At 43.5% G+C, this 72089-nt stretch overlaps 1 protein-coding gene across 1 annotated transcript; it reads right to left on the reverse strand.

Annotated features, from left to right (window-relative positions):
* Positions 1–27830: 27830 nt before the first annotated feature.
* On the reverse strand, positions 27831–34247 carry LOC137332840 (probable G-protein coupled receptor 139). Its single transcript, XM_067996779.1, has 2 exons — positions 34178–34247; positions 27831–28729 (listed from the first exon to the last, which is right to left on the reverse strand). The coding sequence occupies exons 1-2, from the start codon at positions 34245–34247 to the stop codon at positions 27831–27833; spliced, it is 969 nt and encodes a 322-aa protein (XP_067852880.1).
* Positions 34248–72089: the final 37842 nt, after the last annotated feature.

The raw sequence follows: 72089 nt of genomic DNA on the forward strand, positions 1-72089 counted from the left end.
TAATGTGGACTTAGGCTTATCAGTGATGCTGCTCAGCACCTCCTGTACACTGGACTCAGGATTTTCAGTGAAGGTGCTCAGCTCTCCTGTCCTGTGGACTCGGAGCTATCAGTGATGGTGCTCAGCAGCTCCAGTACTGAGGACTCAGGATTATCAGAGATGATGCTCAGCACCTCCTGTTCTGTCTTCTCAGGGTTATCAGTGATGGTGCTCAGCACCTCTTATATTGTGGACTAAGGCTTATCAGTGATGGTGCTCGGAATCTGCTGTACTGTAGAATCAGTGGCTTCATTGATGGTGCTCAGCTCTCCTGTCATGTGGACTTAGGGTTGTCAGTGATGGTGCTCAGCACCTTCTGTACTATGGACATATGGTTATCAGGGATGCTGCAAAAAAATTCCTGTACACTGCTCTCAGGGTTATCGATTTTGTTGCTCAGCTTTCCTGTCCTGTGGACTCATGGCTATCACTGATCGTACACAGCAGCTACAGTAGTGTGGACTCAGGGTTATTAGTGATGGTGCTTAGCACGTCCTGTACACTGGACTCATGATTATCGGTAATGGTGCTAAGCTCTGCTGTCCTGTTGACTCAGGGCTATCAGTGATCGTACACAGCAGCTTTGGAGTGTGGACTCAGGGTTATCAGTGATGGTGCTCAGCATCTGCTGTACTGTAGACTCAGCGGTGGCAGTAACGGTGCTCAGTATCTCTTGTTCTGTGGATTCCTGTGGACTGGACTCAGGATTATCATTGATGGTTCTCTGCATCTCTAGCTGTGGACTCTGGGTTATCAGTATTGGTGTTCATCTCTCCTGCACTGTGGACTCAGGGTTATCAGCCATGGCGCCTAGCACATCCTGTACTGTGGAGTCAGGGTTATCCGTAAAGGTGGTCACCATCTTCTGTACTGTGGATGCAGGGTTATCAACGACGGCTTTCAGCACCTCCTTTTCTGTGGACTTAGCGTAATCAGTGATGCTGCGCTGAAGCACCTTTAGCGGTAGACTCAGGGTCATCAGTGATGGTGCCCAGTACCTCCTGCACTGTGGTTTCGGGGTTATCAGCGATAGTGCTCGGCAACTCGTGTACTGTGGACTCAGGGTTATCAGTGATGGTGCTCAGCTCCTCCTTTATTGTAGATTCAGCGTTAGCAATGATTGTGCCCAACACCTCCTGTACTGTGGACTCAGGTTTATCAGTGATAGTGTTCAGCATCTGTTGTACTGTGGATTCTGGGTTATCAGTGATAGTGCTCAGCTCTACTGCAATGTGGACCCAGGGTTATCAGTTACGGTGCTCAGCATCCCCTGCACTGAGAACTCAGGGATATCAGTGATGGTGCTCAACACCTCCTGTACTGTGGACTCAGAGTCATCAGTGATGATATTCAGCACGTCCTCAACTGGACTCAGGGATATCAGTGATGGTGTCCAGCACTTCATGTACTGGACGCTTGGTTATCAGTGACGGTGCTCAGCATCTCCTGTACTGTTGAGTCAGGGGTATCAATGATGATACTTGCACCTCCTGTACTGTGGACTTAGGGTTATCAGTGATGGTACTTAGCACCTCCTGTACAGTGAACTCAGGGTTATCAGTAATGTTGCTCAGCAGCTCTTGTACTTCGTGTTCTCAGGGTTATCAATGATGATGCTCAACATCTGCTGTACTGTGGACTCAGAGTTATCAGTGATGGTGGCTCTGCATCTCCTGTACTATTGGCACACGGTTATCAGTGATGGTGCTTAGCATCTGCTGTAGTGTGGATTCTGTTTGATCAGTGATGGTGCTCAAATCCCTTGTACTGCGTACTCAGGGTTATCGATGATGATGGCAATAACCTCCAATAACCTACTGTGGACAGAGGTTTATCGGTGATAGTGCTCAGCACCTCCTGTACTGTGGACTCAGGGTTATCAGTGATGGTGCTCAGCATCTCCTGTACTGCGGACTCAGGGTTATTAGTGATGGTGTTCAGCTCCTCCTGCACTGTGGTCTCAGGATTAACTAGTGCTCTGGACTCTGGGTTATCAGTATTGGGGTCAGCTCTCCTGCGCTGTCGACTCAGCGTTTTCAGTGCTGGTATTCAGCACCTGCTGTATTGACTCAGGGTCATCAGGCACGGTGCTTAGCACCTCCTGTATACCGGAGTCAGGATTACCAGTGATGGTGCTCAGCATCTCTAGTACAGTGGACTCTGCATTATATTATTGGTGCTCAGCTCTCCTCTGCTGTGGACTCGGGATGACAGAGACGGTGCTCAATATCTCTTGTAGGTTGGACTCAGGATTATGATTGATGGTGTTTAGCATCTCCATTACTGTGCATTCAGCGTTACCAGTGACGGTTCTCGCTTCCTTCTGTAATGTCGTCTCAGGGTTATCAGTGACGGTGCTCAGCACCTCCTGTATTGTAGATTCAGCGTTAGCAATGATTGTGCCCAGCACCTGCTGTACTGTGGACTCAGTGTTAAATGTGAAGGTGCTCACCATCTCCTTTACTGTGGACTCAGGTTTATCAGTAATGGTGTTCAGCATCTGCTGTACTGTGGATTCTGGGTTATCAGTGAGCATGCTGAGCTCTCCTGTACTGTGGACTCAGGGTCATCGATGATGGTGCCCAGCACCTCCTTTAATGTGGACACAGGATTATTAGTGACGGTGCTCAGCATCTCCTGCACGGAAAACTCATGGATATCAATTGTAGTGCTCAGCACCTCCAGTGCTGTTGACGCAGAGTTACCAATGATGATGTTCAGCATGTCCTCTACTGCACTCAGGGATATCAGTGATGGTATCCTGTACTTCCTGTACTGGAATCAGGGTGATCAGTGATGGTGCTCAGCATCTCCTGTACTGTGGGCTTAGGGTTATCAGTGATGGTGCCCAGCACCTCCTTTAATGTGGACACAGGATTATTCGTGATGGTGCTTAGCACCTCCTGTACGCTGGACTCAGGATTATCAGTGATAATGCTCTGCATCTATAGTACTGTGGACTCTGGGTTATCAGTAGTGGTGCTCTGCTCTCCTGCTCTGTGGACTCTGCGTTATGAGTGATGGTGCACAGCTCCTCCTGGACTGTGGACTCAGGATGTCAGTGATGGTGCTCAGTGTCTTTTGTACTATGGACTCTGGATCATCATTGATAGTGCTTAGCATCTTCTGTGATTCCAACTCAGAGCTTACCAGTGACTGTTCTCAGTGCCTCCTGTTTTGCGGTCTCGGGGTTATATGTGATGGTGCCCAGCACCTTCTATCCTATAGACTCAGGGTGATCAGTGATGGTGCTCAGTTCCACCTGTATTGTGGACACGGGGTTTTTAATAATTGTGATCAGAATCTCCTGTACTGTGGATTCCGGTTTAACAGTGATGGTGCTCACCACCCCATGTACTGTGGACTCAGGTATGTCAGTGATGGTAGTCAGCACCTCCAGCACTGTGGAATCAGGGTTACCAGTGATAGTGCTCAGCAACAGATGCACTGTGGATTCAGCGTCATCAGTGATTATGCTCAGCACCTCCTCTACTGTGGGCTCAGGGTTATCAGCCATGGCGCCCAGCACATCCTGTACGATTGATAGATTTCTGTGAACCAAGGGTATGAAGGGATATGGGGCTAAGGCAAGTGTATAGAGTTAGGTGCCAGATCAATCATAATCTCATTGAATGGCGGAACAGGCTCGAGGGGCGAAATGCCACTTGCTGCCTCCTGTTATGCGTCACCTTCTGCTGCAAGATGGCTGGACGTTTGTCGACGAGTGTCCTGCAAGATGTTTGGGTGATGTGCCTATCACGGTTGAATAGCTACCTGTGTGTGTGACCTATGAGTTGTGGGTGTACGGCTTGCAACAGTGGTAATGTGTGAGTGTAAGAGCAAGCATCTGATTGGAAGAGTTGAGTATTGATTGAAATAATTTGTTGGTATGGGTGATGGGGGTGTTGTGCGTGGAGCAGTGGATGCGGCTAGTGGCGCAGACAGCAGACTGTTATTTTTAGCGAGTTACAGATACCGTCTACCTTTAAGAGATTTTGGCTGGCTGTCAGAGAGACAGCCTCTGTTTAAAAGATTCGGGCTTCCCCTGCTGGTGGAAAGTGCGAAAACCCTTGAAGCCTCATGTCATCGCAGGTTTTTAACGCTTGGCTGAGGTGAGTGTTCAGGCCAACGAATGTCTCGTCCTGCCTGCGTCGGGAGCACTAGGCGCGAGGTATTGGCGGATCGCGATACTCACACCGGTTTTCTGGGTGTTAACCAATTTAACCCCTTTTGTGACTTTCTCACAGCTTACTTTCCCACCGAGCTTTGTATCTTCAGCAAACTTGGACACATTATACTCGGTCCCTCCATCTAAGTCATTACTACAGATTGTAAATAGCTGAGGCCCAAGCACCGATCCTTGCCGCACCCCACTAGTTACAGCCTGACAATCTGAAAACGACCCGTTTATACCCAAGCTCTGTTTTCTGTCCGTTAACTAATCCTCTATCCATTTTAATATATTACCCTCAACCCCATGAGCCCTTATCTTGTGTTGAATGGAAGTTGGGTGGTCAGCAGTTTAGTGGGAAGAGGGACGAGGGCGCAGGAGATGTATCTCATGGTGAAGGTGATCTCGGAGAAGGCATGAAGCGAGATAAGAGAGAAACCAGAGAAAGATGTGAGTTCAGGGCTGGGGAAGGGGGGAACCTTAGGGGAAATTAGGTTTGGCGGGCTAGGAGAAGGGAGGGAAGCGGCAAGCTGAACGGATGGTCTCAATCTTAGTGACAAAGGATTCCATGAGCTCCTCATACGTTTTTTTCGAGTTGAGGGTGGACGGGACTTTAGAGAGAGGTATAAAAAGATGGTTTTATATGTCTTTATATATATAATATATTACATCGAATATTTCATGGCACAGAAACAGGACATTCGGCCCATCTGGGTAAAGACGTTATCCCTGAATTACTTATTTGACAACATCTTAAATATATAATACAATAGAATTTTATATATTTGAAATGTTTTACATCGAATGTACAGTACAGCACAGTACAGCACGGAGGCCATTCACCTCGACTGCCATTTCCATTTTACAACAACAACTGCTTGTGCCTATAATATTATAATATATCTTCATATTCCTGAATATGAATTTTTGAACTTCTTGTATATATAATATAATATATCTTTATATATAGATTACATAGAATACAGCATGACACAGAAACAGGCCCTTCGGCCAATCTGGGTAAAAGAGTTTCTCCGGGATTCCCTGTTTTACTATAACAACAACAATGTTATATATATTTGGATATTACTTAGAATTACACAGAATGTACAGCAGAGAAATGGGGACCGTTCGGCCCAACTGGGTAAAGAATTATCCCACCATGTCCCAGTGATCGCACAGTGATCCCGAAGTGTCCCAGTGATTCCACAGTGGTCCCAGAGTATCCCAGTGATCCCATAGTGTTCCAAGAGTGCACCCAGTGATATCACAATGCACCCAGTGATCCCACAGTGAACCCAGTGATCCCAGAGTGTTCCAGTCTTCCCACAGTGAACCCACAGTGCACTCAGCGATCCCACAATGCTACCGCCCTCCTTTTCCATTCTGCCGACTTTTCGAAACGTCGCCTGGAATACTTAGTTCCCAACCTTGGTCACCTTGCAACCATGTCTCTGTAATGGCGATTGATCAAACCTATTTATCTTTATTTGTGCCATTAATTCTTTTATCTTGTTACGAATGCGTTGTGCATTCAGATAAAGAGCCTATAATTTTAATTTTTTACCATTTTACCCTTCTTTGACCTTATTCACTGATGCACTATTACCGTTAAACTCTCTGTCCGTTCCTGCCAGACTGAGCTTAAATTTACCTAAATATCTACACTGCTCTATTCCCTTGACTTGTCTCATTTGATTTCTAAATTTCCCCTCACCTGATCCATCACCACTTTTTTATTTTAAAGCTCTATCTACAGCCATAATTATTCGATTCTCCTGAACACTGGACCCAGCCAGGTTTAAGTGGAGCCCGGCCCAACAGAACAACTCCCTCTTTTCCCAGTACTGGTGGCAGTGCCTCATGAATCGAAACCCCTGTCTCCCACACCACACTTTGAGTCACGCATTTAACTATCTGATCTGTTTGCCTCTATGCCAATTTGCGTGTGGCTCAGATAGTAATCCAGAGATTCTTACCTTTGAGTTTCTGCTTATTAATTTGTACCCAGCTCCACAAACACTATGAGCAGAACCTCATTCTTAGTTCTATCTATGGTTCCTAAGTGCACCACGACAATTGGATCCTCCCCCTCATGCTCCAATTCCTTTTCCAGCTGCAAGAAGATATCCTTAACCTTGGCAGGCAACACAGCCTTCGGGTGTTTCGGTCACGGCTGCAGAGAACAGTATCTATCTCCCTGACTATACAATCCCCTAACTCTACCACATTCATTTTTACACCCCCCATTTGAATGGCCTCCTGTACCACGGTGTCGAGGTCAGTTTGCCCTTCCTCCCTGCAGTCTTTGTTCTCATCCACAAAATTAGTTAGTTCCTCGTACGTGTTGGACAAATTCAAGGGCCGAGGCTCCTCCATCCCTACATTCTGGATATTATAACATAGTATACTATATATTTTACATCGAATGTACAGTGCAGCACAGAAGCTATTCGGCCCACCTGCTATTTCTATTTTACAAGTATAATTTCTTGTATATATAATATATACTTTTATATATATATATATATATTACATACAATACAGCACGGCACAGAAACAGGCCATTTGGCCCATCTGGGTAAAGAAGTATCCCCTGAATTCCTTATTTGACAACAATATCTTCTTGAATATATAAGATAATGTCTAACGGGGCTGAAATTACTCACGTGACATATGAGTAGCTCAATGGCGTCCTCTGTTTCCAATGACGAATCGAAGGAGCAAGTTCACGCATTTGCACATGCGCACTTAAACCCAGAAATCAGGAACGTGCTCCTATTCCACGGCGATTTGACAGCTGCAAATTAAAGGGCCATCGAACTATACAATCACTGAATTCAGTGAAACATCGCCAACATGCCCATCTGCATTATTACACCACCAAAATGCACGCTGAAAAATACCAGCTCTGCAAAAACGCGGTGACTCCTAATGACTGCCAAACAACTAAAAAATACATTTAAAAAATGTGCAGTCTCATGATGTTCTTTATTGTAATATTTGTTTTATTCGTTCATGGGATGTGTCCATCCCTAATTGCCCTTGAGAAGGTGGTGGTGAGCCCCTTTCTTGAACCGCTGCAGTCCGTGAGGTGAATGTTCTCCCACAGTGCTGTTAGGTCGGGAGTGCCAGCATTTTGACCATTTTTTGGTCATTTAAAAAAAATATATATTAAAATGTCTTTTTTGTTTACTTTTCACTTCTGTCTCTTTAATTTAATTGAATTACTTCTTTGGCTCTTTACAAAAAAAAACTATTTTTGTTATTTATAATGACTTGCAGAACATTACTTTAAATGAATGAAGTCCGCTTGCCTGCTTTTGTGCGTGACTTCTCTCCCTGACAGATTTTGTGGGCGTATCTTCCATTCCCACAGATCGTCCCATGCCAATCAGTTTACGTTGCTGAGAGGTTAAATTGATAGCGCACAACTTCACAAAATTTCAAAATCAAACAAACGGATATTGTGGAGACCTGGGTAAGTGCATTCATTCTTTTAATTTGCACAAGCTGCGGAAAGCATTGCCACGCCGCTCTGCGCAATTTCAGGCTCAATATAATTATATATTTTACATGGAATGTACCGTACAGCACAACACAGAGGCCATTCGGTCCAACTGGTATTTCTAATTTACAACAGCATCATCTTGTATCTCTACATATATTACATAGAATACAGTACGGCACAGAAAAAGACCATTTACGCCATCTGGGTAAGGAAATTTCTCCGGGATACCTTATTACACTACAACAACAACAAGATTACATGTATTATTTATGAGATATATTTGGATAATATACAGAATTCTATAGAATGTATAGCAGACAAACAGGTGCCGTTCGACCCAGCTGGATAAAGAAGTATCCCACAGTGATCCCACAATTTTGCAGTGATCCCACAGTGATCCTACAACGTCCCAATGATCCCTGAGTGTCCCAGTGATCCACAGTGATCCCACAGTGATCTCACAGAGCAACCAGTGAACCCACATTGCACCCAGCGATCCCACAATGATCCCACAGTGACCGTGATTCCACAGTGTCCAAGTGATCTCAGAGTGATCCCAGAATGCCCCAGTAATTCCACAGTAATCCAGTGGTCCGCAGTGTCCCAGTGATCCCACAGTGCACCCAGTGATCCCAGTGTCCAAACTGCACCTGTGTAAAAGATTGAGAGACAATCTTTATAAACAACAAAAAATTGTTAATATGATATGCTGTATATATAAAATATATAATTACATTACATATTGATATATTACATAAAATGAGCGAAGAAGTTTCTCTTGCAACGCCATGAGCGTGAAACACAATGGCGGCCAGTAAGGCGGCCATCTTAATCGAAAATACTATCCCAGAGTGTCCCAGTGATTCCAGCATGTCCCACATTGACCCTGGAATGTTTCCAGTGATCCCACAGTTCTCCAAGTGATCCCACATTGACCCAGATATAAAACGCGTGAGCCCCATTGGCTGCAGCCTGTAGTGAAGGCCTCGGTCAGAAAGCTTCTTGGCCAAGGATTCAACCTCTTCCCAAAATTTCTCTTTCCACATCTTCATGAAGCAGCTTTTCCACAAGAATTTTTAAAAAATGATTAAAAACAAAGCAAGGGACTCAAAAGGCACAGCGAGAGCCCATAGCTCCCTCATACACTCCGTAAACTCATTCTGTTACACAGGCAATCTATCAGCAAACACCATCGACAAACTCAATCCCCCGTTGCAAAGCAGAGAATCGAAAGAGATGAGAGAAAAGTTGGGAGCGAGAGAGAGAGAGACATAGAAAGACACTCAGGGCAGATTGAAGAGCACACGTTGCCTCTCTCTCCTGCTTTTCCACTCACTCCCTCCCCCTAAAAGGTTCCGGTCTGTCTGTCTGTCATGGTCCGTATTTGCTGCAGGGTCCTAACTGCTTTTCTTCCTCTTCTGTTCCTGAAGCTGGGGACAAAAAGCTTGTGTATTTCTTGCTCCTTCACCCCTTTCTGTTGCAGTTTGCAAAGGTGAACGAACTTTAACTTTGCTCTTTTCTCTTGCTTTAATTAGCAGTGGACATAAAGCCTGTAGATTATGGCCAACTTACAGTTTGTGGCTTTATCCAATTAGCAAACGAATTCAAACCAATTGATGGCATTTAAAAAAGCCAAAGCAAAGAAATTTAAAACCAAATACACAGCAAGATCACTTGCTTAGTTATAGGGACAATCTCTCAGCAACATTCATTTGCACAGAAAAAAAGCGCAGTTTCTAAAGCAGATTACTCTAAAGAGTAAAAGATTGAGAGACAATCTTTATAGACAACAGCTTGTACGTATATATTAGAACCACATATGACATAGAATACAGCACAGCACAGAAACAGGATATTCGGTCAAACAGGGTAATGAAGTTTCTCCTGAATTCTTTACTTTACAACAAGAACAATAACTTGTATATATAATATATAGTTATACATATCTTTCTAGATTGCAGAAACTATTACAAAGCCCCCATAAGGGTTCTGGGGAAAAAGCAGAAGGGAAATTGGAATAATTGTTTCGCTCTTTCAAAGTGCCGATACAGGCACGATGTGCCGAATGACCTCCTCCTGCGATACTATGATACTACAGAAAACAACTTTGATACCATGAACCGCCCGCCCTGAAACTGAAACAAAATTGCTGCCATGAAAATAAATCAAAATGGCCATCCTGAAACAAAATGGCCGCCAGTAGGACAGCCATCTGACGGAGGGGCAAGGCGGAGCTTATTATGTTGAGAGGCATGGAGAGTGCTCATTTGCTGTTCCTGTTAAATCACTGTTGCACTATAGTTAAAGATACAAACTGAGTGAGAATGGCACTAACTGCTGCTTAACACGAAGACAGCGGTGCAGTGAGGGAATTAAACAGAAATTGTGAAATTCTGCCAAAATATGGACTAACATTTGGTTAATTGGACGTAATGCTTCCCGAGGAGAGACCAGACATTCGGAGGGAAGGACAAAATAGCCATTTAGTGTCGAGAATGTAATTCTAGCTTCTATTAAATAAATTAGACCAAAATTGAACTAAATCTGAATGTAGTTCTGATATAGGGTTTGATTTATTTCTCCATTACTCATATTTTTCCTTAATCTGAAACAATAACAGTATTTGTAACAGTGACAAAGCAGGAGAGTGCTGCGGGAACCTGTTCAGTTTGGTAACACAGCAGACTGAGTAAGAGTACATTGTGATTTACTGCAGAATCCAGCAGCTCACTGGGAAAGTTGCACGTGGTACAGATGGTGGAACAAAAAAATGCACAGTGATTTTATACTTTTATATGAGTCAATGCCTCATTATCATCAAAAGTTAACTTAATGGGCTCTTTTTCCTAAAGACACTCCAGGCACAAACCATGGCTTTATAAAGAAAACAATCATTTGTTATTAATAAACTGGCAAAATTAACATTAGGATTTACATGACATGCTGGGTTTATGACCGATTTAGAACTGCTTTAACAACAATAAAACAACACATTCTAAATTCCCGAAACGCAAAACTGTTTGGAAATCTAGTGTCTGCCTCAGACTAAGCCCATAACGAAAGTTATATATTAACCGTTGGCTCAAGCTTGCTGGGAAGGTTCCAGGTATTTTGATGGATATGGTTGTAGTGTAGCGTGGCTTCCGCTTGTAAACAAGTCATCTGCTTCACAGGCAATCTGTAACCTGCATCGAGGCATCAAGCTGGGAGGTGGCGAGCAGTCAGGAAGATTCCAGGTGAGGCGGTGTGCAAAGAAGCGAAAGATGAGGTTGGACCAGTCGTGGTGGATCTGTATCTCTCACCACTCAACTTCTGCCCAGCTTTTAAAGAGCTTTATAAAAGTGAATTCCACCTCTGGGGCAATGGCTTATCAACAATAGGTTCCTACAAATGAAATTCACGTTTGATTCACACTTTACTTGTTTTCTCTTAGTGTCCAAAACGTAACGAAGTTAAGTCGGCAGATGTTCAAATGACCTCAAGTGCCTGGAATCTTTATTTTTGCTATGGTGACCTATGCTCTGCTGTGTGATCTTTTACAATGTGTCATTAACAAACCTTTTAAGTGTCCTTTTCCTTCAGACATGCTGAAGCCGATTTATTCTTAGTCTTGCGTTTATCAGATGAATTATTACTGCACAGAGCAGCTGGGAAACTCTTGCAATACGTGTTGGTCAGGGTCAGGTAAACAAGACTGAAGGACTTTATTGTGCAGCCTGCAGGCATCATCTTTCGAAATGTCAAAATTAAATCTACAAGAGTGTTTCCCCAAAACAAACATGAACTATCTGTCCTGCTTCACCTGCTGCTGTTCTGCGAGTCAGCACTCTCAAACACCCCGGGCTGATTATATAGTTTGTTTGGTTTTTTAAATGCTTTCCGTGTTCTATTCTCACTCCTGTCTCTACCCACTTGTAAATTTATATGTTTTTTTCTGTCTTTCAATATGTTTGTTTTCGGTTTTTATCATTTATCTCTGTTTATTTTCTGTATTTTTTCTAACTTGTTATTTCCACTTCTACCTCTATCATTTCCTAAATCTTTGTCCATCTCTCTCTGTCGTTCCATCCATTTCTGCTTTCTTTGTCTCTTTCTTTCTCTCGTTACTTTTCTCTCCGATCTTACAAACTCGCTTTATTTCTCTCCGCCTCCGACAACACTGTTTCTGCCCCTTTTTATTTCAATCTCTCACACGCACCCCCTACCTTTCATGTGAACCTGTCTTAATTCCCTGTGCTTCTTAAATCATTATATTTGTTTTGTACCTGTGTTCTCTTTCTGTCTGTCTGTCCCTCTCTCAATGTCCTCTCTCTCTGTCCCTCCTTCCCACTGTCTATTTCTGTCTTTCTCTCTCGCTGTCTCTCTCTGCATCATTCTCACTGTCTCTCTCTCTCCTTTCTCGATCACTCTGTCTTTTGTTCTCTCTCTCTCACTCACTCTCCTTTACTTTCTCACTTCCTCTCCCTTTTTCCACCTACGTCTCTCTCCCTTTCCCTCTCTCTTTCTCCATTTATTTAAAGTGCACCCATTCTGATCAGACACAGAGTAGCTACTTTGATTCCCAGGTTTGTCTATTTTTCTGGGCGGCCATTTAGTTGAAGTCCAGCTGAGCTCTTTCGTGCCCCCAATTTGAGCAACAATTCATGAATCGTCAGGAGAGCAAATTCTGCCTCAGTAGGTCAGATTATCAATAAGATATAATAGCAGAATCAGATTTGAGATCATTTCAGGGCTCTGTGCTGCTAATATAAAATGTACTTTCTGTCCCCTGGGAAATGTAGGGGATGGAGGATGAAATTGGATTTAGTTCCAGTGCTTGAAACTCTTCAGCTCTTTCTATGATTTCACTAATTTAACAATTAGATTGAGTGGGCGTTTCACCGCCTTCTTCACCACCTCCTCTCTGAACTTAGTCTGGGTCAAGATATAAATACACGTGTATGTGCAGGAACTGAGAAGCTGCAGCATCTCTGTTTTGTGTTCTATGATATAACCAGGGTCAGTATCGGAGGAATAAGTCTGAGTGTCTGTAATTCGCGCATAAATGTAAAAGACAACCAGAGTCACATATAATAGTATAAAACTACCCGATATACTGAAGAGTAAAATGATGGATTTCTTTCGGTTCTCCATCTCTAGGTTCTTGTGATTCTCTCCATTGCTTCGGCCCCGGAGTCCCCTGCGGACTCGACTGGACACTAAAGTACGTCTGACCGTCAGAACATTGAACAGCAAAATCAGACAGACAGGAACACATGGGGTTAACATGAGGTCAATCGTCTCAAATGCTGCCCATGCGGGGGAAGGTCGGTAGCTCGGTTTAATCTCACAATACCAGGGAACGTATTCAATTATATATCCAGGTATCTGTGTAAAGTACAAGGGGAGATTCTCAAAACAGCGCAGCACACTCACTGTTCCCAGAACCACAGTCCCTGTTTTCTCGGTGCAATATTTATTTTTCTGCTTCTCACAACAAATGACCACAAATCGATCAAAAGTGAAGGCGACTGTGAACCAGACAGAAACCCGCGTGGCTGCTTCACTCAAGAAGGCAATCAAACTACACGGGGGAGTAATGAACAGGAATAATCCTGGGAGATAAATCGCACCAATCCACCCCAATATGACACCAATGATATCGACCATGAGATCGGCCACTACCATTTCCACCAGGTAGCGAATGATACATTTGGAGAGTCCGCACTTTCCTCGGCACAGGATCATAATCGCCACTAAGTTAACCGTAAGAGAGAGAAAATGAAGCAGAGAAATTACTGATCAGACCCGGAGACAAAGCAGCAGTTTGAGAGGGTCTGGGGTGAAATTTCCAGCTTTGTTGCTGCATGGACCAGTGGAAAGTGAATCATTGACCTGCGCAGCGCTTTGGGTCAGAGAAATGTTTTTAAAGACAATGATCAAAAATAAATTGGGAGGTCGATAGAGAAAGTGAATAAAGTGAGCAGCGGATCCACTGGAGGGGCTGAGTGAAGGCTCACTGCCGGTGGGGAAGGGTGACGGGGTTTTACACACCGGAAATCCAGTGGATGAAAGTCTGATTGGGGCTCCAGACGGACGGGAAAAGAGAGCAAAGGGTCGGGAAGGTGAGGGATAGGGGGAGGTGCAGCTGGTTTTGTTGCTTTGGGTTAATAGAGCCGATAGGGGCTGGAACTAAACGGGAAAGGCAGCTGGAGACCGAACGAGTGAGTAAGGATGGGAGGGAGACCAGGAAAAGGACATGCAGGAGCTGGAAGGGATTCAAGAGCAGATGGTTTGGGAAAGTGGATCAACTGAAGCAAAGGATGAGGAGGCAGAGGATCCAATTCAGTGGGAGGTGAGGCTGGGGTTCACAGGGAGAGACTGCAGCAGAGTGTTAGAGGAAATTTAATCTATAGGTACCACCAACACAATCCAACTAATACCTTCAACAGTACATTTCTGTGGTTATTGGTATCAGGGAGCCTGTGTTGGGTATAAAATGCGTTGAATAAATTTATTTTGTGCATTCAGTTGAAATTACATTGAACAGTATTAATTAAATCAACCTTTTTGTTTATTGAACTCAGCCGAGATTTAAAAATGCAGCATCCTAAAAATTCACTACGATCAAGAAATTACTGATTACATTCTTGAAGTTAATTTTAATTATGTTTAGTATTAAGTTGGAAAACAAGGAACATTCACAAAAACAGACCGAGGACCTGACAGGGATATAAACATGAGGCGCGAGTCCCACAATAAAAACTCACCCAATCTGACCACATCATAATAACTCCTTCAAATCACATTTTCGATGTTTAATTGTACTGGAAGATTCAGCAGTTCATTTTGACGAATTATTCTCACCACATCCCCTCTCTTTCCCTCTCAGTCACACTCTCTATCACTCACTCGTCCCACTTTCTCAGGTCCATTTTCATATCCGATTAAATCATATCATCCTGTGCCTGTATTCGGTTCTCCAGCCCCGTGTTCCACCGATCACATTCTCATAATCAGTTTATTAAATAGTGAAGCCTCTGTGGAATAGTTTAATGTTTCTACAGGTCATTCAAGTCCCCACCTGTTGACTTACACTGTTCACTTCATCTACAAATCGTGGAATGAACAGTATCAATTGCCTCTTCCAGATACATCTCACCATATTTGAGATTCCTTCCCCTGTAATTATAAAGTAAAGTGATAGATGGCGGGATTGTTCAATTAACAAAACGCCAACATCATACTTATAACCTACAGATAAATAGAAGGGGTTCTGATTCCAACAGATACAGTGCAAACTTTGACAACATAACATTAAAACATTTTATTTTACAATGAAGTCCAGCGACAATCAGTGAATTCATCCACAGTGAAGCAGAGAAGGAGATGTGAAAGAATCAGCAGCAAACTCAGTTCAGTAGCTCGATATCTGAAGCGGCGTCAGATACACACATAAGGAAATAATATTTCGTAACAGTGATACCCAATAAATACATTGAAATACCAGTTAAACTGAAGCAATATATTGGGGAGGGAGGAAATTGCGCTGCCTCCTTGTAACACTGGGACCGTGAGCTGTCTCATTATCAGTTACTAAATACACATTGATGAAAACATATGCCAGGATCCGTTAGTTCCATAACATGAAACTGTTAACAGCTCCTTATGGTCTGATACCACGTCTTAGCCCAGACACCTGACTCCAATACATTCAGCACAGAGAATAATCCAGTAACAATGCCAGGGTCGGATATAAAAAAGATCATTACTCCTGATCATTGCTATTAGTTACAGTCACTTGAACAAACATATTCCATCAACAGTTTTGACACCAATGAAAATAATGCGGTGAATATAACAAAAACCTCTCAAAATCGAGGACATTATCTTAATCAGACCTCTCTCAGGAATAAAGTTAAAATCTCCGATCATATAGGACTGATCCAACAATAATGAGCGGTTCATTTACAGTTTTAATATAATTGTATTGACCATGTTCACTCCTGGCGATTCATTAATTATTAATACCGATTCTCTGCACTTTACACTGAACCAAGGGTCGCTATCAGACCCGTTTCACTCTGTTCCTGCGGTTTCCCAGTTAAAAAAAATGAATTGTGAGTCTCTGACACGGGGACAGTTAAAGGGCAGGTTGAGGATTGTAGCCTAAAAATAACTGTGGGTGATATTAGGGGACAGACACTGAACGTGCCCCATTGACATTCCTCTCTCCGTTATTTTACTGCAGATATTTACCCGGTAATACTACACTATTTAACGGCTCGAGTAAAATTGGTCCCGTATAACACCGAGTTGAGCTCATGACCCGATTTGACCTCCATCACAAAGGCCCCTTGATTCCCTCACCCGTCTCCATTCCATCCTCAGCCCATTGCCAATGAAACCCTCATCAATCCCTCTGTCCCCTCCAGATTCCATTCCTCCAATGCACTCCTGACCGGCCACCCAACCTCCACCCTCCATAAACGGGAACTCGTCCAAAACTCTGTTGTCCGTGTCCAACCAGCACTAGGTCCTGCTCAGCATCACTGACCCTCACTAGTTCCCAGTTCCATATTTCTTAAATTGAAAATGCTCATCCTTGGGATTAAATCCCTCCATGGCCCACCCTCCCCATTTCCATAACTACAGCAAACCCACCCCTGACCTCTTCATTCACCGGACACTTGCCTCTTTTGTTTTGACTGCCCTGACTTGGTTCCGCTCACCTATCTGATCAGAGCCAGGAGAAGCTTCACTTGCCATCCTATCACCGTTATGTCTGATGTTTCTAAAGGTTAATTCCTTCCTCCTCCTCTTCCTCATCTACATGCTGACCTTTGGTGATGTTGTCTGCAGACATGGAACAACTTTCATATGGATGCTGAAAATACTACCGCCTCTCTCGACCCTTCCAATGTCTTTGTGTTGTCGCACCGAAATTCTCGTTGAGATGAGCTGCAATTCATGATCTTTGGCCCCATCCTTGTCACGAATTCCATCCCCACCCCTGGCTTTCTGATTTTTGTTCTTTCGTACGCTTCAATCAATCAGTACCTCACCTCTCCCTATCTCTGTAACCTGCTCCAGTCCTACAGCCCCTCCCAAGCACGCTGTTCCTCCACCTCTGGTTTAACCAAGGTCCTTTATGAGCTTAACATAGCATGTTTGCTTTCCAGTTCTATTCCTTTTTAAATGAACACCAGTGCTGTGTTTGCAGCACTGAGTATGGTGGCCACCTTGCCCCTCAGCAAGATGACTGCCTTACTGGCAGAAATTTTGTTTCAGGTTCAGGACGGGAGTGAATTGTTCCTTGTTACCCGCTGTGTACTGCACATGTACAGGAGCTGACACTGAGACACACATGAGCTGTACAGTACCATACAGGAGCGAAGCATTCCATTTTACCCACTGTGTCGTGTACATGTACCATAGCTGACACTGAGACACACAAGGGCCGTACAGTACCAGACCGGAGTGAATCGTTCCCTTTTACCCACTGTGTAGTGTACATGTACAAGAGCTGACACTGAGACACACCCGGGCTGTACAGTGCCAGACAGGAGTGAACCATTCCCATTTACCAACGGTGTACTGTATATGTACAGGAGCTGGCACTGAGACACACACGAGACCCACAGTACCAGAGGGAAGTGAATCGTTCCTTTTTACCCATTGTGTACTGTACATGTACAGGAGCTCAACCTGAGACACACACTGGCTTTACAGTACCAGACGGGACTGAATCATTCCCTTTTACCCACTTTGTACCGTACATGTTCAGGAACTGAAACTGAATTCCCCCATTGCAGGATATAAGTTGTCCATCACACTCGCCTCCAAGCTGCTCCACGACCAGTAGAGAAATCTTGCCTTGGGTTGGCCCACTCCCTCAATACATTAAATACTTTGCTCCAATCGGCGGTATCGAGCATCAGCAAGTGAGCAACAGCAGAACGGGAAGCCACAGAAACATACCTGGACCAACCATATAAATACTGTGGCTACAAGAGCAGGTCAGAGGCTGGGTATTCTGCGATGAGTGACTCATCTCCTGACTCCCCAAAGCCTTCCCACCAATTACATCAAAAGTCAGGAGTGTAATGTAATTCTCGCTACTTGCCTGGATGAGTGCAGCTCCAACAACACTCAAGAAGCTCGACACCATCCAAGACAAAACAGCCCGCTTGATTGGTACCCAATCCACCATCCTAAACATTCACTCCCTTCACCACCGGCGCACTGTGGCTGCAAAGTGTACCATCCACAGGATGCACTGCAGCAACTCGCCAAGGCTTCTACGACAACACCTCCAAAACCGGCGACCTGTACCACCTAGAAGGACTAGAGCAGCAGGTACATGGGAACAACACCACCTGCACGTTACCCTCCAAGTCCCAACTTGGAAATATATCGCGGTTCCTTCATCGTCGCTGGGTCAAAATCCTGGAACTCCCTTCCTGTGCAAACACAGCACTGTGGGAGAACCTTAACCACACGGACTGCAGTGGTTCAAGAAGGCGCCTCACCACTATCTTCTCAAAGGCAATTAGGGATAGACAATAAATACTGTCCTTGCCAGGGAAGACCACATCCCACCAACGAATATTTTTTAAAAAAAACTAGAAAGGCTGGCTATGCTTAAATTAGATAAGTCACCAGGTCCGTCTGGGATGCATCCTCGGTTGCTGACAGAAGTAAGGATGGAAATTGCAGCAGTATTGGCCATAATTTTCCAATCCTCCTTGGATACAGGGGTGGTGCCAGAGGACTGGAGATTTGCAAATCTTACACCCTTGTTTAAAAAAAGACTAATGATAAATCCGTCAGTTTAACCTCGGTGGTGGGAAAGCTTTTAGAAACAATAAGCAGGGACAAAATTAATAGTCACTTGGGAAGTGTGGTTTAATAAAGGAAAGCCAGCACCGATATATTAACGGCAAATCGTATTTAACTAACTTGCTTGAGTTTTTGATGAGGTAACAGATGGTTGATGAGGGCAATGCAATTGATATGGTGAATATGGACTTTCGAAAGGAGTTTGATAAAGTGCGACATAATGGGCATATTAGCAAAATTGAACTTCGTGGAATAAAGCGGGTAGTGGCAGCATGGATACGAAATTGGCTATGCGACAGGGAGCAGAGAGTAGTGGCGTACGGTTGTTTTTCGGACTGGAAGATGGTCTCCAGTGATGTTCCCCAGGGATGGTACTAGGACGACTGTTTTTTTTTGGTATATATTAATGACTTGGACTTGGGAGTACAGGGCACAGTTTCAAAATTTGCAAATGACAGATAACGTAGAAGTGTAGAAAACAGTGAGGAGGATATTGATAGACTTCGAGAGGACATAAACAGGCTGGGGAAATGGGCGGAAACATGGCATATTACATTTAACGCAGAGAAGTGCGAAGTGATACATTTTGGCAGGAAGAACGAGAAGAGGCAGTGTAAACTAAATGGTACAATTATAAAGCCGTTGGAGGAACAGGAAGACCTGGGTGTATATGAGCACAAATTATTGATGGTGGCAGGACAGGTTCAGAAAGCTTTTTCAAAAGCATTCAGGATCCAGGGCATTATAAATAGAGGCACAGAGTACAAAAACAAGGAAGTTATGTTGAATCTTTAAAAAACACTGGTTCCACCACAATTGGAGCATTGCGTCCAATTCTGGGCACCGCATTTTACGAACGATGTGAAGGGCTTAGAGAGGGTGCAGGAAATATTTAGTGGAATGGTTCCAGGGATGAGGAACTTCGGTTATGTGGACAGGCTGGAGAAGCTGGGATTGTTCTTCTTAGAGCAGAGAATGAGATTTGATCGAGATGTTCAAAATCATGAAGGGTTTAGAAAAAGGAAATAATGAGAAACGTTTCCCTTTGGCGGAAGGGTCCAGAACAAGGGGACACAGATTTAAGGTGAATGGCAAAAGAACCAAAGGCGACTGAGGAAAAAACGTTTTAACGCAGATCTAGTTATGACCTGGATTGCGGTGCTTGAAAGGTTGTTGGAAGCAGATTCAATCGTGGCTTTCAAAAAGGAATTAGATAAATACTTGAAGGGAAAAAATGCAAGACTGCGGGGAAAGAGCGTGGGAATGTGACTAAGTGGGATATAGAGTGGAGCTACAATAGGGGGTGATGTGCAGCCAAATATAGAGAAAAAAACAAGTCAGCTTGGAAGACAGGGCAAATATGTGAGGGCAAGGCTGGATGGCATCTATTTTAATGCAAGGAGTCTTGCGAATAAGGTTGATGAACTGAAGGTGTTGATAAACACATGGGAGTATGATATTGTTGCTGTCACAGAGACATGGTTGAGGGAGGGGCAAGACTGGCAGCTCAATATTCCGGGGTACAGAATCTTCAGGCGAGACAGAGGGGGAGGTATAAGAGGAGGGGGGTCGCAATATTGATTAAAGAATCAATTACTGCCATAAGGAGGGATGATATATTAGCAGGTTCCTCTAATGAGGCCATATGGGTGGAGCTTAAAAACAAAAAGGGGGCAAGTACTTAGATGGGAGTGTACTATAGGCCCCCAAACAGTCAGGGGGAGATAGAGGAACAGATATGTAGGCAAATCTCAGAAAATTGTGCAAATAATAGGGTAATAATAGTGGGGGATTTCAACTTCCCCAATATTAACTGGGATACTCAGAGTGTAAAAGGCTTAGACGGTACAAAATTCTTAACGTGCATCCAGGAGAGCTTTTTGAGCCAGCATGTAGAAAGTCCAACAAGAGAGGGGGCGGTACTGGACCTAATTCTAGGGAATGTGGCCGGCCAAGTGGAAGAAGTGCTGGTAGGTGAGCACTTTGGTGACAGTGACCATAATTCGGTGAGACTTAAGGTGGTCATGGAAAAGGACAGGGAGTGGCCGGAAATAAAGGTTCTAAATTGGGGGAAGGCCGATTTTAATAGGATAAGGCAGGATCTGGCCAAAATGGACTGGGATCAGCTGCTTGTAGGAAAATCCGCATCGGAGCAATCGGAGTCTTTCAGAAGGGAGATTGAGACCATACAATGGCAACATGTTCCCGTAAAGGTCAAAGGTGGTTCCAAGAACTCCAGGGAACCTTGGATGTCAGGGGATATACGAGAATGGATTTGGAAAAAAAGGAGGGCTTTTGGCAGATACAAAAGGCTAAAGACGGAGGAAGCCCTAGAGGAGTACAAAAAGTGCAGGGGGATAATTAAAAAAGATATTAGGAGATCAAGGAGGGGCCATGAAATAACACTGGCGAGCAAAATAAAGGACAATCCTAAGATGTTTTATAAGTATATTAAGGGTAAGAGGATGACTAGGGAAAAAATAGGGCCAATTAGGGACAAAAATGGCAATCGGTATGTGGAGCCGGCAGATGTAGGAAGGGTTCTAAATGAATTTTTTGCATCTGTTTTCACTATGGAGAAGGACGATGTAGACATAGAAATACGGCAGGGGGACTGTGATATAATCGAACATATTAACATCGAGCGGGAGGAGGTATTGGCGGTTTTAGCAGGCCTAAAATTGGACAAATCCCCAGGCCCGGACGAAATGTATCCCAGGCTACTGTGTGAGGCAAAGGAGGATATTGCGGGGTCCCTAACACATATATTCAGAACCTCTCTGGCCACAGGAGATGTGCCAGAGGACTGGAGAACCACTAATGTAATACCATTATTCAAGAAGGGGATTAGGGAAAAACCGGGGAACTACAGGCCAGTGAGCCTAACATCAGTGGTAGGAAAATTATTGGAAAAAATTCTGAAGGACAAAATTAGTCTCCACTTGGAGAAGCAAGGATTAATCAGGGACAGTCAACATGGCTTTGTCAAGGAAAGATCATGTCTGACTAATTTGATTGAATTTTTTGAGGGGGTGACTAGGCGTGTGGATGAGGGTAATGCAGTGGATGTGGTATACATGGATTTCAGTAAGGCCTTCGATAAAGTCCCCCACAGGAGACTGGTCAAGTAGGTACGAGCCCATGGAATCCAGGGTGCCTTGGCACTTTGGATACAAAACTAGCTTAGTGGCAGAAGGCAGAGGGTGATGGTCGAAGGTTGTTTTTGTGACTGGAAGCCTGTGGCCAGTGGGGTATCACAGGGATCGGTGCTGGGTCCCTTGCTTTTTGTGGTCTACATTAATGACTTGGATATGAATGTAAAAGGTATGATCAGTAATTTCGCTGATGATACAAAGATTGGTAGGGTGGTAAATAGCGAGGAGGATAGCCTCAGTCTGCAGGACGATATAGATGGGTTGGTCAGATGGGCGGAACAGTGGTAAATGGAATTTAACCCGGAAAAGTGTGAGGTGATGCACTTTGGAGGGACTAACAAGGCAAAGGAATACACAATGAATGGGAGGACCCTAGGCAAGACAGAGGGTCAGAGGGATCTTGGTGTGCAAGTTCACAGATTTCTGAAGGCGGCGGAACAGGTAGATAAGGTGGTAAAGAAGGCATATGGGATGCTTGCCTTTATTAGCCGAGGCATAGAATATAAGAGCAAGGAGGTTATGATGGAGCTGTATAAAACACTGGTTAGGCCACAGCTGGAGTACTGTGTGCAGTTCTGGTCGCCACACTACAGGAAGGATGTGATCGCTTTGGAGAGGGTGCAGAGGAGATTCACCAGGATGTTACCAGGGCTGGAGCGCTTCAGCTATGAAGAGAGACTGGGAAGATTGGGTTTGTTTTCCTTGGAGCAGAGGAGGCTGAGGGGGGACATGATTGAGGTGTACAAAATTATGAGGGGCACAGATAGGATGGATACTAAGGAGTTTTTTCCCTTCGTTTAGGGTTCTATAACAAGGGGACATAGATTCAAGGTAAAAGGCGGGAGGTTTAGAGGGGATTTGAGAAAGAACTTTTTCACCCAGAGGGTGGTTGGAGTCTGGAACTCACTGCCTGAAAGGGTTGTGGAGGCAGGAACCCTCACAACATTCAAGAAGCATTTGGATGAGCACTTGAAATGCCATAGCATACAAGGCTACGGACCAAATGCTGGAATATGGGATTAGAGTAGACAGGGCTTGATGGCCGGCGCGGACACGATGGGCCGAAGGGCCTCTATCCGTGCTGTATAACTGTATGACTCTAAGAGGATTCTTGTTACAAAGAGCTGGCACGGGCACGATGGGCCAAACGGCCTCCTACTCTGCTGTAGCCATTCTATGATTCTATGATTCTGTGTTCTTGCACTGCATGTTCTTAATAGCACTAGCTTATTATCGCACTGCTTTCTTCAAATTGAATCCAGTAAGAAAAACTACACTAATGCAAAGCTAAAGAAGCAGGGAAATTAGATCGTTGTATCTATTTATCCTGCTATCTGCAAAATCAATCGTTTCCCCCTACTTTCCAGGTAAGGCGTGGTTTCATTAAGTCGCCGTGTTTGCATCACGCACCTAATTCACCGGCATCTGGAGGAGTGGAGGAAGCTGTCGGATAAGATGTGACAGAACCAGAAAGAGATGTCACGTGATGGCAGAATCTAATTTGTGCCAATCGCTTCAAGTGAGACATGACAGCCCTCCTTTGCCTTGCACCATTCCCAGGAGCTGCATTGATGAGGTGTGCGCATTTTGGAAATGGGAACAGTTATACCAGCATCTTGCGATAATATTTCCCCTCACTGTTCATTTCATGTGCATGCCGACCCGCACTTGTTGCTCTCATTTTCTGACAAAATCTTTCGTGTTCAAACAGAAAGCGCCATTTTGTGCGAGCAGTTTGTCTGGGGCATAAGTGAATTTGAAATGGACAAGTAGGAAGGGCAGAGTTGGTCTGCTTGCTTACAGGAAACTTATGGCAGTTTCCCTGGTGAATCAGGGATGGGGAGTCACCATATGCAAATTAACAGTAATGAAGTCAATAATGGTACTAAAAAGTGATCAATCCTCAGGAACACCTGGTTTCCATCCCAGGGTTTTAAAAGAAGTAGGCGAGAACATTGCAGATGGCCTAACTATAACCTTCCAAAGATCTCTCGATTCAGGAACCGTTCCTTTCGATTGGAAAATTGAAGATGTCACTCCGCTATTTAAGAAAGTTGAGAGAGAGAAGCCAGGGAATTATTGAACAGTTCGACTCAAATTTGTTGTCAGGAAATTACTAGAGTCTATAAGTAAGGATGGAGTAACTGAACACCTTGAAAATTTTCAGCTAATTATAGAGAGCCAGTATGGATTTGCAAAGGGTTGGTCATACCTGAAGAACCTGATTGAATTTTTTGAAGAGGTGACTAAAGTAGTGGACAGGGGAATGTCTTTGGAGGTTGTTTGTATGGACTTCCAGAAGGCATTCGACAAAGTCTCTCATAACAGACTGTTAGCTAAAGTTGAAGCTCATGGAATTGAGGGCAAATTATTGACCTGGTTAGGAAATTGGCTGAGCGGCAAGAGACTGAGTGTAAGGATAATGGGCAGGACGTCAAATTGGCAGGACGTGACTCGTGGTGTCCCACAGGGTTCGCTGTTGTGGCCTCAACTATTAACTGTATTTATTAATGAATTAGATGACAGGATAGAAAGCCATATATCCAAGTTTCCCTATGACACAATGGATAGGCAGCATTGTAAGCAGTGTAGATGGAAGCATAAACTTACAGAGAGATATTGATAGATTGAGTGAAGCGGCGAAACTGTGGTAAATGGATTTCTATGTAAGCAAGTGCGAGGTCATCATCTTTGGAACTAATAAGGATAGACCAGAGTGCTTTCTAAATGGTGAAAGGTTCGAAGCAGTGTAGGTCCAAAGAGGCTTAAGGGTCCATGTTCATAGATTAGGAAAATATCATGGACAGCTACAGAAAATAACCAAAAACGCTGATGGAATGCTGGCCTTTGTATCTAGAGGACTAGAATACAAAGGAGTATAAGTAATGCTACAGCTATACCAAGCCTTGGTTAGACCACACCTGGAGTACTGTGTGCAGTTCTGGGCTCCGCACCTTGGGAAAGATATATTAGCCTTGGACGGAGTGCAGCGTAGATTTAGTAGAATGTTACCTTGACTCCAAGGTTTAAATTGCGAGGAGAGATTACACAAACTAGGGCTGTAGTCCCTGGAATTTAAAAGATTAAGGGGTGATTTGATCGAAGTTTCCAAGATATTAAGGGGAAAATAGAGCCAGGACTTTCATGAGTGACGTTAATAGGCCTGTAGTTTCCTGCTTCGTTCTTCCCCCTTTCTTGAATAGAGAAGTTACATTCGCTATTTTCCAATCTTGTGGGAACATTCCAGAATCTAGCAAATTTTGGAAAATTAATACCAATGCATTTGCTATCTCTGCAGCCATTTCTTTTAAGACCCTCGGATGAAGTCCGTCAGATCCTGGCGACTTGTCAGCTTTTAGTTCTAATATTTTTGTTCAAAACCCTTTCCCTGGTGATTGTAAATGTTTTAAGTTCCTGCCTCCCTTTCGCCTCTTGATTCACAATTATTTCTTGCATGTTATTTGTATCCTCTACAGTGAAGACGGACGCAAAATATCTGTTGCAATTCATCCGCCATTTCCCCTCATTCTCCATTATTAATTTCCTAGACTCACTCTCTAGAGGACCAAAGCTCACTTTACTTAATCTTTTCCTTTTTTAAATGCCTGCAGAAACTCTTACTATCTGTTTTTATATTTCTAGTTAGCTTTCTCTCATAATCTAATTTATCCCTCCTTGATATTCTTTTAGTTATTCTTTGCTGTTTATTTATATTCTGACCAATCTCCTGACCTGCCACTAATCGTTGCGGAATTGTATGCTTTTTCTTTCAATGCGATACTGTCTTTAACTTCCAAAAAGTGTTATTAATGGGAGTAGTAGGGCCGAGAAATGCTTAAACAGCTGGCATCCTTTAAAACAGAGCTCCAAGTATCTTGCTTGACCTGACAGAGCGGAGGGCAGATGGGGATTGAATTGAAACCCAATTCATTGAATCGAGACAACGTTTAGAAGTGAATGTCTCAGAAGCGCGATTCCTGAGCCCGTGTGTGAGCTGCACCTGGATCGTTCAGTAAAGAGAGACTGGCGGGCGACTCCAAAACACGGCTCAGGCCGGGATCCGCAGCTATCCGCCGGCAGCTGCTGGATTAGAGAGCAGGGATCCTTCGCTGTTGCTGCTGCTGCTTCCGCCTCTCGCGCTCCGAGAGTCCCGTGCAGCGGTCCGTGTCCATCTGGCTCCTTTGAAACCAGCTCCACAACATACTGTGGCGCAATGCTAGCTCTTGGCTGACTCCGGAGCAAAAGGTTATGTGTTAACATCACAGTGGCCACAGTAATTTTACAACTGCTCAGGGTCCTGCTGACTGATTTTATATCTGGGCAGTGTTTTAGGGATGGGCTGTTCACTGTTCGTAAAATAATAATTATCAGAATTAAATTCGATACATTAAAGTGCTCTTTTTCTGTTAATTTCGATTTACACTCTCCTTCAGTTTTATACAGAAACACCTAACAATGTTTAAAGGATGTAGTTTGTTTAATGTTTGTGCAATAACTCTGTCACCCAGTGAGAAGTAAAACACAGACTGCCCAACCCATGATTCGAGCCCATGATGATTAGCTGTATTAGTATCAGTTAGCACAGTTGGTTACATCGTGATATTAATACCATCATAAATCGCGGGTTCGATCCACCATATGGGCCATAAACTTCAAATGTAATTGTTTTTCGGGTTTCAGTAACTTTTAAAATCCATACTTTACAAACAAAGGAATCCACATGAAATATCACGGGGAATATGTTTTTGAATAACATCCATTATTATGTTTGAAGTATGTTTGCCCCTCGGGCGGAAAAACACATCTTTTTTTCCCCTTTATTATCAAGTGCGCATTATTATCAAATGCTTCACGTTGACCAGATGTGGTCCAGCACCAATTGTACAACATTATTAAATGCTTCACATTGAGCATACGTAAACGAGTGTCCATTGCGCATTATTTTTAAATGCTTCACATTTACCAGATGTTTTCCAGTGTACGTTGTTATTAAATGCTTCACATTGACCAAATGTGCTCCAATGGCCAGTGTACATTGTTATTAAATGAGTCACATTGACCAAACGTGGTCCAGCGTCCAGGGAACATTGTTATTAAATGCTTCACATTGACCTGATGTGGTCCAGTGTCCAGTGCACATTAGTATTGAACGGTTCACCTTGAATATATGTTACCTAGTGTCCAGTGTTCATTATTATTCAATGCTTCACTTTGACCAGATCTGCTCCAGTGTCCAGTGTACATCATTATTAATTGATCACATTGCCCAGATTTGGTCCAGTGTCCGGTGTACATTATTGTTAAGTTGCTCACATTGACCAGATTTGGTCCAGTGTGCATTATTCCTAATTGCTTCACTCTGAACATTGATGACCCAGTATCCAGTTCGCATTATTATTAAATGCTTCTCATTGACCGGATGTGGCCCATTTTCTAGTTTACATTATTATTAAATGATTCATATTGACAAGATGTAGTCCATTTTCCAGTTTACATTATTATTAAATGATTTACATTGACCACATATGATCCAATGTCCAGGAGACACTATATTAAATGATGATCAGATGTGGTCCAATGCTCAGTGTTTATTATTATTAAACGTTTCACCATGACCATATGTGGCCCAGTATCTAGTGTGCTTTTTTATTAAATGCTTCACATTAACCAGATTACAGTAACCAATGAGCATTGTAATTAAATGCTTCACGTTGACCTGAGATATTTAATAGAGATTTTGATTTTGTTGTATTTTAGTTAATGGGTTAATGTATTCAACTAAATGTGTTAATGTATTCTACCAAATACATTAATGTATCCCTCTCCGATATTTTAAGGAAGGCAATTGACAATATCCCAGTGGGATTAATGTCACACACCCCCACCTGTCAACTGGCTCACTTCCCATGCGCCACTCTTTTGCCATGTACATGTTATCCCTTTCCGCAAAGCGCAATTCGTCCACGTCAAAATCCAACTTGGTTTATTTTGCCTAACTATGTAATTGGCGAATTCCCTCTCAAGACTGTCAGTCTCTCTCTTTCCATCACCTGCCAGCGTGGTGTTATCGAATAGAAGAGGAGACTGTGTTGTAAATCTACAAAGCCTGCTGCAGCTTCATGTCAGTTGTTTGTTATTTACATAATATGCCATTCCGTGTAAACAGATATTTCATCCCATTCTTCAGCTCCTCTCTGAATTTCCTCAGTGTCAGTCCATAGATGCACGTATTGGTACAGGAGCTGAGAAGCTGCAGCATGAATCCCGTTTGCTGGTTGATGTATATCGGATTACTGTAGTATTTGTTTGTATAATTGTAGTTTTTCACCCGCCACCTTAAGGAATGGACAACATACGTCACCCAGAGCAGAATGAAATTACCAGATAGAGCGAAGAGTAAAATCATGGAATTCTTTCTGTTCTCGGTCTCTGGATCATTGTGATTATCACCGTTCCTCAGGAGTGTCCTGCGGACTATATTGGACATTATAATGTGTTTGACGATGAGAGCATTGAACAGCAGGATGAAAAAGATGGGCAGTAAAGGGGTTAAAATACTATCGAACCACTCATACGCCGCCCACAATAGCGAGTTGTAATAGGCAGTGGTTAAAATGCAGAAATACGGGACATTGTTAATTATAAATTTGGGTTCGTATACAAAGTAAAGGGGCATGCTCCTCAAACAGCCCAGCACACACACGCTCGCTACAACCATGCTTGCCGTCCTCTGGGTACAAAACTTTGGTTTGAGATTCTGACAGCAAATGGCTATAAAGCGATCGAAGGTGAAAGCCATCGTGAACCAAACGGAACAGTCCAGGGCCGCAATCTTCGTGACAAGTTTCAGGGCGCATATCGGAGTGATGAATAAGAAATTTACTGGTAAGTACATGTTGTTAATTCGCTTCAGTATGACTTCAATGATTACCACCGTTAGATCGGCCGCTGCCATTGCGACCAGGTAGCGAGTAGTACATTTGGAGAGACCACACTTTCCTCGGGTCAGGATCACAATCGCGACCAAATTAACTGTAAGAGAAAGAAAATATCACCGGACTCTGCCAAAAATAACCAGTCCCACTGAAGCCTGCAGGCTGTTTCCAGGCTCGTTGTTCCCTGTGTTCATTGTTACTGGTTCTGTACGCAATAATTAACTGGGGAATTGCAATGGGTAATTGAGATAAACAACACATCAGCATCGATTGAAATCTTACAGAAACGGAGTTAGATAGGAGATTACAAGATAGCCGGGGCGGGGGGAATAAAACAATGATAATTGTAACAATATTGCAGATTGCGGTAAAGGAAAAATAAAGTAAATTTCATCAGTAATAGACTACATAAAGGATTAATAAAACCAGGCAAATTTAAAATGATTTGTGAGTGTACAGGGATTTGTAATGAAGATAAAAATTTGTAACAAAAGGAGAAACAAAGCAACACAATGGGCAAATGGCGGGAAATAAAGTAACGAGCAACAAAATAAAGAATAAATCGGGATATTGGAAGAAGGGGTAATACATAAAAGCGCACAGAAATTACAACACTGAGGCAGGCCATTAGGCCCAACCAGCCCTTCTTCCGGTTTATCCTCCACGTGAACAGATAGTTCCAATCATATTTACCAAACCTGCTCTCATAACCACTTCACTGTTCTTCATCCAGCTTTCCAATTTAATCTTCAATGTTATCATTAGCTTCAACCCTGGAAGTGAATTCCACCAGCCTCACTACGCTCGGGAAAATGGTGGAATCCATCATTAAGGGAGTGGTAACAGGGCACTTAGAAAATCACAATATGGTTAGGCACAGTGAACATGATTTTATGAAAGGGAAATCGTGTTTGACAAATCTATTATAGTTAATGAAGATGTAACTGGCAGGGCAGATAAAGAGGAACCAGTGAATGTAACATATATGACTTTTCAAAAGGGATTTGATAAGGTTGTTACACAAGATAAGGCCTTATGGGATTGGGGGTAACATATTAGCATGGAAAAAGGATTGATGAAAGGACAGAAAACACAGAGTAGGAATAACGGATCATTTTCAGGTGGGCAGGATGTTACTGGTGGAGTGCCGCAAGGATCAGAGCTGAGGCCTCAGCTATTTAATTGATATTAATAACTTAGAAGAGGCGACCGACTGCAATGTATCCAAGTTTGCTGACGATACAAAGCGAGGTGGGAAAGTGAGCTGTCAGGCACAAGCAACGTGGATAAAGGGGACGCTGTGGATGCGCTGTACTTGGAATTCCAGAAGGCTTTGACAAGGTGCCACATCAAAGGCTACTACACAAAATAAGAACACATGATGTAGGTGGTAACATATGGATAAAGGATTGGTTAGCTAACAGGAAACAGAGAGTAGGCATAAATTTGTAATTTTCAGGTTGGCAAGTGCCACAGTGGTCATTGCTTGGGCCTCAACTATTTACAATCGATATCGATGATTTGGATGGAGGGACGGAATGTATATTTGCTAAATTTGCTGATGACACAAAGGTGAGTAGGAAAGTAAGTTGTGAAGAGGTGGTAAGGAGTCTGCAAAGCGATATAGATAGGTAAAGTGAGTGTGTAAAAGATTGGCAGATGGAATATAATGTGGGAAAATGTGAACTTGTCCACTTTGGCAGAAGGAATAGAATAGCGGTATATTATTTAAATGGAGAGAGATTGCAGAACTCTGAGGTACTGAGGGATCTGGGTGTCCCAGTACATGAATCACAAAAAGTTAGTATGCAGGTACAACAATTGAATAGGAAGGCAAATGGAATGTTGACATTTATTGCAAGGGGAATAGAATATAAAATTAGAAATGTTTTGCTACAGTTGTACAGGGCATTGGTGAGACCACGTCTAGTATACTGCGTGGAGTTTTGGTCTCCTCATTTAACAAAGGACATAATTGCTTTGGAGGCGGTTCAAAGAAGGTTCACTCGACTGATTCCCGGGATGAGAGGGTTATCTTATGAGGAAAGGTTGGACAAGTTGGGCCTGTATACACTGGAGTTTAGAAGGATGGGAGGTGATCTTATTGAAAAATATAAGATCCTGAGGGGTCTAGACGGCGTCGATTCTGAGAGGATGTTTCCCCTTGTAGGGGAGACTAGAACTAGGGACCACAGTTTAAAAATAAGGGTCTCCCGTTTAAGACGGAGATTAGGAGAAATGTTTTGTCTCAGAGGGTCGTGAGTCTGTGGAATTCCCTTCCCCAGTGAGCGGTGGAGGCAGGGTCATTGAATATTTTTAAGGCTGAGTTACATAGATTTCTGATTAACAAGGGAGTCAAAGTTTACAGTAGGTAGACGGGAAAGTAGGGTTGCGGTTGCAATCAGATCGGCCACGATCTTATGAAATGGTAGAGCAGGCTCGAGGGGCCGAATTGCCTACGCCTGCTCTTAATTCGTATGTTCGTATATTCGTAAGTGAGGAGGCCACAAATAGTTTGCAAATGGATATAGATAGGTTAAATGAGTGGGCAAGAAGTTGGCAGATGGCGTATAATGTTTGGAAATGTGAGGTTATTCACTTAGGTAGGAAGAATGGAAAAACAGAATAATTTTAAATGTTGAGAAACTTTTAAAAGTTGGTGTTCACAGCGACTTGGTTATCCTGGTACACGAAATACGGAAAGTTAGCATACGGGAACAGCAAGCAATTAGGAAGGCAAATAGCATTTAAGCCTTTATTGCAAGAGTGTTGGAATGCAAGAGTAGGGAGGTCTTGCTGCAACTGTACAGGGTTTTCGTGAGACCATATCTAGAGTATTGTGTAAAGTTTCGGTCTCCATACCTAAGGAAGGATATACTTGCCTTAGAGGCGGTGCAAAAGAAGTTCACTAGAATGATTCCTGGGAAAAGAGATTTGTCCTATGAGCAGAGGTTGAGTATAATGGGCCTATACTCTATCGAGTTCAGAAGAATGATAAGTGATCTCATTGAAACATATGAGATTATGAGAGGGCTTGACGGGGTGAAAGCTGAGAGGCTGTTTCCCCTTCTGAATAGTCTAGAACTCGGGGTTATAGTCTTAGGGTAAGTAGTCAGTTATTTAGGACTGAGGTGAGGACAATTTCCTTCACTCACAGGGTTGTAGATCTTTGGAATTCTCTACCCCAGAGTGCTGTGGATGCTGAATCGTTCAATATATTCATGGCTGAGTTCGATAGATTGTTGGGCTCTAGAGTAATCATGTGATATGGGGATCAGGCAGGAAAGTGGAGTTGAGGTCGAAGATCAGCCATGATCTTATTGAATTGTGGAGCTGGCTTTTGGGGCCGTATGGCCTACGCCTGCTCCTATTTCTTATATTCTTATGTACGCTCTGTGTGGAGATGTTCATTCTGCTCTCAGTCCTTAAATCTTAAAAGATGTAATGTCTGAATTATCGAGTTCCACTCGACTCGGGACGTCGCAACCATTTTACCGATCTGAGCAGGTAAAAGTACACTGGCTCAATGGACCTGCTAACCCAACCAGCTAAGTCGAATTCTGGTGCGGAGAGCCGGAGTGGTGGTGCGGGAGGGGAGAGTGCCAGAACTTCTTTATGTTATCAACCACAGTGGATTGTGAGACGAACTCCACAGCCGAGAGACACAACATGGAATGAGACTCGGTACAAAATAAATTACTCGGAGAGTTAGACAAGCCATGGCGTGTCAGCTCAGAGTGGGAAAGAAAAAAAAAACGCAATGGAATGTTTTTTTTAAATTAAAGAGAGATTAATCGAAAGTAAAGCGTTGAGTCCAGTAACTTTCTTACAAAATCCCGAGTATCATTTTCCTTTTTTGTCCATTTCTACCGCCGCCGACTTAAGTTTCCTTCACTCCATTTAGCAGTCCCCGGCTCTCTCTGAGCCTCAATCAATGTTGTCTCATTTCCCAGCTGTGCAGTCTCCAGCTCTCTCTAACCCTCAACCAGTGCTGTCTCATCTCCCAGTTCTGCAGTATCCGGCTCCATTTGAACCTCAATCAATGCTGTCTCATTTCCCAGCTCTGCACTCCGCGGATCTCTCTGAACCTTAATCAATGCTGTCTCATTCGCTCTTTTGGATGCTGAGATCCCAAACACACTGACGGGATTTACACTGGACGGCCCACGATTTATTTCCCCAATCATTAGGAAATTCTTGGATTGGCGAGTGTTGGACCCAAATTGCTCATCATGCACAGATTGCGTTGACACAATTTCCAGAGTTTTCCAATTAAATTTCAATCCTTATACAGCGTATTCACATTTTACACAAACGCACCTGTTTTAGTTCGACCAGTCTGTTCAAAAACCAAACAATGTCCTGCAATGCCTGGTCGTGCTGAATGTCTCCTCCATCAACATTCAATGGAGACGTCCTTTGTTTTCTGCCTAATCATATTTTCAAAAAAATATTTTATTTTTTGTGGACAAATCTCCCATTGCTTGGCCATTCGATCCAGTTTGAACATTTAAGTTTCTGGTTGGAAGGCTGAAGTACACCGTCCATCTGACATCCAAATGAATTCCTGCATAGGTGACCTCTGGCCACCGCACTACCAACAAAAATGCTACGAGCCAATCACTCGTCCTGTCCACTTCTCACACGTCTAAGACAGAGCGTCAGTCAACCCTAGATGGCCCGGGACTACCTCCACAAGTAAACTGGAGCAAAGTTAGTAAATTATAACAGATCAAAGAACCATTCATTGATATTGCGCAGATACTCAGCCTTTGAAAATGGCAACGTTTTTTTCAATCAATGTAACGACTGTAGTCAATTCGGTTCCAACAGCAGCGAACTTCTGTTATCTGGAACCTTGAACCTTGTGAACTAGCAGACAATGGTCTGCACCAAGCTGATTACATTTCGATTGAAAAATGCTTTGTTTTTCCTTTGGAGTTTTATTTCTGGCAATACAAAGAACAAATTGACACTTCAGCACAGACAAAAAGTACAATTTCTCACAACCCTACAAAGGTTTATATTCCATCTGATGCCAACGTCTATTCGAGATAAGGAATTCTCCAGCACACAGTACTGGGGAATAATCCGCCTTTTTTTTTTTGGGTTTAAAGTTCTAAACAGTTCATAATGTCAAGCAAGAAATCTTACTAAGTATACAACAAAATTGCTGTATAATCAACTGATACGATGTAATATGCGATTACAAAGCAATCATATCAAAACCTATAATCATAGAATCATAGAATGATAATGCACAGAAGGAGGCCATCCGGCCCAGCGTGCCTGTGCCTGCTGGTTTAAAGAAATATCCAATTAGTCTTGCTTTACATAGCTTTATTTCTCTCTATCGCTCTCTGTCTCTCTGAGAACATACAATCCATCTCTGTCGCTTTTTATATTAATCCTTAATTATAATATATATATATATATATATACATTTCTAAACATGTCAATACCAATAGGTTACAGTACATGACAAGCAACAAGGGCAGCATCTATTACACATTGGTTTCCACAGTAATCAGTTCTATTTCCTTACCTGTAATACCAACGGTTGCAAGAACGGGGTAGTAAATACGTTCTATCTCAAAGATGAGTAGATAATCCATGTTCTGTCTGTGGCGCTGGACACGAGGGTCTGACTGAAAAGTGTCAATTCGGTCAAAGGAGACGCTACTTATACCAGAGGAGATCCTTTGCTGGGAAAATTAGCAGAGATATTAATCACATTCAGTTAAACAAACAGATTTAATCAACCATTCTCCCCAAGGATTCAGTATGTACCAGAAACTATTTTAAGAGATTTTTCAAAATACTTTAAAATTGTTTTGGAATTTATTCAGAAAACAACGGTTCTCCTGCAGCCCTGGGACTGAGCTGCATGAACAACCTCATTAACAGGCCTCAGGCTAATTATTACATGTACAGACCCAGCGATTCGATAGTGATCTTTGAAGAATCTCTGTTCAGAACTGTGTGCGTGACACTGAGGTATCTGAAAGCGCACCCATGGGAGTTTACCCTTTAAAATATAAACGACAATTTGAGAATCAAACAGGAGGAGAGGTAATGACCAGTCCAGGCTGTTTTGTTCAAAAGTGTTTTACTAGTGAAAAGCGGATTGTCAGGTAGATAGGATAAAGGGCATTAAAGGATTATTTAAATGTTGAAAGTTTATTCACAGCGGTAAATCAGGAGGAAACATATTAACCAAACATTTTCAGTTGTTACAGAAATAGTGAACATTTCATGGACACTCGGAATACCATTAACAGGCTTGTTTGGATAGTGACTATGGTGACACAAGTTACCCAGCATCACGGAAATTTCTGATTGGCTGGCAAGTTACAGTGTGAGGGCTCTGAAACAATGATGTAGAAGGTCTCCCGCAAGCCGAATAAATTACCACCAGGGCCTCTGCAAAAAAAAAGCTGAAAGTGCAGTTCCTAGCTCTCATAACTGTCATCCGGCCAAACTGCCAACTGATATGCGGCAGATACAGATCACAGTTGAATAAGTTAATGGCTTAAATCGTCATTATTGAGGCCAATCAGAATTCTGCAAACGCAGCTGGCACTGCATTGCGCAGCTGGCCTGAGTGCAGACCCTTGAACCTGCAGAAGTCTCGCTATGAGTGTATCAAAAACAAGAAAAAGTTCTCTCCATTCTTTCAGTCTGCTATCGAACGAACCGTGCTCCCACTCTTCCCTCCCAGGCTCAGGATAGCTCCCAGCAAACCAATAACATCTGGGGTTCGTTTCAGAATTAGACCGAACTGAGGAAAAGAGTGTTATATTTGAATAGCCAGGCGGTGAAGAATTAAATACTGAAACCAAATCTTCTGTCTTTCAAAAGGTTCTATGTACTGAAGTGCACTTCACACAACATGCAACTCTTAACTAAAAGCATCCTCTTCCCAAGCTTACTCCCTTATAAATGACCCTAAGAGTTCTCATTTGCTACATGCACCTGAAATCGATTAACATCAACTGGTACAAATCACATGTATATGATTAACAATGAGCTATCACTGGATTTTGGTTCACACCTCTATCCAGCAGTCAGGAAGATCTGTGCTGCATCGGACAACCTGTGATTGCAGGGTGGGAGCTGGTGAGGATCTCGTATCTTCTCCTCTGAACATAAAACAAACCATTACCCGATTTTGCTTGACACCAAGAAAGGAAATCTACCTGATCGTAGAATCTTAGAGCACAGAAGGAGGCCATTCGGCGAATCATGTTGGCTCTTTGAAAGAGCTATCCAATTATTCCCACCCTCTTGCTCTTTCCCCAAGGCCCTGCATTTTCTTTTCCTTTTCAAGTATATGTCCTACTAACTTTTGAAACTTACTATTGAATCTGCTTCCACCACTCTTTCAGACAGTGTATTCTAGATCACAGAAACTCGCTGTGTAAAAAAAAACATTTCTCCTCATCCCTCCCCTGGCTCTTTTGCCAATTATCTTAAATCTGTGTCCTCTGCTTACCGACCTTTACGCCAATGGAAATGGGTTCCTCTTATTTACTCCATCATAACCCTTCTATGGATTGGAACACCTCCATTAAATCTCCTGTTAACCTACTCTGCTTTAAGGAGAACAATCCTAGTTTCTCTACTCTCGCCACTAATCCTAATCCCTGGTATCAATCTGTTAAATCTTCTCTGCACCCTCCAAGGCCTTGATATCCTTCCTAAAGTGTGGTGCCCAGAATTGTACAAAATAGTTCAGCTGAGGCCTAACCAGTGATTTAGAAAGGTTTCCCATACTTTATTTGGTTTTGTACTCTAAGCTTCTATTTATACACCGAAATATCCCGTATCCTTTTTTAACAGTTTTACCAATTCGTCCTGCCATTTGCACATACAAGAACATAATAAACAGGAGCAGGAGTAGTGAATATTCGTTGCACCGCCCCCAAGGCAAGTATATCCTTCCTTAGATACGGAGACCAAAACTGTACATAGTACTGTACAAAGCCCTGTAGAATTGAAGTAAGACTTCCTTGCTTTTGTAGTCCAACCCCCTTGCAGTAAAGACCAACATGCATTTTTCATTCCTAATTGCTTGCTGTACCTGCAGGCTAACTTTTTGCGTTTCTTGTACGAGGACACACAAATCTTTCTGAACAACAATATTTAATCCTTTTTCATCATTTAAAATATATTCTGTTTTTCTATTCTTTCTAACATAACCTCACATTCCCCTTCAATGTACTCCATCTGACACATTGGTTTGATGGGTCGTCTCAACCTGTATTCACTCGAGTTTAGAAGAATGAGAGGGGATCTCATTGTAACATATAAAATTCTGACAGGGCTAGACAGACTGGATGCAGGGAGGATGTTCTCCCTGACTGGGGGGATCCAGAACGAGGGGTCACAGTCCCAGGAGGATAGGTGTTGGACATTTAGGGCTTAGATGAGGAGAAATTTCTTCTCTCAGAGGGTGGTGAAACTGGGGAATTCTCCACCACAGAAGTCTGTGGAGGACAAGTCACTGAATATATTTAAGAAGCAGCTAGATAGATTTCTAGACACCGAAGGTATCAAGGGGTATGGGAGAGAACGGGAATATGGTAGTGAATTAGAGTATCAGCCATGATCATACTGAACAGCGGAGCAGGCTCTGAGGGCCGAATGGCCTTACTGCTGCTCCTATTTTCGAAGTTTCTATGTTTCTATGTTTCTTGCCCACTCAGTTAACCTGTCTATTTCCATTTGCAGACATTTTGTGTCCTCCTCACAGCGTACTTTCCCACCTAGCTTTGTATCGTCAGCAAACTTGGATAAATTACAATCCGTCCCTTCATCTAATTCATTAATGTAGATTGTAAATAGCTTAGGCCCAAGCTCCGATACTTGCGGCACCCCACTAGGTAAAGCCTGCCACGTGAAAAAGATTTGTGCGTGTGAGTCACCAGAACTCTCTGCTCCTGCACCACCATTAAAAGTGTACCTTTTATTTAAAATTTCCTCTCCTCATTCTTTCTATCAAAATGCATCAATTCACACCTCTTTGCATTAAATCTCATCTGCCCACTTCACCAGTCGGTCTATATCCTCCTGAAGTTTGCTACTATCCTCCTCACTGTTTAGTAAATTTCCATGTTTATGGTCAGCTGCAAACGGTGAAATTATGCCCCGTATGCACAAGTCCAGTTCATTAATATAAATCAAAAAGAGCAGTAGTCCCAATATGGACCGCTGGGGGACATCGGGGCAGGGAGTGAAGCGGCAGAGGCAGCTAAACGCATGCTCTGAATCTTAGTGACAAAGAAGTCCATGAGAACCTCGAACTTTTTTGGAGGTGAAGGCGGAGAGGGCAGGGGTGAGGGGCTTAATTAGACGGTTTGTAGCGTAGAAGAGAAGTCGGGTTTATGATTGCATTCCAGGATAATCCTGCAATATTGAGCAGTTTTGAGAGAGGACCGATAGCCCTTTATGTGATCCAACCAAATCTGGCGAGAAATGGCGAAACCATTTGTTCGCCATAAATGTTCAAGTGTGCGTCCCTTGGACTTAAGGGAGTGGAGATGAGAGCGATACCAGGAGGAACGACCAGGGTGAGAGAGAGTAATGGTTTTACTGGTGACAAGGGCACCAAAGGTGGAGGTGAGGATGTGATTGAGCAGAAATTTCGTGCATGGAGGCCCAAATGCTAGACAATTGGGAATTTGAAAATACAATTGTAAGTGACTAGAGGTGAGTTTTTTTCCAGGGGCAGACACAGACGGAAGTGGGGTTGGGAGTGGGAAGGGGCATGTGGGTGAGAGGGATGCAATAAAATGATCAGAGATAGAGCCTTATTCGTGATTGACACAATGGGGGTAGAGAGGCCACGTGATATGACAAAGTCGAGGCGGTGGCCGTGAATATGGGTAGGGGAGTTTATATGGGGGAGGGGTGGATAGACCAAGGGAGGATAAGAGGGCAGTGAATTCAGACGGCAGAGAACATAATGAGTTGAGATGGAGATTGCAATCAGCAAGGATAAGAATTCGCTCGGTGCAGAGGCTGAGGGAGGAAAGCAGTGAACATATCTCGGGTAGAAACCTGGCCTGGTACTTGTGCGGGCGGTAGCGAACGAGGATTTTACAGGAGAGGCAAGAGGGGTAGAACAAGATGAGAGGAGAAGGAGGAGCAGGGGTGCAGACCTAAGTGTGATTTGGTAATAAGGGCCACACCGCCATCATGGTGAAAGATATAGCCAGGCGGGGAGGTTTCATTCAGGCGGAATGATTCATCACCTGTCAGCCAGGTTTCCATCAAGGCCATGATATCAATGGAATCATCCACAATAAGCTGAAGGATGGCAAGAGCCTTGTTCACAAGTGAACGGGCATTTTGGAGGGAGATGCAGACAGGGGCGGTGATATCTGATCCGCTGGCAGAATCCATAGGAGAATGAGATGGGAGGAGTGAGTGGGGCAGGAAGGAGTTTGGCAAGATTAGCCCCCAGCAACGCGCTGAGCGGGAAAGTCGGTGAGAGATTAGGAGGGGCAGTTGGGGTTGATTGTAAGTAGGCAGCGACGAGTGCCTCGATGGGCCCTTCGGATGATGCCAAGAGAGGCACAGAGGGAAGCTGTAGGCGCATCTAAGAGGAAGTCAAGCCTGGGACGGCGGCAGGAGAGTAGGAACATCGAAGAGTGCTGAAGGGTTGGCGTAGAGATTTGGGGGACAGAGTACCTGAGAGGGGAGAAAGGAAAGGAGGCATGGCGACAGGAGAGATGGGCCTAGGAAGGTTGAAGAAAAATGAAAAAATGGGGGAAAAAGAAGCGATGGATTCTGGTCTGGAGAGTCATCCAAAACACGCATGCGAATGAACACGGGGAAACTCAATTTACATACGGGTGATAACAAAGCAAGATTGGGATAGATATGTCCAGGTAATAAACAGGGAATAGAACTGAGGCAGTAGGAGGGAGTCCAAGGTAAAAGTCAGAGGTCATGTGGTGGCATAAATTTAACCTAGATAGGGTGGCATCAGTTGGAGCATCGACGAACTGATGAGAAGGTACGGAGACAGGTGCGGAGGGCGAGTGAGTTCAGAAGCTATTTTAGTGTAGAGTATCGGAAGACGTACTGCTGGAGGAATTTCCGTGGGAACGAAGAGACAGGAGGTGTAGAGACTCGATTACGGGGCAGGAAAACAGTGGCGAAGTTGGAGGTCACTATAAGACCTAGAATCGGTGGAGAAATGGATTACGGCCCAGCAGTGTGAATTTCTGGCCAAGAACCACACTGTAGCAAAATAAAGATGAAGAACCAGTAGGACCAGTAGGACAGCCATTATTCAGCGTATAACAGCAGAGGTGGGCAGAGGCTGTAGACTTGAAAAAGCTACCTTAAAACTTGAGCAATCGAACAGCAGATCGGAGTCACATCAGCTGAGTCTTACACTGGAGTTCAGTGTAGTCCAGTGGTGTAGCGTAATCTTGACGGCAGAGAAGTTAAGGAATTTGGAAGACAAATTTGAGCAAAGATCCAGTGCTCACAAATGAAAATAAAGAGCAGGCATGGTGGGGGGAAGGACAATGGCCCAGGTAACTTGAAGCTTGCAGTTTGAACTTGTTGTTAAGGTTAAAATACACCCACTATTTGAGCCAGGGGAACTTAAACATTGGAAGAGCGGAGATACTTCTGTGAACAACTCCGCCTACCAAATACTTCTGTGAACAACTCCGCCTGTTGATCTGTAATTTGACCTGTTAATAGTTTTTGCCCAGTCTACTGTGGTCAATTTTTGCCTCGTCCCTCGAAAGTCCGCTTTACATATATTTAAAACCTTAGTTCGTGATTCACCCTTCTCCCTCCCAAACCAAATATCGAATTCAATTATATTATGGTCAATGTTAGCGAGGTGATCCCTCACATTTAGATTGTTGACTAATTCAGGCTGATTACTCGTCACTACATCAAATATGGCCTGTTCTCTCGTTGCTTCAAGAACTCATTGTTCCAGAAAACTGACTCGAATACCAGTAAACAAGGAAATCTTGGGTTGGACTCCCAATGGGGACATTTTGTGCCTTAGTTTCCTTTATGATATTTACATCATTGCAAATGTAAGCAACAAAATAACACAGGGCGGTATTTGGAGGATCAGGAGGCAGCAAGGAAAGAATTTCAGGATTGAAGTGTGGAAGTGCTCCTTCATTGTACAGACGGGCCTCTCATACAATGTGCCCGGAACATGTTTTTACGGTACTGCTCTGGCAGTGAAAACAACAGAAAATGTTGGAAACACTCAGAGTTCAGGCAGCATCTGTGGAGAGAGAAATGGAGTTAACTTTCAGTTCTATGGCTTAAACATGTACGGAGACACGGAAAAGGGGCAGGGAAAGAACAAAGCGAAACATCTGTGGTACGGTAGAGGGTAGGAGAACCTAAATGCCAAAAGATATGTTGGTGCACGGAAACAGGTGATAATGGGACAAGTATACAAACAAACGGTTGGCTCAGAGGAGGTGTAAATGGTCACAGCAGAATAGCAGGCGGGGAGAGAAACATGGAAAATCTGGCAAAGTGGAGTGCGTGGCTGTGGCCCGGGACTGTGGCAGAAGAAAGGCAGGTAGACCCGAGGGGTGCGGACCAACCCGTCGCCCGTGTACCCAGAGAGGATCAAGTGCCAGCCCAAGTACCAGCCCACAAATCCTTCACTCCCAGTAAGACATCAGATGCAGCCATCCTCCATTTGTTTGAAAAAGTGTTCCCTGATTTCCCTCCCAAATGGCCTAGCTCTAATTTTGAGATTATGTCCCCTCGTTCTTGATTTCCCCACCACAGGAAATAGTTTCTCTGTATTCTAATATTTTAAACACCTCAATTAGATTACCCCTTATTCTTCCATACTAATTCAGCTAGAAGCCTAGTCTATGCAACCTGACCTTGTAATTTAACCCTTTTAGCCCCGGTAGCATTTTGGGTAATCTGGGCTGCACCAAGGCCAATATATTTTTCCTGAGGCTGCCCGAGAAAATGGGAGCGGTGGTTGAGATCTAAATTTGTTATACTCAATGTTAAGGCTGTAAAGTGCGTAGTCGACAGTTGAGGTGCTATTTTTCGAGCTTACAACGACGTTCACTGGGATAGTGTTGGATCCAAGAACAGAAAGCTCAGAAGATGAGTGGCATGGAGAATGTAAGCGACCGGAAACTCAACATTACGCTTGCAGCCTGAATGGAGGCTTTCAGCGAAGTGATCACCCAATCTGCGTTTGGTCTCCCCAACGTAGAGTGGATCGCATCATAAGCATTGCATGCAGTATAGTAAGCTGTATACGACACTCTATAGTATGCCTCCTGACGTCATGATTTAACCCTTTTAGCCCAGCTATCATTGTGGTGAATTTGATTTGCACCCTCTCCAACATATCCTTTCTGAGGTCTGGTGCCCAAAGCTGAACGCAATTCTCCAGATGGGGTCTGATCAAGGTTCTATACAACTGAAGCATAAGTTCCTCCCCTTTGTAGTCCCGCCCCCTTTAGATGAAAGCCAACGTTCCATTAGCCTTTGGATTGCTTTTATTTGTCTACCAGCTTAAATGATTTGTGTACTTGGATTCCAAAGTCTTTTTGCTCCTCTATAGTTCCTAATTTCTCACCGATTTATCTTTCTTAGGACAAAAGCGGATTACCTCATACTTGCAGACATTTATATCCATCTGACATAGATATACCCATTCATTTAATCTCACTTAATCACCAAATGGCTCTTTCACCAAGAAGGAGTGTTTGGGGCCCTGGACGGTGGGAAGGGAGGCGGTGAAAGGGCAGGTGTTGCATCTCCTTAGCTTCCATCAGTGGAGCATAGGGAAGTGGAGCAGAAGTTTGGAGTGATGGAAGAATGGACAAAGGTGTCGAGAAGGGAACGGTCCCATCGGAATGCTGTAGGGTGGGAGGGGAAGATGTGTTTGGTGGCGGCATGGCGCTGGATGTGGCGGAAATGGCAGATGATGATCGATTCAATGTGGAGGCTGGTCGGGTGGAAGGTGAAGATAATCAAGGTATCTGTGGGAGTCGGTGGGCTTGCAGTGGACATTGGTGGACAGTCTGTCCCCAGTAAAAGAGAGAAGTCGAGGAAGGGAAGAGAAGAGTCGGTGATGGGCCACGTGAAGCTTAGGGAGGGGTGGCAATTAAAAGCAAATTTCTCAAATTGTCCAGTTATATTGCTGGAAGAGATTGTTATTCAGACTTAGCTCTAGAACTGCACCACCTGTCTGTCATTTCAGCAAGACCGGTGTGGAGTGAAATGAAGCAGAGGATATGAAAGAAGCTGAAAGTGAAAGTGCAGATATTGGTTTTATCAGGGGACGGGAGACGTTTTTGCAGGTAGGTGCCTCTCACCTTAAGGTTATTTCCGGTAGAATGGGACAGGTGATCAAAGTGGATGGACTGTGCGCGGCTGTAGTGGCGCAAGCAATCAACGCGCGGTATTTATATAACAATACAGGATCGGGAAATTCCGAGGGCTCGTCTAGGATTTGAACACGTGATCTTTTGTATATTTGCACTAACAACCCCGAAGAGACAATTGTACCCCTAAAACAATGCGCTGTTCCACTCATACACTAAATGAGCTGTTAGGACAATAATATATGGAGGCAGCAGGTGCCCACGCGAGCGCAGCGGAAGAGTTTATGCATCCGTTTTGCATGAGGCCTGATATTTGGATAATGTATCAGCACAGATTGCTGGCGGAGGGATGACTATGATGTTGCATTATAATTTGGTCCTTTATTCCCTCTTGTTAGCTAACTATAAATGAAGGAAAGTGTTTAAACATCAAGCTTTGTAATCTCCAATTTAAATAGGGGGTTGAGCTGTCAAATGCTGCAGTCCGGTGGTTGTGGTTAGCTGTAGTTGCAAGGTGCTTCGGGTGATACAGAGCAGTGAGGTTGTGGGGAATCAGCAAGCGAATAAGTTCCCCGTCCTTCTGCGCCCCACTTGGAGAGTTTCTCAGCTTCGGCCACTTTCCCGAAATCCATCTTAAATTAACATAAATAAAAATGTGTACTTACATTACCGTGTTACAGAAACATTCTATTAGAGGGCTGTCTATGAAATAAAGTGGCACTTTCCAACAGCCTTTCTGAAATGCTTTCCTTGCTGGCTTCTAAACAAAACACAAAGGGCCCTGTGCTATTTCGTTGCTTAAACACACAAATTAATCAAACATCATAAATTAAAGTAAGACCCCGCTGGGCGTTATTTAAACCACGGAACGAAATCACACTCTCAAAATCTCCTTGAGCTGCGGACATTGCAGATCTCTCTGGTTGTGTTTGTCTTTGATTTTCCATCTATGGGTTGTTTCTGAAGGAATGGATTCTTGACTTTGTGCTTCTTTGTGAGTGAGCGGGAGACTTTGAGAAATGTTTTGAAGATTTTCCTGTAAATCATTCACGAAGAGTTTTATCGAACTTTGTAAAAATGCTTAAATGAGAGGATCATATACATCATTCCCCGAAACTCTTCCGCTAAAGTTTTAGCGACGATAAAGCAACTGTGTTTATTGTGAGATGATTCGTCTTATCCAGACACACACCTGGCATAAAAGCAACCGTGACCCGACGTGATTTCTACACGCAGACTTCAGATTTGGACGCGCTACCGTTACATCCAGCCCCCACAGGGATGATACAACCATGGGAATTAGCATTCCCAGTCAGCGCGCATATCGTGCTCGTTTCAGCTGCCTGCTGCCAATGAATATTGAGTTAAAAAAATGATAATGGAGAAAATAATGAGACTAAACACAGACAAATCTCCAGGACCTGATTGTTTCCAACCCAGGGTGTTAAAAGAAATAGGTGAGGTAATTGTAGATCCTTCAGTCATGATCTTCTACATCTCTCTTCATTCAGGAAATGTCCCCTTACATTGGAAAATTGCGAATGTCACGTCGTTATTTAAGAAGCTCGGGAAAGATAAATTAGGAAATTATAGGCCTATTAGTCTACCATCTGTTGTGGGGAAGTTACTAAGATCAATTATTAGAGACAGATTGAGTGAGCACTTGGATAAATATAAGCTGATTTGAGAGAGGCAGAATGGCTTTTTAAAGGCTAAGTTATGTCTAACGAACCTAGTTCATTTTTGGGGGGATGGAACTAACGTCGTAGATAAGGGAATATTTATTGATGTTATTTATATGGAATTCCAGGAGTCATTCGATAAAGTTCCACATTAGAGACTATTAACGCAAATGAGGGGGCAACCTATTGACATGGAGTCGGAATTGGTTGGAAGGTAGGAGACAGAGAGTATGGATACTGGCAGAATGTGACGAGTAATGTCGCCAGGGATTTGTATTGGAGCCGCAGTGTTTCACTATATTTATACAAGAGTTAGATAAAGGAATGGGGGATGTACATCCAAGTTTGCTGACAACACCAAGTTAGGTGGCAGAGCAAATAGTGTGGATAGGAGCAGAAATGTGCAAAAGGGCATTGATTGATAATTGCCTGGAGCAAACTGTAGCAGATGGAGTTCAACTTGGTGAAGTCCGAGCTCATCCACTTTGGAACTAAGCAAGAAAAGTCAGAGTATTTTCGAAATGGTGAAACGCTAGGAAATGTGTAGCAGCAGGTCAATTTAGAGGTAAATGTCCAGAAACCATTAAAACCTAGTGGGCAGCTATAAAACATAATTAAAAAGGCTAATGGAATGAAAGACTTTATCTCAACAGGGCTGGAATACAAGGGGGTTTAAGTCACGTAACTGTTAAATAAAGCTCTGCTTAGACTGAATCTGTAGTATTGCGTTCAGCTCTGGACACCACATCTCAGGAAGGACATATTGACCTTTGAAGTGGTGAAGCGGAAGTCTCATCGGAATGGTACCGGAGCTAAAAGGGTTAAATTGTGAGGACAGGCAGCATGTACTAAACTTTTATTAACTTAAATATCGAACATTAAGGGGTGATCTAATGGAGCTGTTTAAGATGATTGCAGGGTTTGATCGGGTACATGGAGAGAGGAACAATTTGCAGTCCGCGCCCGCATGCAGCAAGATCTGGACAACTTCCGGGTTTGAGCTGATAAGTGGCAAGTAACATTCGCGCCAGACAAGTGCCAGGCAATGACCATCTGCAAAAAGAGAGAATCTAACCACCTCCCCTTGACATTCAACGGCATTACCATCGCCGAATCCTCCACCATCAACTTCCTGGGGGTTACCATTGATCAGAAACTTAACTAGACCAGCCACATAATACTGTGGCTACAAGATCAGGTCAGAGGCGGGTATTCTGCGGTGAGTGACTCACCTCCTGACTCCCCAAAGCCTTTCCACTATCTAAAAGGCACAAGCCAGGAGTGTGATGGAATACTCTCCACTTGCCTGGTTGAGTGCAGCTTCAACAACACTCAAGAAGCTCGACACCATTCAGGACAAAGCAGCGGGCTTGAATGGCACGCCATCCACCATCCTAAACATTCAGTCCCTCTACCACCAGCGCACCATGTTTGCAGTGTGTACAATCCACAGGATGCACTGCAGCAACTCTCCAAGACTTCTTCGGCAGCACCTCCCAAACCCGCGACCTCTACCACCTAGAAGGACAAAAGGGCAGCAGGCACATGGGAACAACACCAGCTGCACGTTCTCCTCCAAGTCACACACCATCCCGACTTGGAAATATATCGCTGTTCTTTCATCGTCGCTGGGTCAAAATCCTGGAACTCCCTTCCTAACAGCACTGTGGGAGAACCTTCACCACACAGACTGCAACAGTTCAAGATGGCGGCTCATCACCACCTTCTCAAGGGCAATTAGTGATGGGCAATAAATGCTGTCCTTGCCAGCGACGCCCACATCCCATGAACGAATTTAAACAATATTTCCTCTGGTGGCGAGACCAAAACAAGGGTACATAATCTTAAAATTAGTGCTAGGCCGTTCAGGGGTTATGTCAAGAAACATTTCTTCACACAAAGTGCGGTGGAATTCTGGAACTGTCTCCCAAGAAAAGCTGTTGAGGCTGGAGTGAATTGAAAATTACGAAATTGAGGCAGTTAGATATAAACGTCGCACTCATACATACCCAGTTTATATCGACCCAAGCTCCTGTTTACAGTTCTCACAAAAGTCGGCACAGTGGACTATTAACTGTTTTACACATATTGTCCGTATTGCATTTTATTTTCAGCATTAGATTTGCTTCTTTCCGCTGTCACCGCCCGTTTGTCGGGCTTGACGGGGAATGGTGCTTCTGCGGGATGTATCGGTCTCGAGGAGCTGGCAAGGATTGGAAAGCTCCTGTGTCACACGAAGTGTCTGAACAGCCCGTATATGCATGAAGGTCGGCAGCCCAGTGCAATAGTAGCATGTCTGACAGCAACTTAAAAGGCTTTAGGTTCGAAATATTTTGTGGTCAGAGTTTCTTTTGGCACATAACTGAACCTAAATTATTCAAGATGGCATATTTTCTGTTCTCCATCACAATAAACGATATCTTGCCATAAAATTTGGCTCATTAGTTTCCCAATATCAGAGGGAGAATCGTCTGATCCCCTCATTTATTTCATGTAAAAACAAACAAGTATTCGTATTAATTCAGAATCAACTCACAGATGGACACACAAAGATAAACACGGCGAGAGACGCAGACAGCATCGGGAAACACGCAGAAATAGGCAAGAGAGATGGACGAGTAAAAATTGGCCTCAAACGGCAACAGTGAGAGGTAGCTGACAGATATCAGTGAGAGGAGATGGTAACTTAGCAACGCGATTTGGTTGTGTGGATTAGCTGGTTAAAGTGTTTGCTCCCTAAACAAGTGGTGATGGATTCTGATTCTCAGCTGGGCTGAGTTTCTTTAATGGTAATACTAATTTGTCAATTTAAGCAACACAATTTCACAGAGCGGTATTGTATCGGTTCAGGAGCCTGAATTGCAGTGCAGAAGTGCTGCTTCATTCTGCAGACAGGCATCTCATAGAATATATCCGAAACACATTTTGTGGCTACTGCTCTTGAGGGCTGCTAGTAAAACTTCTGTACTTACAACCAGCAACCCACCTCCCACTCAAGGATGAGAAGCCAAACTGGCTTCAGAGCAGTTTTCGGTGTTCAGCTGTTGTTCGGAATGTATAATTACTTATTTAAAGCACATCTTAGTGTCAATGAGAATGTTAGGCACAGAGCATTAGGGATGGAACCGTCTCTTACAATAAGTACAAATGATAATCAATTACAAAATGAAAAAGCCAATCCAGTCTCTCAGTCTCTCTCTCCGTCACTTTCTCGGTGAGTGAACGTAAACCAACAGAACGAGCCAGAACAAAGGACCGATCAGTTTTGTATGTTTCCTTTTCTTTGGAGCGAGCACAGTTGAAGAGATGGTCGCTGTTTCCTGATGGGCAAATAACTGGAATTAGCAGTGTATCTGATCCCCATGGTAGCCAGTGAAACATCCACGTTTCTATCTATCTGATATCTTCCTTCCTTATTAATGATAGGAAACTTTTGGCAAGGTTAAATCACACTTCAGAAGTATAGAAGCACAAAGAAAGGGACACTGCTTGGTGATGTCACATACAAATAAGAGAAGTTTGCAGATTTATAGAATAATAGAATTACAGAAAGTTGCAGCACACTCCGCCCGTTGTGCCTGTGTCGGCTCTTTCAAAGAGCTGTCCAATTTAGCCCGAATCCCCGGCTTTCTCCCCATAGTTATGCAAATTAGTCCTCTTCAGTTGCGTTTCAAATTGACTTTTGAAAGTTCATATGGGATCTGATTCCACCACTCTTTGAGGTCGTGCTTTCCGGATCTTAACAAATCTTTGTGTGAAGAAAAATGTCCAGATATGCTTGGAGTCATATTTCCTCCAATTCATCGCTAACAGGGACAGTTCGTCTCTAAGATTCTTTTCTCTGGCGCTTGGAGAGATTTCAAAAATTGAAAAAGACCCATACTTACCTCAACCTTGTCACTTACACGCAGGCATATGCATTGAGATGAAAGCAGAGTGCGATTTCACGGTCGAATGTAATGGCAAACAAAACTCATTCAAAGAAAGTGCAAGTCATTGAAGTGCCTCCAAAGTCCTGAACTTCTTTTCAAGATTTTTGAGATTTACGTGTTGCGATTTGAGGACTTATTTTCCAACTATGCAAAAGAACCAAATGCAGCTCAAAAGTCGAGGAAAGAATGAGGCGCCCCCTTGAAATTTGGGACCAAGGGAGACAGACTTTAAAGCAAGATTCTGTTTATTTAGAAAAGGAAAAGAAAACATTCTTTCCGGAACACGCAGCCATCTGGTGGCGCAATAAGTAATGTGGATGGAAGCAGGAAGTTGAAGGGTGAATTGATAGATTAAGTGAGTGGGCAAAACTGCGGCAGAGTTCAATGTGGGGAAGTGTGAGTTCATCCTCTTTGGACCAAAGAAAGATAGATCAGAGTATTTTGTAAATGGTGAGAAGCAAGGAACTGTCGAGGAGCAGAGCGATTTAGGGGCCTATATACAGACACCGCTATCAACTAGCTTACAGTACTAAACAATAAACCGAATGATCGGTGGAATTTTACTACGGCCAGTTAGCTCACCTGGTTGTAACACCAAAGTCGCGGCTTTATCTCCGTGCGGGCTATCAACAGTTTACTTTATTTGATCCAGGTTTTTTGAACTTTTAAAATCCAAGCATAAAAAACAAATCGACGCACAAAGTCACGGGCCGTTTTTTTGAACAACATCCATTGGAGCGGAGAAACAGATTTTTCTTTTTATTTGTCTTTCTCCGGTTTGCTGATAAACGTTTAACTCACGCCCTGTTCCCACTAATGGTCACAAGCAGCAACAGACAGGCAGACCGTGTCAGGCAGCCCCGAAATGTGGAAAAGGCATCAATTCAGCAATCAAATACTTCAAAGCAAATGGTCACCCGGCACCGAGAGAGGCAAAATCCAGAGAAAAAGGCAGGAGGAAATTGAAAATCAAAGCGAAATGAAGACGATAGAAATATTTCCCATTCTTGATGTCTCTCTATTCCATCCCCAATTGTTCAGTGGCGGGCATAAAAGTTCAATATAAATAAAAGCGGGAATCGAAACAAAGCTTCATGTTAACGCAATGGATACTGAGCTATAACCGTCCAAAGCAAATTAGACTTTCTGTCAACGTCATCGAAGAAAATATAACGCCGAGAGGAATTGCCCCTCACGTTCATTCCGCAATTCATATATAAATACCGCACTCATGTATACACAGCCACAGTTCATATATAAATATCGCACTCATATATACACTGCCACAGTTCATATATAAACATCACACTCATATATAGACACCCACAGTTCATATATGAACATCACGCTCATATATACACACCCACAATTTATAAAACGAGAACGCACTCATAAAACACAACCAGTTTATATCTACACAAAGTCATGTTTATAGTTCTCACCAAAGTCTGAACACTGAAAGTTTAACGGTTTTTCAGATACTGACCGTCCTGCTTTGTATTTTCAGCATTGGATTTTCGCGGTCCGGCAAAGGAGCGCGATACCGGCCTTGGCGGTGAATGCTGCTTCTGACGGTCGTCTCGGTGTTCAAGAGCTGGCGGGGATTGAGAAGCTCTTTTGCCACACGATGGGCGTCATTTTAGCACCCGCTACCGGGTGCGTTCCTGGCCGGAGGGCTCCGAAAATCGGAGAATCCCGGAACTGGACCGGAGCCCGCCCCCAACCCGCCCACTTCCGGGTTCCCGGCTGACGCGCCGGCGTGCGCGCGCAGCCCCCGCTGGTGGGAATCCCGCAGGCAATTAAAGCCAGCGGGATGCCACTTGAGTGTATTTACTTTGGTTGTTCAGGTCATTAACTGACCTGATTAAGGGACTGTGTGTGATTTTGGATAAATATGGGACTGTTTCACACACTGGGGGAAACAGTCCCAGTTGAAATGGACGTGTTGCAGCCGTTAGCCTGTGGCAGCTGCAAAGGTCCATTTGACAGGTGGGGTGGTGGGAGACCCTCAGCCATTGCAGGAGGCCGCTCTGTCACTTGGGACAAAGTTTGGCCTCCACCACCCTCCTCCTGATGGTCGAAGTCACCAACCTGCACACTTACGCCGGGGTCCGGAGACATGTACCTACATTGCGGACCCCCTCAGATGTACAGCTTGCGGATGGGGGCCGCCGTAGCTGCAGTCATGCCCTCCTCGGAGGGCGAACGGCATCACCAGCCTCACCAGCCTCGCCATCCACGCCGTCAACCTCTGACACGTGGAGCTCCACAACAGAGTGCTGTGACACATCCACCTGCACAGCAGGAGGGAGAGATACCGCAGAGAGAGATGCATCGCAGAGAGCACTAACCTCGCCCCACGTTCCACAGACCGAGGCTCAGCCTCCTGTACCTCTCTGAGCAGCAGTGCACACGGAGGCTGAGAGTCACTCGACATGTAGCCGTGGACATCTGCAGCCTCTTTCATGCCGAGCTGCTCCTGGCTGGCCCGTGCACCATCTTCCTACCTGTCGCTGTCAAAGTCACCACTGCCCTCCCGAACTTCTGCTCCACAGCCTTCCAGGCTGCAACCGGGGACATCCCCGATGTCTCTCAGTCGTCTGCGCAGAAGAACCCTGCAAATACACCTACACCCACTCTGCAGTGACACACTGGGTGGCATCAGTGGTGGGTCCTCATAGGGATACCCAGGAGCGGGCATTATTGCACAAACCGGACAGGATTCACGAAGACATGGCAGTAGTGGTGCCAATATAATGTGTGATGTGAGTTGTTCTTTTATTCAATAGAAGTAAGAACCATGACAATCCCTCAAACACCCTTGTGCATCCCCTTCATGCTCACGACACGTTTGCCTTCCGCTGCCTACTGCACATATGTGATGCATGCCCTGTGGCTGCAGCACAGGTGGTAGCAGGTTGATTGAGGCTGACTGTGAAAGAGATGCACGAGAGGGTGAGTATGGGATAGAGCCATGAGATTGTATGAGGATTGGGTTGCGTGGTAGTGGCGGGGTGAGTACTCGCGAGGTGAGTAGGTGCAGGTAAGATGAGGATGATGTTTGAGTGGGTATGAGGGGTGATGTGACAGAGTAGTGTTTGCAGTGACGAAGGAGATGCGGGGTGGGGGCAGTGATGTGGCAGGCGGAGTGTAGGGGAAAGACTACGTTTTCTCACTGTGGCTGACCTACTGAGGTCATTGGTGCGCCACCTGCACTGTACGCAGGTGGGCGATATGTTGGTGGCGCAGCTGACCCCCTCTGCCCCCTCGTGCCAGGCCTTCTTGGTGGCAGAGGCAGGCCGCTTCCTCCCGGCCACTGGGGGGAAGATTTCTGTCCTCCCCCTCCTCCTCACCCCATCTAATGATACCTGGGGTGAGGCATCATTAAACTGGGAGCAGCCTTCCCCCTGGGCTGCTCCATGCTGTAATTTTTGCTATTTGTGGCAGCATCTGTCAGTGGAGGACTGCCCCTTTAAATAGAGCGCCTCCAGCTAACAGAACTTACTGCGCATGCGCATCCCGTCCGACGCGCAGGTCAACAGCGCGGAACCCGGAGGAGCAGGAAAGTGGATCCAATTAGTGGATTGCCTGCTGCGATCGCGCGGGCAACCCACTAATTTCATCGGGCGCGTTTGGTACGTGCCCGCAGGCCTACCCGCCGGGAACCCGCACCCCTGGTAAAATCGGGCCCAATCTCTCAGCAGTCACCATCGATAAACACAATCCCCAGTTACAAAACAAAGAATGCAAAAAGAAGAGGGGAAAGTTGCGAGAGAGAGAGAGAGCGAGAGAGACAGAAAGACACTCAGGACAGACTGAAGAGCACACGTTCCTTCTCTAACAGAAGTTTGCAGGGTTTTCTCCCACTTTGCAACTCCCTCCCTCCCTCCCCCTGAAAGGTACCGGTGTGCTTCTGTCTGTCTGTCCTGGTCAGTGTTTGTTGCAGAGTTGAAACTGCCGCTCCGTTCGTTTCCTCTTTTTTTTCCTAGAGCAGGGGACAAAAAGCCTGGGCATTTATTCTACTTCACCCCTTTTTGTTGCAGTTTGCAAAGGTGAACGAACCTCTGCTCTTTTCTCTAGGTTTAATTAGCAGTGGACAAAAAGCCTGTGGTTTGTGGTCAACTTTCAGTTTGTGGCTTTTTCCAATTAGCAAAAGAGTTAAAACGAGTTCATGACATTTAAAAGAGCCAAAGCAAAGAACTTTAAAGAAGTACACAGCAAGATCCCTCACTCAGTTACATGGACAAACTCTCAGCAACATTCATTTACACAGAAGCAAAGTCCAGTTTATGAAGAAGATGAGTCTAAAGAGTATAGGAGTTGGAGACAATCTTGATAGACAACAACAACTTGTACGTATATATTACAACAACAGCTTGTATATAGAATAATATATATATAACATAGAATACAGCGCAGCACAGAAACAGGCCATTCAGCCCATCTGTAGAATTCCTTGTTTTACAACAATAACAACAACTTGAATATATAATATATAGCCATACACACCTTTCTACATTACTGCAACGACTACATAGTCCCGATAAGGGCTATGGGGAACGAACATGACGCAGGGGAAATGGGACAATTTCAATTGCGCTTCAAAGTGTCGACACGGGAACTTCGATGCCATGAACCTGGAAAATGGATCCCGTCCTAAAACTGAAAAAAAATGGCCGCCATGAAACTAAATCAAAATGGCCACCCTGAAAAAAATGGCTTCCCTGAAACTAAATGGCCGCTAGTAAGGCAGCCATCTTACTGAGGGGCAAAGCGGAGCTTCTTACGGTGAGAGCCAAGGAGAGTGTTCATTTGCTGTTCCTGTTAAATCACTGTTGCAATACAGTTAAAGATACAAACTGAGTGAAAATGACACTAGCTGGTGTTTAACACAAAGACATCAGTGCAGTGAGGGAAGTAAACACCAAAATGTGAACTTATGAAAAAAAAAGCATTAACATTTTGTTTTTGGACATAATGCTTATGAAGAAAGAGAGACCAGGGCATTCGGAGAAAGGTCAAATTAGCCATTTTGTGTAGAGAATTTAATTCTAGCTTCTAAATAAATCAGAGTAAAATTGGTCTCAGTATGAATGTAGTTCTGATCTGCGATTTGGTTTATTTCTCTATCTTTCATATTTTTTTAAAATCTGAAACAATAACAGTATTTGTAACAGTAACTGAGCAGGAGAGTGCTGCGGGATCCTGTCCAGTTTAGTACAACAGCAGAAGGGATAAGAGTACATTGTGATTTATTACAGAATTCAGCAGCTGACTGGGAAAGTTACACATGGTACAGATGTAGTAGCAAAAAGGCGTAAAGTGATTTTACACTTTATTTTGGGCAAAGACTTTTTATCTCCACTAGGTTTAATGTTATATCTAAGTTAATTGGCTCTTTTTCATAAAGAAACTTCAGGTAAAAACCATGGCTTTATAAAGAAAACAATCATTTATTATTAATACACTAGAAAATCGACAGTTTAATTTAAACAACATCTTGGGTTTATGCCCAATTTAGAACTGCTTTAACAACAATAAAACAACACATTCTGAATTCCCAAAATGCATAACCGTTAGGAAATCAAATGTTTATCTTAGACTAAGCCCAGAACGAAAGTTATGTCCTTATGGTTGGCTCAAGCTTGCCGGGAAGATTCCTGGTATTTTGATGGATACGGTTGTAATGTAGCGTGGGTTTCTCTTGTAACCAGGTCATCTGCTTCACAGGCAATCTGGAAACCTGCATCGAGGCATCAAGCTGGGAGGTGGCGGGCAGTCAAGAAGATTCCGGGAGAGGTGGTGCTGCCAGGAAGCGAATGGTGAGGTTGGAGCAGTCGTGTTGGGTGTGTGTCTTTCTCCACTCAACTTCTGCCCAGCATTTAAAGACGTTTTGAATGAAGAAGGAAACCTCTGGGGTGGTGGCTTGTCAACAATATGTTCGTACAAATACCACCCACGATTGATTGACACTTCACTTGTTTTCTCCCAGTGTCCACAACGTAACCAAATTAAGTCGACAGATGGTCAAACGACATCTCGTCCTCCTGGAATCGTTCTTGTTGCTATGGTGATCTAACCTCTGCTATGTGATCTTTTACAATGTGTCATTAACAATCCGTTTTAAGAGTCTGTTTCCTCCAGACATGCTGAAGCCGATTTAGTCTCAGACTTACGTTTATCAGATGATTTTTTACTACACAGAGCAGTTGAGAAACCTCCTGCAGTAAGTAATGGTCAGGGTCACGTTCACAAGACTGGGGAACTTTATTGTGCAGCCTCCAGGCATCACAAATAGAAATGTCAAAATTAAATCGACAAGAGTGTTACTATTTCATCTGCTGCTGTTCTGTCAGTCAGCAAACACACACACTCCAGGCTGATTACAAAGCTGTTTGGTTATTTAATGCTTTCTGTGCTCTATTCTCACTCCTGTCTTGACCCTCCTGTCAATTTATATGTTCGTCCGTCTTTCATTGTGCCTGTTCTCTGTGTATATCGTTTATCTTTTCTATCTTTGTATTTCCACTTCTACTTTGATTTCTGTCTCTTCTGTCGCTTTTTCTATCTCTATCTTTTCCCATCTGTTACTCTTGTTTTCTTTCCTATGCGTCTCTCTCTCTCTCTCTGTATTTCGTTGCCTGTTTTCTCTCTCTGCCTTCTCTCACTTCCATTACACCTACCACCCTGTCCGTCTCGCCCGTTGTTGATCTCGCCTTTGCATCTGTGTCTGAATTTCATTCTATTTCTCTCAAGCTCTGTTTTAATCTTTGTATTTCTCCTTTCTCCGGTTTTCTACTTTTCTCCTTGATTTTTATTCCTATACAACAAAACTTGCATTTCAATGTTACAATATCTACTATAACAACAACTTGTACATATATATAATTTATTTATATATATTTTACATAGAATGTACAATAAAAAAATCAAGCTATTCGGTCCAACTGGGTTAAGAAGTTTCTCCTCAATTCCCTATTCAATTTATTAGCGACTATTTAATATTTATTTTATAACCACGACGACGATGACGACAAAGACAACACTAATAATTACTGCTAAGACAAGCCCCCATAAGAGCTGAGAGGAAAGAGCAGAGGGGAAATGGGACTGATTGTATAGCTCTGTCAAAGAGCTGGCAAAGTCACGATGGGCCGAATGGCCTCCTCCTATGCCCTATCTACTATGATACTAGAAACAACTACTTTAACGTCGTGAACCTGAAACAAAATGGACACCAGTAAGGCAGCCAACTTAGTAAGGGGCAAGGCGAATATCATAAACGAAATGGCCGCCAGTGTCCCAGTGATCCCACAGTGAACCAGTGAAACCACAATGACACAGTGATCCCACAGTGGTGATCCCACAGTTTTCCAGTCATCCTGCTGGGTCCTGTTGATCCCATAGTGATCCCATGATCTTACAGTGACCTAAACACAACTTACACGAGCCCCATTGGGAGGAGCATGTGGTGAAGGCCTCGGCCAGCTCCCGCTGGAGAGAAATCTTCTTGCCCAATGATTCCTCCTCCTCCCTAAATTTCTCTTTGCACCTCTTCATGTTACAGCATTTGTACAAAAAAAAATTCCACTGAACACAGAGAGAAAAGGAATTGATTAAAAACAAAGGAAGGGATTCAAATTGCACAGCAAGAGTCCAGAGCTCCCTCACACTCGCTCACTCACTCATTCTGTTACACAGCCAATCTCTCAGCAAACACCATTTCAAAATAAAATCGCCAGTTACAAAGAAGCGAATCTAAAGAGAAGAGAGAAAATTTAAGAGACAGAGAGAGAGACACTCAGTACACACTGAAGAGTACATGTTTCTTCGCTATTTCTCTAATGCAAGTTTGCATGATTTTGTCTCCTGCTTTGCCGTTCACTCATTCCCCCTAAAAGGTGCCGGTCTGTCCTGGTGAGTATTTGTTTCAGGGTCCAATCTGCCGGTGTTTTTGTTTTCTCATCTGTTCCTGGAGCAGGGGATAAAAAGCCTGGGCATTTCTTGCTAACTCATCCCTTTTTGTTGCAGTTTGCAAAGATGAACGAACTTTCCCTTTCCTCTTTTCCCTTGCTTTAATTAGCAGTGGGCGAGTTCATGGTCAACTTACAGTTTGTGGCTTTTTCCAATTAGCCAAAGAATTCAAACAAATTCATGACATTTAAAAGAGCCAAAGCAAAAAAGTTTTTTTAAAAAACTAATATACAGCAATATTCCTCACTCAGTTACAGGGACGATCTATTCGCAGCATTCATTTATACAGAAACAAGGTCCAGTTCATAAAGGAGAACAATCTCAAGAGTAAAAGATTGAGACACAATCTTTGTCGACAACAACAACTTGTATTCATATATTGCAGCAACTACTACAACAGATTGAGGTCGAAGATCAGCCATGAGCTGATTGAATAGCGCAGCAGGCTCGAAGGGTCGTATGGCCTAATTCTGCTCCTATTACTTAACAAGATATATATATATATATATATATACATATATTAGAATTACTACAAAAAGCCTCCATAAGGGCTGTGGGGAAAGAGCAGAGGAGGAAATGGGACTAATTGGATAGCCCCTTCAAAGAGCTGCTACATGCACAGTGGGCTGAATGGTCTCCTCTTTTGCCATACCTCCTATGAAGCTATGAACAACAACCTCAACGCCATGAACCTGAAACAAAATAGCCACGAGTAAGGCAGCCATCTTACTGAGGGGCAAGCTGGACATCTTACTGAGGGGCGAGATGGCCAACTTACTACGGCGGGGGGTGGGGGTGGGTGCTGGTGGCAAGATGGTCATCTTAAACAAACTGGCAACCATGAAGCTTAAACAAAATGACTGCCCTGGTCCTGAAACAAAATGACCACTAGTAAGGCAGGCACCTTACTGAGGGGTAGTGCGGCCATCTTACTGAGGGCCAAGGCCGCCATGAAGTTAATGTTGGTCCCTTAGAGGCTGAGACACGTGAATTTATAATGGGGAAAATGGAAACGGCAGAGACGTTTAGCAACTATTATGCATCTTCCCTTAAAGTAGAAGACACAAAAAGTAAACCTGAAAGAAGGGGCTAATGAGAGTAATGAACTTCAAATAATTAATATCTGTAGAGGAGAAGTAGTGTAGAAGCTAATGGGACTAAAAGTCAATAAAATCCCTGGACCTGATGGCTCCATCGGAGGATTCTAAAAGAGTGGCTGCAGAGATAGTGTGTGCATTGGTTATGATCTTCCAAAATTCCCTAGATTGTAGAAAGGTCCCAACGGATTGGAAGGTAGCAAATGTAACCCCACTATTCAAGAAAGGAAGGAGGGAGAAAATAGGGAACTATGGTCCAGTTAGGCTGACATAAGTCGTCGGGATAATACTCCACATCATATTTAATGAGGTAGTGATAGGGCACTTAGAAAACTATATGATTAATCATATTAAACTTGGTTTTATGAAAGGGAAATCATGTTAAATAAATTTATTAGAGTTCTTTGAGGATGTAACTTGAAGGGTAGATAAAGAGGAACCTGTGGATGCAGCATATTTGGATTTCCAAAAGGCATTAAATAAAGTGCCACAAGAAAGGTTGTGATGCAAGACAATGGTACAGGGTGTTGTATTAGTAGGATAGAGGATTGGTTAATGGACAGAAAAGAGACAGTAGATACAAAACGGGTCATTTTCAGGTTCGCAGTCTGTAACTATGGGAGTGCCGCAAAGATCAATACTTGGGCCTCAGCTACCGACATTAATCTATATTAATGACTTATGCGAAGGGACCGAGTGTAATCTATCCAAGTTTGCTGATGATAAAAAGCTAGATGGAGAAGTAAGTTGTGAGGAGGACACAAAGTGTTTGCAAGGTGATATAGACAGGTTAAGTGAGTGGGCAAGAAGATGGCAGAATGAGTAAATAGTGGGGAAATGTCACTTTATAGGAAGCATAGAAAAGTAGAATATTTTTAAATGATGAGAAGCTATTAAATGTTGTTGTGCAGAGAGAACTGGGTGCAACAACGGATCACTAGATTGATTCTTGGGATGAAAGGGTTACCTGTGATAGAATTCCTCATTAAGTTGGAGAGTGAAGTAGTTGAGTTCAAAACTAGGGTTCTGAATCAAAATAAAGGAAATTACGAAAGAGATTGATTGAGAGAGGAAAAATGGAGTATGAGATTAAACTAGAAGGGAACATAAAAACTACGGTAAAAGCTTCTATAAATATGTCAAGAGATAAAGATTAGTGAAGACAAATGTAGGTCCCTTACTATCAGAAATGGGGGAAATTATAATGGGGAACAAAGAAATGGCAGAACAATTAAACACATAATTTGGTTCTGTCTTCACAAAGAACGACACAAATAACCTCCCAGAAATGTTAGGGAACCAGGGGTCGAGTGAGAGGGAGAAACTGATGGAAACCAGTATTAGTAAAAAAAAATAGTGCTAGGGAAATTAAAGGGGCTAAAGCCTGACACATCCCCAGGGCCTGATAAGTTCCTACAGATTGGAGGGTGGCAAATGTAGCCCCACTATATAAAAAAGGAGGGAGAGAAAAAGCAGGGAATTACAGACCAGTAAACCTAACATCAGTAGTGGGGAAAATGCTAGAGTCTATTATAAAAGATGTGAAAACAGAACATTTGAGAGGCATTAACGAGATTGGAAAAAGTCAGCATGGGTTTAAGAAAGGGAAATCAAACTTAACAAATCTACTGGAGTTTTTTGAGAATGCAACGCATGGAATAAGTAGGGGAGAACCAGTGGATGTGGTGTATTTTGATTTTCAGAAGGCTTTTGATAAGGTCCCATACAAGAGGTTATTGTGCAAAATTAAAGCACATGGGATTGGGGGGAATATATTGTCATGGATTGAGAATTGGTTGAAAGACAGGAAACAGAGAGTATAAATAAACGGGTCTTTTTCCAGTTGGCAGGCAGTGACTAGTGGGGTACTGCGGGGATCAATACTTGTGCCCCTGCTGTTCACAATATATATCAGTGATTTGGATGAGGAAACAAAATGTAACATTTCCAAGTTTGCATACGACACAAAGCTGGGGTGGAATGTGAGCTGTGAGGAGAATGCAAAGAGGCTCCAATGTGATTTAGACATGTTGGGTGAATGGGCAAGAACATGGCAGATGCAGTATAACGTGGATAAATGTGATGTTATCAACTTTGCTTGTAAAAACAGAATGGCAGAATATTATCTGAATGGTGATAGATTGGGAAAAGGGGAGGTGCAACGAGACGTGGGTGTCCTTGTACACCAGTCGCTGAAAGCGAGCATTCAGGTGCAGCAAGCAGTTAGGAAGGCGAATGGTATGTTGGCCTTCGTCGCAAGGGGATTTGATTACAGGAGCAGGGAAGTATTACTGCAGTTATACACATCTGGAGTATTGTGTGCAGTTTTGGTCTCCTTATCAGACGAAGGATGTCCTTGCCATGGAAGGAGTGCAACGACGGTTTACCAGACTGATTCCTGGGATGGCAGGCCTGACGAATGAGGAGAGATTGGGTCGACTGGACTTATATTCATTAGAGTTTAGAAGAATGAGAGGTGATCTCATCGAAACATGTAACATTGTAACAGGACTAGACAGATTAGATGCAGGGAGGCTCGGGAGTCCAGAACCAGGAGTCACAGTCTAAGGATACGGGGTTTGCAATTTAGAACCGAGGTGAGGAGAAATGTCTTCACTCAGAGGGTGGTGAACCTATGGAATTCTCTACCACAAAAGGCAATGGAGGCCAAGTCATTAGATGTCTTCAAGAAGGAGATAGATATATTCTTAATGCTAAAGGGATCAAGGGATATGGGGAAAAGGTGGGAACAGGGTACTGAGTTAGCCAATCATCCATGATCATTTTTAATGGCGGAGCAGGCCCGAAGGGCCAATTGATCTACTCTTGCTCCTATTTTCTATGTTTCTATGTTTATACTCTCTGGAGTTTAGAAGAATAAAAGTTGATCTCGTTGAAACATATAAGATTCTGAGTGGGGTTGACAGGGTAGATGCTGAGAGGTTGTTTCTCCTGGTTGGAGAGTCTAGAACTAATGGGCATAGTCTCTGTATAAGAGGACAGCCATTTAAGGTTGGGATGAGGAGGAATTTCTTCACTCAGAGGTTGTGATCTTCGGAATTCTCTACCGCAGAGGGCTGTGGATGCTGCGGTATTCACTATATTCAAGGTTGAGATCGATAGATTTTTCGACTCTATTGGAATCAAGCGATATGGGGATCAGGTGGGAAAGTGGAGTTGAGGCCAAAGATCTTATTGAATGGCGGATGAGGTTCGAGGAGCCACATGGACACTCCTGCTACTATTTCTTATGTTCTTATAATCAAAATAGCCGCTCTGATTCCGAAACAAAAGGGCCTCAAATAAGGCAGCCTCCTTCCTGTGGGGCAGGACGACCATCTTACTGAGGGGCAAGACGGCCATGAAGTTTATTCAAAATGGCCACTCTGAACCTGAAGCAAAACTGCCGTCAGTCAGACGGCCATCTTACTGAGGGGCAAAGCGGCCAACTTGCTGAGGGGAAAGGTGAAGCTTGTTATGGTGAGAGACAGGAAGAGTTCATTTGCTATTCCTGTTAAATTACTGTTGCACTATAGTTAAAGATACAAACAGAGTGAGAATGGCAGGAGCATATTTTTAATACAAACACAGCGGTGCAGTGAGGCGATTAAATACCAAAATGTGAACTTCTGCTAAAAAACGGAAAGAACAGTTGATTATTCGGACTTAATGTTTCCGGAGATGGAGAGACCAGACATTCAGAGGAAAGGGAAAATTAGCCATTTTGTGCAGAGAATGTAATTCTACCTTCTATTAAATAAATCAGAGTAAAATTGGACTCAACATGAATGAAGTTCTGTTCTGGGATTTGGTTCATTTCTCAATTATTCATATTTTTCTATAATCTGAAACAATAGGAGTATTTGTAACAATAACATAGCAGAAGAGTGCTGTGGGACCCTGTCCAGTTTAGTGACACAGCAGAAGGGGTAAGAGTACGTTGTGATTTATTACAGAATCCAGCAGCTCACTGAGAAAGTTACACATGCTACAGATGGAGGACCAAGAAGGTACAAAGTGATTTTACACTTTCCCTTGGGGCAATGCATTTTATCTCCACGAGATTTAATTTCATATTTAATATAATGGGCTCTTTTTCCTAAAGCAACTTCAGGCACAAACCATGGCTTTAAAAGTAAACAATCATTTATAAGAGACTATAAGACTAAAAGGCTTTATTATTAATCCACTTGAAACATTGACATTAGAATTTAAACAACATCTAGATTTAGAACTGTTTTAACAACAATAAAACAACACATTCTGAATTCCCAAATCCCCATTTGGAAATCAAATGTCTGTTTTCGACTAACCCCATTACGAAAGTTATTTCCTTATGGTTGGCTCAAGTTTGCCAGTAAGATTCCAGGTATTTTGATGGATGCCGTTGTAGTGCAGCTTGGCATTCTCTTGTAATCAGGTCATCTGCTTCGCAGGCAATCTGTAAATCTGCATCGAGGCATCAAGCTGGGATATGGCGAGCAGTCAGGAAGATTCCAGGAGAGCTGGTGCTGACAGGAAGGGAAAGGTGAGGTTGGAGCAGTCGTGGTGGCTCTGTGTCTCTCCCCACTCAACATCTGCCCAGCTTTTAAAGGCCTTTTTAACATGGAACCACACCTCGGGGAACGGTAGCTTGTCAAAAATAGTTTCCCATAAATAAAACCCTTGATTGATTGACACTTCACTTGTTTTCTCTAAGTGTCCACAACGTAATTAAATTAAGTCAGCACGTGTTCAAACGACCTCTAGACCTTCTGGGATCGTTCTTATTGCTATGGTGATCTATCCTCTGCTGTGTGATCTTTTACAATGTGTCATCAACAATCTTTTTAAGAGTCCATTTTCTTCACACATTTTGAAGCCGATTTAGTCTCAGGCTTTCGTTTATCAGATGAATTTTAACTACACGGAGCAGCGGGAAGCTCCTGCAGTGAGTAATGGTCAGGGTCAGGTACACAAGAATGAGGGACTTTAATGTGCTTCCTCCAGGCATCACCTTTAGAAATGTCAAAATTAAATCCACAAGAGTTTTACCCCAGAACAAATGTAAACTCCATCTGCTGCTGTTTTGCTAGCCAGCACTCTCACACTCCAAGCTGATTGCACAGTTTGCTTGGTTATTTAATGCTTTCTGTGTTCTATTCTCACTCCTTTCTCGACTCTCTTGTCACTTTATATGTCTGTCCATCTTTCATTGTGTCTGGTCATCGTTTATCTCTGTTCGTTTTCTGTGTGTTTTTCCAAATTGTTATTTACACTTCGACTTCTATTCCATTTTAATTCTTTGTGAGTCTCTCTCTATCATTCTATCCATATATATGTGTGTGTATATAAATATATATATATACATATCTGTTTTCTTTCTCTCTTTCTTTCTCCTTTTATTTTTCTCTCCTGCTTTAGGAACTCTCTTTATTTCTCGCCGTCTCCCAGTAACTCTGACTCTGCCCCTTTTTTATTTTTATCGCCCTTACACACACTCCCTCCCTTTTATGTGAATCTGTCGAAATTTTCTGCGCTTTTTTAACTGTTATATTTATTTTAGCCGTGTTCTCTCTTCGTCTTTCTGAATCTCTCTCTCTGTCCCCCTTCTCTCTATATATATCTCGCCGTCTGACTCTCTCTGTCTCTCTCTCTGTCTCTAACTCTCTGTCACTTTCTCTGTCTATCTCTCTCTCTCTCTGTGTCTTTCTCACTGTCTCTAACTCTCGGTCCCTCTCTCACTCTCTGTTTTTCTCTATTTTTCTGTATCAAGATCTCGCTCTCTCTCACTCTCTATCACAGTGTGTGTCTCTCTCTCTGTCTCTCCCTCCATCTCACTCTCTCTTTCTCTGTCTCTCTCGTGTTTATCTCTCTGTCTCGCTCTCTCTCTCTATCCCTTTCCCTCTCTCCCTCCCTCTCCCACTGTCTCTCTCTCTCGCTGTCTCACTCACTGTCTATTTCTCTCAGTGTTTCTCTCTTTATCTGTCCCTCTATCGTTATCTCCGTGTCTCTGTTTGTGTGTGTCTCTCTGTCTCTCTCTCTCTGTCCCTTTGTTTCTCTCACTGTCTTGCTCCCTGTCTCTCACCCTTTGTTTCTCTCTAACTTTCTGTATCAATATTTCGCTCTCTCTCACTCTCTGCCTCTGTATCTCTCTCTCTCTCTCTCTCCTCCCCGTCTCTCTCTCTCGTCGCTCTCTCTTGTCTCTCTCTCTGTCTCGCTCTCTCCCTCTCCTTCTCTCTCTCTCACTCTCCCACCCTCTCAACTCTCCATTTATGTGGGGTGCACCCATTCTGATCAGGCCCACAGCAGTGACTTTGATTATCAGCTTTGTTCATTTTCCAGGGCGGCCATTTCGTTAAATACCAGCTGAGACCTTTCGTGCCTCCATTTTCAGCAACAGTTCATATGTCCTCTGCATAGTAAATCGTCCCCCAATAGGTCAGATTATCAATAATGTATAACATCGGATCAGATTTAATATGATTTTATGACTCTGTACTATTATACTGAATATAAAATGTACTTTCCTTTCCTTGGGAAGTGTAGGGGAAGGTGTATGAAATGGAGTTTAATTCCAGTGCTTCAAACCCTTCAGCTATTTTTATGATTTCACTAATTTAATAGTTAGATTGATTGGGTATTTCACCGCGTTCTTCAGCTCCTCTCTGAATTTAGTCTGGGTCAGGACATAAATACACGTGTCTGTGCAGCAACTGAAAAGCTGCAGCATCTTTGCTGTGTGTTCTGTGCTATAAATATGTTCAGTGTAGGAGGAATAAATCTGAATGTCTGTAACTCGCACATAAATGTAAAAGACAACCAGAGTCATCCATAACAGTATAAAACTGCCCGATATGTTGAAGAGTAAAATGATGGATTTCTTTCGGTTCTCCATCTCTGGATCCTTGTGATTTTCTCCATTGCTTCGGCCCCGGAATCCCTTGCGGACTCGACTGGACACTAAAATACGTCTGACCGTCAGAACATTGAACAATGATATCAGACAGAATGGGACACAAGGGGTTAAAATGAGGTCAAACATCTCAAATGCGGCCCATGCGGGGGAAGCACGGAAGCTCGGTTAAGAGTCATAGAGTCATAGAGTTATACAGCACGGATAGAGGCCCCGTCGGCCCATCGTGTCCGCGCCGGCCATCAAGCCCTGTCTACTCTAATCTCACAATACCAGGAAACATTATGAATTATATATTCAGATTCATATGTAAAGTACCAGGGGACACTCTCTAAACAGCCGAGCACACTCACTGTAACCTGAAACACAATGCCCGTTCTCTCGGTGCAATATTTAGTTTTCAGCTTCTCACAACAAATGGCCACAAATAGATCAAAGGTGAAAGCGACTGTGAACCAGACAGAAACCCCCATGGCTGCAACACTCAATGAGTTAATAAAACTACACACGGGAGTAATTTCCTGGAATGACACTGGGAGATAAATCGAAGCAATCCCCCCCAATATCACAGTATTGATAACGACCATTAGATCGACCACTGCCATTTCCACCAGGTAGACACTGATACATTTGGAGAGACCGCACTTTCCTCGGGACAGGATCACAATCGCCACTACGTTAACTGTAAGAGAGAGAAAAGAAATCAGACAAATTACTGATCAGACCTGGAGCCAACGCAGCAGTTAGAGAGGATCTGGGGTGAAATTTCCAGCTTTATTGTTGCATCAAGGTGGAAAGTGATTGATTGACGTGGGCAGCGCTTTCGGACAGAGAGATGTTTTTAAACACTATGATCAATAATGAATTGGAAGATGGATAAGAAAGTGAATAAAGTGAGCACCGGATCCACCGGAAGGCACGAGTGAGGGCGCAGTGCCGGTGGGGAAGGGAGAAGGGGTTTTACACACCGGGAATCCAGCGGATTAAAGCCGGAATTTGGCTCCAGGCGGAAGGTGAAGGAGAGTGAAGGGTAGGGTAGGTGAGGGACAGGGGGAGGTGCAGCTGATTTGTTGCTCTGGGTGAAGAGAGCCGACAGGGGCTGGAACTAAAGGGGAAAGGCAGCTGGAGATCGAGCCAGTAAGTGAGATTGGGAGGGAGACAAGGAAAAAGACATGTAGGAGCTGGAGTGGAGTCAGGAGCAGATGGTTTGGTAAAACGGATCAACTGAAGCAAGGGAAGAGGAGACAGAGGATTCAGTGCAATGGGAGGAAATCTATTCTATTGGTCCAACTAGCACAATCCAACTAATATATACAATAGATTATTCCTGTGGTTACTGTTGTCAGGGAACCTGTGGTGGGCATAAAATGTGTTCAATAAATTTACCTCATACATTCAATTAAAATTAAATTGAAAAGTATTAATTAAATCAACCTCGTTGTTTACTGCATTCAGCCGAGCTTTAATACATCACCATCAAGAAATTACAGATTCGATACTTTGAGTAAATTTTAATTATGTTTAATGTTAAGTTGGAAAATATGGAACATTCACAAAAACAGACTGAGGACCTGACAGGGATATAAACATGAGGAGCGAGTCCCACAATAAAAACTCACCCAATCTGACCACATCATAACACCCTCAAGTCACATTTTCTATGTTTAATTGTACTGGAGGTTTCAGCAGTTTATTCTGATGAATTATTCACACTACAGCCTCTCGCTTTCCCTCTCAATCGCCCTTTCTATCACTCACTCCAGATTAAATCCTATCATCCTCTGCCTGCTTTCTATTCACCAGCCCTGTGTCCCACCGATCCTAATCTCAGTTTGTTAAATAGTGAATCCTCTGTGGAATAGTTTATTGTTTCAATTCTCCAAGTGTTCACCACCACTGTTCACTTCATCTATAAATCATGGAATAGACAGAATCAAATGCCTCTTCCAGATAGATCTCACAATAATTGTGATTCCTTCTTCTTTAATTATAAAGTAAAGCGATAAATGGCGGGATTTTTCAAGTAACAAAAAGCCAACTTCACACTTATAACGTGAAGATAAATAGAAGAGCTCCAGAATCCAAAATATAAAGTGTAAGCTGATACAACATAATATCAAAACGTTTCATTTTATAATGAAGTCCAGTGACAGTCAGTGAATTCATCCACAGTGAATCAGAGAAGGAGACGTGAAAGAATTAGCAGCAAACTCACCTCAGTAGCCAGATATCTGAAGCAGTGTCAGATATAAACGTAATAGAATAATATTTCATAACTGTGATAACCAATAAATACATTGAAATCCCAGTTAAACTGAAGCATGTTATTGGGGAGGGAGGACATTGTGCTGCCTCCTTGTAACACTGAGACCGTGAGCTGTCTCATTATCAATCACTGAAAACACATTGATGAAAACATATTCTAGGACAGTTTAGTTCCCGGAGATGAAACTGTTAACAGCTCCTGATGGTCTGATATCAACTCTTAGCCCAGACACCTGGTTCAAATACGTTCAGTACAGAGAATATTCCAGTAACAATGCCAGGTTTGGATACACAAAGTATATTACAGATATAATGCAGCTCCTACAAGACCGAAAGAGCAGATAGTTAACACATTCCATCATTCAACCGATAGAACAGAACAGACAGCTGTAAAAAACTTGAAGGGAGAAAAGGTAATTTGACAAGTACAGCAGCAGAGTTAGCAACGATTTACACCATTAACAGATGAGATAATGGCTTACCTGGAACTCCAATGGCTGCAAGCATAGGATAATAAATGTCTTCTATCTTAAAGATTACTGGGTATCCCATTTCTGTGAAAAGCACTGACTTCTATTTGACTGTATACCACAGCTCCGGCAGGAATTCTGAGCTGATCCATTCCAACAATCACTGCTTTATACAGGGGATAAGTCTCCACTGACATCATTATAGTCCTGGTCATTGCTAATAGTTACAGTCACTTGAACAAACACACCACGTCAGCAGTTTTGACTCCGCTGTAAATAATATGGTGGACATAACACAAACGTCTCACAGTCTAGGACATTATCTGAAACAAATCTCTCTCAGGGATAAAGGTAAAAGCTGTGCTCAGAAAGGACTGATCCAATAATAATGAGCGGCTTCATTTAGAGCTTCCATTTAATTATATTGGCCGTTACTCTTGGCGATTCATTTATAATTTATACCGATTTCTCCGCCGTGTAGACTGAATCCAGGGACACAAGCAGACCCGTATCACTATTTTCCTGCAGTTTCTCAGATAAATATGAATTTTGAGTCTCTGCCACGGGACAGTTAAAAGGCAGGTTGAGGATTGCAGCCGAGAAATGATTGTGGGTGATATTAGGGGACGGACACTGAACGTGCCCCATTCACAACCCTCTCTCCGCTATTTTACTGCAGATGTTTACCCGTTTATTCTACATTGGTTAACGGCTCCACTAAAATTGGTACCGTGAAAAAACGAGCTGAGCTCATCAATGCCTCTGTCCCCTCCAGACCCCGTTCCTCCAATACAGTCGTGACCGGCTAGCCAACCTCCACCTTCCATAAACGTGAGCTCGTCCAAAACTCTGTTATCCGTGTCCAACCAGCACCATGTCCTGCTCGGCTTCACTGATCCTCACTGTCTCCCAGTTGCATAGCCCTTAAATTTAGAGTTCTCATCCTCGGGTTTAAATTCCTTCATGGCCCAACTCTCCCCATCTCTCTACCTACAGCAAACCCACCCATCACATCCTCATTCATCAGACACTGGCCTCTTGCGGTGGGACTACCCTCGCTTGGTTCCACTCACCTATATGATCATAGCCAGGAGAAGCTTCTCTTCCCAAACTATCAAAGTTATCTCTGCTGATTCTAAACTTCCAATCCTTGGCTCCCTCCTCTACCTCATAGACCACAGACATGGACCAGCTTTCAGATGGAAGCTGACAAAACCACCGCCTCTCTTGACCCTTCCAATTAATTTGTTTTGTCAGACCCACCTTCTGTTTGAGATGAGCCACAATTTCCTCCATTTAAAAATTAGGAAGTCTCAATCTTTGGTCTCACAATCTCCACATCCTTGCAACGGATTCCATCCACACGCCCCGGTTTTTGATTTGTGAGTCACTCAAATACTTACCGACCTGGAATCGTAGAATGGTTGCAGTACAAAAGTAGGCCATTCGGGCCGTCGAGCACGTGCCGGCTCCTTTCAATTGCAATCCACCTAGTCCCAATACGCCATCCTTTCCCCGTAGATCTTTATTTATTTTCCCTTCAAGTAATTATTCAAATCCCTTTCGAAGGATACGGTAAAATCTGCCTCCACCACCGTCTCAGGCAGTGCATGACGGATCATAACCACTTGCTGCATAAAAAAGTTTATCCTCATGTCGGCTTTGGTTCTCTTGCCAATCACCTTAAATCTGTGCCCTCTGTTTCTTGACCCTTCCGCCAATGGGAACACTTTCTCTCTTTCTACTCTGTCTAGACCTCTCATGATCTTGAACACCTCTATCAAATCTCCTCTCAACCGACTCTCCTCTAAGGAGAACAACCCAGCTTCTCCAGTTGATCCACGTAACTGAAGTCCCTCAGCCCTGGAATCATTTCAGTAAACTTTTTCTGCACCCTCTCCAAGACGCTCACATCCTTCCAAGCCCAGAATTGGACACGACACTCCATTTGTGGTGGAACCAGTGTTTTACTAAGGTTGGTAATGACTTCCTTGCTTTTGTACTCGATGCCTCTATTTATAAATCCCGTATGCTTCTTTAACCACTTTCTCAATCTGTCCTGCCGCCTTCAACGATTTGCGCACATACACCCCAAGATCTCTCTGTTCCTGTACCCCTTTTAGCATTGTACCATTTAGTTGATATTGCATCTCCTCGTTCTGCCTGCCAAAATATATCACTTCGCACTTCTCTGCGTTAAATTTCATCTGTCACGTGTCCGCCTATTGCACCAGCTTGTCTATATCCTCTTGAAGTCTATCACTATCCTCCTCACTGTTTACTACCTTTCCAAGTTTTATGTGATCTGCAAAATTTGAAACTGTGCCCTGTACATCCAAGTCCAAGTCATTAATATATATCAAGAAAAGCACTGATACTAGTACCTACCACTGAGAAGCACCACTGTATACCTTCCTCCAGTCCGAAAACAACCGTGCACCACTACTCTCTGTTTCCTGTCACTTAGCCAATTCTGTATCCATGCTGCCACTGCCTCTTTTATCCATTGGCTTCAATGTATGCGAGTCTCATAAGCCTGTAACGTATTTTCGTTCTTTCTTACACTTGGATCTACCAGGGCCTCATCCCTCCCTATCTCTGTAACCTCCTCCAGACATACAGCTCCTCCGAAACACTCTGCTCCTCCACTTTTGGCCACTTGTGCCTCCACAGTTCATTTGCCCTACTTTTGACAGCCGTGCTTTCAGCCATATCCAGACTCCAGAATGCCCTCCCAAAGGCCCTCCATCTCCCTTTCCCCCTTTCAGTTGTCAGACGTGGATTGGTGATAGCTGCCTCAGCATTGGGTTAGAAGGTTATGGGTTCAAGTTCCACCGAAGAGACTTGAACACATAATCAGACTGACATGCAGTGCAGTACTGAGGGAGTGCTGCACTGTCGGAGGGTCAGTAGAGAGGGAGTGCTGCACTGTCGGAGGGTCAGTAATGAGGGAGTGCTGCTCTGTCGGAGGGTCAGTAATGAGGGAGCACTTTACTGTCGGAGGGTCAGTACTGACGGAGCGCTGTACTGTCGGAGGGTAAGTACTTAAAAAGGGTTGTACGATCGGAGGGTCAAAACTAAGGTAGCGTTGTACTCTCAGAGGGTCAGTACTGAGGGAGTGCTGTGTTGTCGGATGTGCCGACCTTCGTAGGACACACTAAAACAAGGCCGCATCTAATGAATATTTAAAGATCCGTGGTAATAGGTAGAAAGAGGGATGAGGTCCTGCAGGCAGATTTTAGGGATCTGGGAAATTGATAAATAAGCAGGACCTCAGAGATAGTAATCCCTGGATTACTCTCGGTGCCACGCCTGAACATGTTTAGAAATAGGAGGATAGAGCAGATGAATGCGTGGTTCGCGAGATGGTGCAGGAGGGAGGGCTTTAGATTCCTAAGGGAATTGGGAGCAGTTCTGGGGACGGTGGGATCTGTACAGGCCGGACAGGTTGCACCTCAACAGAGCTCGGGCCAAAGCCCTCGCAGGGAGGTTCATTCGTGCTGTGTGGGTGGGGCGGGGATGAGTTAAACTAATTTGGCAGGGGAATGGGCACCAGGATGTTGCATTGGAAAGGAAAATCAAGATGCACAGTGGATTGGGACAGATAGCACTAGAGTAATAAATAGTGCGGTATTAGGTTGAATCCAACTGAGAGAGAATGCAAGAAAGTCTAAGATAGACCGACATTTAATGTGTGTAAACGCACGGTGTGTGGTAAATGAGGTTGGTGAGGTGCAGGCGCAAATAGTCACACAGAAAATGAAGTCTTGGTGATAAAGGAGAAGTGGCTCAAAAAAGGGCAGGATTAGGTGCCAAATATGCATGGTTACAAGGTGTTCAGGAAAGATAGTGAAAGAAAGAAAGGAGATGGAATGGCAATATTGATTAAGGAGAATGTTGCAGTGCTGGAGAGAGAAGATGGCGTGGGGAGTTTAAGGACAGAATCTATTTGGTTAGGTTAAGAAACAATAGAGGCACCATTACACTACTGGGTTTATTCCATCGGCCACGAGCCAGTGGAAAGGATATGGAGGAGCAAATTTGCACGGAAATTACAGAGAGGTGCAAGCGCCATAGAATAGTGACCATAGCAGACTTCAACTATCCTAATATAGACTGGGATAGTAATAGTGTAAAGAACAAAGAGGGGGAGGAATTTCTCAAGTGTGTTCAGGAGACCTTTCTTGATCAGTGTGTTCCCAGCCCAATGAGGAAGGAGGCATTACTGGATCTGGATCTGTTTCTGGGAAATGAGGTGTCAAGTGGAGCAAGTGTCAGTGGGGAAACATTTAGGGAACAACGATCAGAGTAACATAAGGTTTAGAATATTTATTGAAAATGACAAGGAGCAATCGAGAGAAAAATATTTAATTGGAGGAGGGCCAATTTCAGTGGGTTGAGAACGCATCTGGCCCAAGTAAATTGAAATCAAAGATTGGGAGGCAAAAACTGTAATCGAACAATGTGTGGCTTTAAAAAGTAAATGGTTTGGGTACAGTCTAGGTCCCACGAGGGGGAAACGTGGTTCAACCAAAGCCAGAGTTCCCTGGATGACGAAAGAGATAGAGAGTAAGATGAAGCAGAAAAAGGGGGCGTATGACAGATATCAGATTGATAATACAAGGGAAGCAAACTGAATATAGAAAGTACAGAGGAGGAGTGAAAAAGGAAATAAGAGGGCAAAGGAGAGTGTTTGAGAATAGACTGGCGGCAAATATAAACGGGAATCCAAAAGTCATTTGTAGGCATATAAATAATACATCGGTAGTAAGAGGAGGG

The sequence above is a fragment of the Heptranchias perlo genome, chromosome 2 (genome assembly GCF_035084215.1).
Source record: "Heptranchias perlo isolate sHepPer1 chromosome 2, sHepPer1.hap1, whole genome shotgun sequence".
Classification (NCBI taxonomy): Eukaryota; Metazoa; Chordata; class Chondrichthyes; order Hexanchiformes; family Hexanchidae; genus Heptranchias; species Heptranchias perlo.

Bases quoted from the DNA above. Each gene is read 5' to 3' on its own strand.
- LOC137332840 (XM_067996779.1), bottom strand. From the start codon at position 34,247: ATGGATTATCTACTCATCTTTGAGATAGAACGTATTTACTACCCCGTT. The intron at 28,730-34,177 runs GTAAGGAAATAG...TTTCTCTTACAG, and splicing joins TGCAACCGTTGGTATTACAG to TTAATTTGGTCGCGATTGTG.